Source organism: Rattus norvegicus, chromosome 15, assembly GCF_021556685.1.
Source record: "Rattus norvegicus strain SHRSP/BbbUtx chromosome 15, alternate assembly SHRSP_T2T, whole genome shotgun sequence".
In the NCBI taxonomy this organism is placed as follows: domain Eukaryota; kingdom Metazoa; phylum Chordata; class Mammalia; order Rodentia; family Muridae; genus Rattus; species Rattus norvegicus.
In genome coordinates, this window is record NC_141548.1 from 31,453,289 (window position 1) to 31,522,398 (window position 69,110).

The following is a 69,110-nucleotide window of genomic DNA, read 5'->3' on the forward strand; positions in this document are numbered from 1 at the left end:
CCTCATTGTAGACCTGGCTGGCCTCAAGGTGACAATGATCCACTTCCTTTTGCCTCCTGAATGCTGGGATCAAAGGTGTGGGCCTCCATGCCTGCCTCTGACTAGTTTTGTTTGTTTGTTTTTTATTATTTCTTTATTTATATGAATACACTGTAGCTGTCTTCAGACACACTAGAAGAGGGGATCAGATCCCATTACAGATGATTGTGAGCCACCATGTGGTTGCTGGTAATAGAACTCAGGACCTCTGAGAAAGCAGTCAGTGCTCTTAACCACTGAACCATCTCTCCAGCCCCTTTTTTTTCGGAGCTGGGGGCCGAACCCAGGGCCTTGCGCTTGCTAGGCCAGCGCTCTACCACTGAGCTAAATCCCCAACCCTATTTGTTTTGTTTTTAAAGCTAACCTTGTCTACTCACCTTTAAGACAAACCAGATGAAAAGGCACACACTTTAAGAGATGTCACAGTTGGTGCTAAAATAGACAGCTCGGGTGTTCAGAGAGCTTACTGACCGATGCTGCGGAGGACCAGGGTTCATTTCCCAGCCCCCACATGCTGGCTCCCGACCACCTGTAACTCCAGTTCCAAAGGACCGGATACCTTCTTCTCATATCCAAGGGCTCATGCATAATGATGGCACACGTGCATGCGCTCGGGCACATGTGCACACACACAGTAGATTTTTAAAGAAATAACAAAAACAGATGTTCCAGGACGCACACGCCTTTAATCCCAGCACCTGGGAGGCAGAGGTCCCAGTGGGTAGGCAAGAAAGAAGGTATCCTCAGGGTCATTACTGACTTATTTTGAAGCTGGGCCATTTAGTGGAATTGATCTACTACCGATTTAGCAGAAGTTTGATAGCTCTGAAAAGGAAGAAAAAATATATAAGAATATATATTAATAAGTAGCCATGATGGCACTAGCTTGTAAGCACTCTAAAGGCTGAGGTAAGAGGACATCTGTAAATTCAAGGTCAGCCTACCCTTAATAACTACCTCAAAAGTAGGGGATCTTGGGCTGGAGAGATGGCTCAGCAGTTAAGAGCACTGGCTGCTCTTCCAGAGGTCCTGAGTTCAAATCCCAGCAACCACGTGGTGGCTCACAACCATCTGTAATGGGATCTGATGCCCTCTTCTGGTGTGTCTGAGGACAGCTACAGTGTACTTTAAATAAATAATTTTTTTTTAAAAAAAAAGTGGGAGATCTGGAGAGAGACTGGCCCTTAACCTCACCCCTCTCCACCACCATGATTTTCAACATTACCATTGATGGTGAGCTTTTGTGCTCTGAGCAGTGGGGGTCGGAGGGGGGGTTGGTTACAAAGCCTTCTCTCACAGAACTCACAGTCACAGCTTCGAGTTCCTGTGCTACAATGCCAGCATCTGGCACATCAACTGTGCTGACCTGAACACAAATGTCTCCCATGCTCTCATCTGTACTTCCTGAGTGCCTGGGTGGCATTTGGTAAGATGGCAATCTTCAGGACGGTGGAAGCGAGCATTGCTGAAGCCATGGAATGCTTTCAGACCAGGAACAGCAAGGCCAGCATGAAGCTCACCCACACCCCCGTCAGCAGTTCTGATGCTCTGGCTTGTGTGTATCTGAAGCAGCAGACTGTTCCTCAGGATATCACCCTCCAGCCCATCTTCACCGCACAGATCTCTGTGATCTCTGAGCTCTTGATGTAACCAGTTCTTTGGTTGCCATATTCTCCTCCAAGTCTAACTGAATGGCCAAGTTAAACTTCTGATTATGACTTAAAAAAAATTCAGTAGCAAAAAGGCATCTGATTTCCAAGAACAGCAAGGCATCTGATTTCCAAGAACAATGCTCTTTTTTTTTTTAAAGACTTATTTTATTTATATGAATACACTGTAGCTGTCTTCAGACACACGGGAAGAAGGATGGTTGTGAGCCACCATGTGGTTGCTGGGAATTGAACTCAGGACCTATGGAAGAGCAGTCAGTGCTCTTAACCTCTGAGCCACCTCTCCAGCCCAAGAACAATGCTCTTAAGCAGAGGTAATGGTGTCTAGACCTATGGAACAGAGATGTATTGGAGTACCATTGGGAGGGACATGAGTGTGTAACAAAATGCTAAAGCTATCTGATTTATAGATGGCATCCAATGGCTGTGAAAGGCAAAGATGTCTAAGACACGAGACACAGGAATCCCAAACTCAATTTCCTATGGTTCTTGGTTACCTTGTTCTCAGAAGTGCAGAACATATTCGGTATGACAAGACAGAGCCACCTTCCTGTGGTTGACAAGGCTGGATAAGTCATTCAAGAGGGCTGTGCAGATGCCAGACTCGACTGTTCCATAAAGTTTAAAGGCTGGTGGACTCGAGAGACAGCTCAGCAGTTAAGGATGTTTACTGCTCTTGCAGAAGACCAGGGTTCAATTCCTAGCACTCACATAGCAGCTCAAAACCACTGTAACTCCAGTTCCAGAGGACCTGATGACCTCTTCCGACCTCCACGGGTTCCTGCCCACACATGGTGAACACGCGTACACCCAGATACACATATATTGATAAAAAAACAAACATTTTATTTTTTTTTTTTGGGGTTCTTTTTTTCGGAGCTGGGGACCGAACCCAGGGCCTTGCGCTTCCTAGGTAAGCGCTCTACCACTGAGCTAAATCCCCAGCCCCAAAACAAACATTTTATAAAAGAATGGTGGCAATGCCAGCAGTCTATTTGTTTGTTTACTTATTTATTTTTTCTCAAATTGGGTTTCTCTAAGTAACCCTAGCTGTCCCGGAACTCTGTAGACCTCAGTTGAGGTTGGCCTCAAACTCAGACATCTACCTACCTCTGCCTCTCCAGTGGAGGGATTAAAAGCGTGAGCCACCACCACCCAGCTGCAGTCTCTTCATAACCCATAATTTGCACCTCTGTTACATAAAATTAACCACATCAAGAGTGGGACTTGCCTTTCTCTTCCCAGATTTTATAGTTTTCATCAAACTTCCTGTCCTGTCCCCCTCCCCCAAATCCTCCAGCTCTTGTTCTGTTGAATGACTTTTAGTGTTTTATTTGACCGGATATCACTCTGTGCAGCCTGGGCTGGCCTGGAACTCACTACATAGACCAAGCTGGCCTCAAATTCATAGAGGTCTGCCTGCCTCTGCCTCCCAAGTGCTGAGATTAAAAGCTACCACTTCTGGCACAGTGCCCATTTTTGCATGTTATATTTTCCATGTTTTAGTCCCCAAAATCATTTTTGATTTTGCCAATGGATGGTATTCCGTGTGAGCTAGATATGGGAGAGCTACTGACCCGATTCCCTATGCACCAAAGGCAGGTAGTATAAGGCTATCATCCTGCTTGCTGCTGCAGAATGTTGAATCTTAGCCTGTTCTTCAAGCTTTAAGGGCATACCTGCTCTCTCAGCTGAAGGCTATAGAATTTTAGTGCTATCTTGGGGCCAGAGGCTTAGCAACTCACATTTGGAAACAGTGTCACTTTCTCTATTTTGACACTTCCTGCTTAAAAAAGGTAGCTCCCTGGTCATTTTGTACATGTATGTATGTGTACTGCTAGAGATGAAACCGGGGTCTCACACATGGCTAATGCACATTCTACCACTGGGGCTTCTACCCTAACGGCCACATTTGCTTCAATCTTAAAGTCTTAAAAACTTCAAGAAAAAGCTATACAGTGATTGCTCCAAAGCTATCTAGTCTCCTTTGTAGGTTCCGTAAGAAAAGCATATGAAATTATTTGTGTAGAAGTGGCTTTAAGGAATTGTGTTTAACTGTGTGTGTGTGTGTGTGTGTGTGTGTGTGTGTGTGTGTGTGTGTGTGTACATTTGAGTGCAGATGCCCTCAGAGGCTAGATGGGTCAGAGTCTCTGGAGCAAGAGTTACAGGTGATTCTGAGGTGCCTTCTCTGGGTTCTGAGACTTGAACTCTGTCCTTTGCAAGAGCAGTAATAATAGAGAAGGGGAAACGACTTGTGGTTAAAAGCACCCCTGTAGAAGTTGGTGATTCCCAGCACCTACACAATAGCTCTCAATGATCTGTAACTCCAGTTCCAGGGAATCTCCTATCTTCTTCTAGCTTCCATGGGCACTAGGTATATACATGGTACATGGACATACATATAGGCAAAACACCAATACGCATAAAACCAATCTTTAGAAAAGAAAAAGAAGTGTATGGTGCTAAGGGGTAGAGAGCCTCCCTAGCACCCCACCACCACCACCACAAAAGAAAAAGGGAAAGAAACCCAACAGGCCTCTACTCCTAGTTATTTGGGAGATGAGGCAGGCCACCTTGAGATACAGAGTTCAAGGCTAGTTTGAGCAACTTAAGTGAGACTCTTGTCTCAAGTTAAAAGATAAATAACGGATGGGGTCAGGCATGCTGGCTCTCACATGGGATCTCAGCACGCAGGAGGGGATTCAGGCTAAGACATCACTGCAAATTTGAAGCCAACCTGGACCACACAGTGAGCTCTAAGCTAGCCTAGGCTATTGAGACCCCATCTTTTTTTTCTTTCTCTCTTTTTTTTCGGAGCTGGGGACCGAACCCAGGGCCTTGCGCTTGCTAGGCAAGCGCTCTACCACTGAGCTAAATCCCCAACCCCGAGACCCCATCTTAAAAAGGGAAGGATTCATGTCATAGTATTACTGTATGTCCACCCTTATAAACTCTGTGGTAGTGTTTTGTTTTAATTTTTCAGACAGGGTTTCAGGCACCACAGGCTGGTCTGGAACTCATCCTCCCACTCCCACCTCCCAAGTGCATGCGGTCCCCACGCCCTGCTCTCCCTTGCTTTATTTTGGGTGGGAGTGCAGGGGTGCAATCTGGGCATCTAGTTAAATTCCTTTTGTTCTTCAATCCCATCCTGCATCATTTTGTTAGAAGTTCTTTTGTTTGTTTGTTTTTAAGATGTTATTATTATGTATAGGGCATTCTGCCCAAGTGTATGCCTGCAGGCCAGAAGAGGGCACCAGATCTCATTACAGATGGTTGTGAGCCACCATGTGGTTGCTGGGCATTAAACTCAGGACCTCTGGAAGAGCAGTCAGTGCTCTTAACCGCTGAGCCGTCTCTCCAGCCCCACCAGATTTTATTTCTTAAAGAAGGATCGGGGTTGGGGATTTGGCTCAGTGGTAGAGCGCTTGCCTAGTAAGCGCAAGGCCCTGGGTTCGGTCCCCAGCTCCGAAAAAAAAAAAAAAAAAAAAAAAAAAAAGAAGGATCTACCCTTCCCTCCTTCCAAAGCACAACTCCAAAACTTCCCAGTCTTGCAGAAGCAAATGACAGGCTTGATACACCCAAAGACAGGCCATTACACTACTCCCGTGCTCTTGCCCTTGTCAGCCTGGGTTTGTATCTGGCCCAGCAACCCAGTAATGTGGTTTTGTCATAAAGGAGTTTGGCTTACATTACCACCCTTGAAATATTTTCAGGAGAACTATAATTTTTTTTTAATATTTATACCAATGAAGACATGGGAGGCAGGAACCAAGGTAAAACCGTTCTAGCCAGGGAGGTAACTTTATTTTCTTAACTATTTACAAAATATCTATGTATGAGGCTGATCCTACAACTAAACTGCTAGCTCCTTAGAAATCTCTATCTTTGTCACACTACCGAGCTATGCTACCTTTCCCTTGAGTTCCTCCAAACCCAAGAGAGCTCCTGAGCTCTGTTCACTAGAATACTTTTCACCTGTGATCTGACAGATGCTTCTCTGTGGTTCCTGCAAGCCCAGAGAAAATCCCTCTCTTATTTGGAACTCCTTCCCTAACTATGGCTCTTCCAAGCCAAAAGAGAGCGAGCTATTAAAGATCCAGTTGCAGTAAGTCTCTGGCTCCTCCCCTATACTCTTAGCAGGCTGACCTAGGTCATCTTCACATCTGCACTGTGAGGGGCCTCTGAGCCAAGTCTGTAGGGGCCCAGCTCAAAGCCATCCAACTGACTTTACCTCGAGTCGTAGAGGGAAGGCCACAAGACCATTCCCAAGCAATGTGCCCTAAAACAGGCAGAACGTCCTATTCTTTAGCATTTTACCTATGGAGGTGTTTAGAGGCTCACCCTAACTGCATCTCTTCAGGACACGCCTAACTTTATCTGACAAACCGATATCTAAGCTTGTATATTTTGCTGACAACTAGGTTTTCTATGTATAATAATCAAATATCCTGTAACAGAGAACTAAGAATTCAAGAGTTTCTAGACCAAGAGCAAGACTCTGTCTCATAATGGGAAAGGGAAGGTTAGGGAGGAGAGATGGAGGAAATAGAAAGGAAAACTGAGTTCCTCAAAGGCAGAAATAAATATCAGAAGAGAATAAAGTCAGGCATGGTGGTACAAACTGGTAATCCCAATATTCTAAGGGCTGATGCAGGAGCACTGAGGGCAGCCAGGGCTACCTAGCAGGTACTGGGTCATCCAGAGCTACCTAGCAAGATCTCCATCCCAAGAGGGGACATGGGGAGAAAGGCAGCTCTGGCTTATAGGTTAAGTATCCTTAATTTGAAATTCATGGTACTGTTAGCATCCCGGGTCTTCATCAGCCTTGTTTCTCCAGCCAGCTAAAGAATCAAAAGGCAGGAAAACCTCAAATGTGACAGGTAGCAGTGGAGAATCTCAAACAGAGCAGACAGAATCAGCAGTTGAAGAAAGGCTTTCTTGAGTGAAGAAACACATACAGGCATCAGACACACGGAGAGAAAAGTGACTTTGCAAAGCCAAGCAGGGGGACTCAGAAAACTGAAAAGCCACTCTCTTCTTCAAGGCTGGGGTTTCCAAGTCTCTTAAATTTTCCCTCCATGGACTTAGGGTTGGTCAGTTTAATGACAAGTAGAATGGATGATTGGCCCGCAACTGTCGTCGTCCTCATCGTTGTCTTCCTTTTTTCCCGGAGCTGGGGACCAAACCCAGGGCCTTGCTCAACGCTCTACCACTGAGCTAAATCCCCAAATCCCCAACCCCGTCGTCGTCGTCGTCTTCTTCTTCTTCTTCTTCTTCTTCTTCTTCTTCTTCTTCTTCTTCTTCTTCTTCTTCTTCTTCTTCTTCTTCTTCTTCTTCTTCCTCTTCCTCTTCTTCCTCTTCTTCTTCCTTCTTCTCCTCCCCTTCTTCTTCCTCCCCTTCCTCTTCCTCTTCTAATGGAATTTGAGTGCCCTGTTGCATATACACTCACAGGCCAGAAGAGGGCATCAGATCCCCTTATAGGTAGTTATGAGCCACAATGTGGTTGCTGGGAATTGGAACTCTTAACTGCTGAGCCATCTCTCGAGTTCACTGTTTTGTAACCTCTACTGATCCAACCTTGAATTTCTGGAGCCAGTCCATCAGCAGGAGGTCTATTGGGAGGGAGAAAAAGCCCACAAGCCCCTTGTTTTATGCTGCCAGGCTTCTGTCTCAGGCTAGGAGGGGAGGAAGAAGCCAGACATCTTGGAAATTCATCATTATCTAGTCATGACCTTATCTGTCTGCCTACCAGGGAATCTGTCCAAGTCCTGGGCCCTTAATACAGAAATGCCTAATTTGGGAACACTTGAATATATATTGTGTGTTGGGGATGGACCTGAATTCTAAGCATAAAATTCCTTCATGCTGGATGTTATTTTTGTGTATGCTGGAGATGAATCCACAGTCTGAGAATGCTAGGCAAAGCACTACACCACAGCACCATTACCAGCCCTTAGCACACCTATTTTTTTGTTTGTTTTTTTACTAAAATTCCCCCGTGACTTCAGGTGTGTAATTTCCCATTGTAGTATCATGTTTGGATTCAACAAATTTGATTTTGAAGCACTTCAGAGTTCAGTTTTCAGGTTTGGACCACTCAAAGTATACTTAACTCATGAGAATGTGCGGTAGATGCTCTTTAAATCATCAGAATTATAACCCTGTATTCGGGAGCAGAGGCAGATGTATCTCTGTGAGTTCGAGGCCAGCCTGGTCTATATACTGAGTACCATAGTTGCATGGCGAGACCCTGTCTAAAAAAAAAAAATTGGCACCAGTACAACTTCCTCAAAAAAGTTTACCAGTGTCCTCAATTTCGTATTTCCATACATATTCTTGCAAATAACATATACTTCCCTTCCTAGCATTAGTCATGTCTATGATCATCTGTCTTCCCTAGACTCAATGTCTTATCTGGACTGCTTTTACCTATCCTTACAATCTCCAAACCCATTCATTACTTCTTCGATTCTGTTGGGTGAGAACCAAATTTTTCTGACTCGTTCTACACTTGATCGTACCATGATCAGAAAACAAACGTTAAAATGATGCAGAAGGCTGCACAATGAGGTTCGTTGGATGCGACACTTCTGAGTTACCCTAAATTTCCAAAGGCTGGAGGACGTCCAGGAAAGGTCTTGGAAACAGCTGAAAAGGATTCGGTCGCATTTATCTCGACCACCTCGGAGGTTGTAAGATGCACGCGCGGGACAGTTCCTCCTGTTCAGAACATACAGCCGGCAGCGAACTCTCACTTCCGTACGATGACCCAAGATGGTGGGACCCGCGATTGAAAACCACATTCAAGATGTCGGCTTCCGGTTTTCCCCGGCAGCGTCCTGCGTGGCTACCGGAGCCACGCCCACTTCCGGTTTCTTTGCTCCAGCATGGCTGCCTTAGGGACCTGGCTATCCAGTGAGTGATTGTGAGGTTGGGAACCCGGGGGCCGCGGGGCAACAGACCTCTAACTCGCTACTCTTCCAGTAGGTGTCCGGAGGTTGCACAGTAGTGCAGTGGCGCGGGCCGGCAGCCAGTGGCGACTCCAGTGAGTGCCGGGCGGGGACGCGGCGGGACCTGGCATCCCGCCGATTACTCACCCCCACTGTTTTTACCTCACCCAGGCAAGGGCTGGCTGCCAATCCTTCCGGCTATGGGCCCCTCACGGAGCTTCCTGACTGGTCTTTCGCGGGTGAGCCTTGATGTCAAGGTTTTTTTTCTTTTTCCTCTGAGACCACCCGGTTGTAGGGATTGGGGGGCGTGTCTGGGAAAATACTGAACCTTTTACTTAGGCAAGAGTTCGAAGCTCTAATTTTGTCTGACTACATAGCTGAGTGTTAGTTCACCCCTGAAGTTTTAGCTTTGGAGAGTTGAGGCAGAGGGATTGCTGTGAGGCAAATGCTATGTAGGGAACCCCTGATTATCCTGAACTACAGAATGAGACCCTGTGTATCAATAAATAATAAAAAGGCTAAGGAAAGTAATCTGTAGGGGATCGTGCCCAGGAGATACAAGGTAATTCTAACTTGGGCTGTCCTGGGGGCTGGAAGTGTGTGTGACTTTTATCCCCTCAGAAGTGGTATTTTGAGAATTTGGTTGCAAATACACAAGGAATTCTTTGAAAAGCTGCTGAAGAGAACACTGAAGATCCCTACAACTCTGAATATGGCAGACTCAATACAGGGAAGTCTCTTTTAAAAAAAAAAAAAAGCGAATGAGCTGTCGACACGCCTCGAGATACGCCTCTAATGCAGTGACTGTTCTTCCGGAGGATTTGGGATCGATTCTCAACACCCACATGGTGACTCAAAATTGCTTGTAACTCCAGTTCCAAGATCTCTGATGTCATCTTTAAGCTTCCACCTGTACCATGCACCCACACGGTGTTCAGACATACATGCAAGGAAAACACCCAATCACATTAAGATAAAACTTTTAAAAGGGTAATGACACATACCTGCAATCAGCACTCAGGAGGCAGAAGCACTCAGAGCTACATTGTCAAACCTCGCCTCAAAAAAATCAAAAGTGGGGAAGAAGAAAAAAAAAAAAGCCCTGCATTTCATTATACAGTGAGATGAAGTTTAGCAAAGACTTACACTGAGTGAAGGGTTTCTGAAGGAAAAATTAATTCAGCATGGCAGACCACCCTAGGTCCGTGCTATTGACAGGGTTAAATGATAGGACCATGCCTAGGAACTCCGTTTTCATGATTCTGTTGTACCTCACCACGGATGCTAGATGAGTTTCAGCTGTGGTTGTGAACTGGGTTCCTCTTCAGTATTATTTTTGGTGAGCAGAACTGGGACCTGAACCTAGGGCCTCACACATGCTATCCCCGACCCCAACCATAGTCTGTGTGAACTGAAGAGGAAAGCTAGAGATTTACTCTCTTCTTAATTCCTATCACACCAGTGTTTGGACAAGATGCCCAGACCACATTGAACACTTTGCCTTTCTTTCAATTTTATCTGTAGATGGCCGCCCTGCTCCCCCAATGAAAGGCCAACTTCGAAGAGAAGCTCAAAGGGAGAAGCTTGCAGTGAGTGGCTGGAACTCTAGCAAAGGCTATGTTTATAAATGGAGGAGGAAATTTTAAGTCATCATTTATCTTTGTTTCCTTTAAGATTGGATTTTATTTTACATGTATGTGTTTGGCCTGTGTGGATGTATGTTCGTGGTACCTGTAGAGGGTAGAGGAGGGTGTCAGGTCCCCATGGAACTACCAATTACAGATGGTTGTAAGCTCCAGGGTGGCTATTGGGAATCGAACCTGGGTCCCATGCAAGAGCAGAAAGTATTCTTTAACCACTGAGTCATCTCTCCAGCCCCATAAGTTAGAATTTGTTTTAAGCTGTGTTGCATTTGAGCTGCTGTTTGGCAGTGCTTGAGATAAAATCCAGGGCTTTCTGCCTGCTAGACAAGCCCACCAGCAGCAGCCATTTCTCCAGTCCTTACACCCAACTAACTGACTTCTTTCTTTCTTTTCTTTCTTTCAATGAGGCATACAGACACAGGCCAGCCTCAAACTCACAAGAGATGGGCCTGCCTTTACCTCTCTAGTACTAGGATCAAAGGATGTTTATCACCCTACCTGGCCCAAACCAGATGTTGTAATAGTACTGTGAGGAGGGAAGACTGGAACGGGGCAGGCACTTAGTTGCAGACACCAACAGCAGACGTTCCTCGGCGTCATGTTGCTGTCAGCGTACACATTGTCAGCGTGAAGGAAGCATCAGAATCTAGCTGAACACTCTTGGCTTTGGGGGAGAAGGGATATCTGCTCAGGACCACATATGCTGGAGCCCCAGATGTTACTTGTTCTTTTCCTGTCCCTTTCAGAGACGAGTTGTGCTGCTGACACAGGAAATGGATGCAGGATTACAGGCATGGAAGCTCAGGCAGCAGAAACTGCAGGAAGAAAGGAAGCAGAAACATGACCTTAAACCTAAAGGGACGTCACTGAGGAACCCACTTCCAAATCAATAAAAAGCTCCTGTCCCACTTTCCCAGCCTCTCTGGCTTCCTTTTCTACATCTGAATATTTGTTTGTTTGTTTGTTTTCTTTTTTCTTTTTTTCGGAGCTGGGGACCGAACCCAGGCCCTTGCGCTTCCTAGGCAAGCGCTCTACCACTGAGCTAAATCCCCAACCCCACATCTGAATGTTTTATCCCTGGTAGACCGAAGTCATTTTTCTCCCGCCATTTGTATTGATAGCAAAAGACCTCAGGCACCGGGAGGAACTTAAAACCACTGCCTGCCAGGCTTGGCCCAATGCTTTAGTCCTCGCTCCGTTCCAGTTCAGCCAGATCTTGCTCTGGAATTATTTCGCCCCTGGTGCTGAAGAACGCGCCCAGAGCCTTACAAAAGCTAAGCTCGCCACCACCCTCCCACTTAGCATGCTTGGGATTTTAATCCTCTTCCTTGCTGGTCCGAGGGCTAACCCAGCTAAGAGCAGCAACTGCTCTGTGAGAGAAGATAAGGGGCAGCAGCAGCTTTCCTGGTTTTACCCCTCATGCCTCTGTCACTCACAGCCCATACACAGCTCAGATGCTTACAGTTGGCACTCAATAAATGTTCTGTTGAAAAGGCTTCCATCTGAGGCTCCTTTTTCTTTTTGCGACACGGTCTCATGATAGCTTTGGCTGTCCTGAAACTGGCCAGGTAGACCAAGCTGCTTTGCAATCACAAAGATCCTCCTGCCTCTGTCTGGATTTTTTTTTTTTTTTCTCAGAGCTGGGGACCGAACCCGGGGCCTTGTGCTTCCTAGGCAAGCGCTTTACCACTGAGCTAAATCCCGAACCCCCTCTGTCTGGATTTTAAAGCCATGTGCCACCACCACACCTGGCAGAGAGAAGTCCCTTTCTTAACAAGCAGCTAGTATCCAGGTACATGGTCCAAGAGACACCCACACTGGAAGGCTAACAGGAAGGATTAAACTCAGGGTCTTCTGCAGAAGGAGTTGTGATCAGACTAAATACTAGAGGCCGAAGAGGGCCCTGTACCTCACCCCCACCCCCACACAATGTCCCTGCCCATGACCTAGCAACCATTCATTTTATTGATCATGAGCCCTCCCCTAGATTCTGGAGGCAAGGACCTTTGTTCCCGTTCCAGTGCTCAATGTTTGGCTTCCAACTTTCCACCACTAAGCTAGTACTCGTGGATTCCTGGAGCTTCCTACCTGGCCTTATCCCTCCCCTCCGCCCTTACCCCTTCCCTTGCTTTCCTTCCCTCTCCCACTGCCTTCCTCTCGCTGACCAAAGGCAATTCTTGGATCTTACAATTCGCTGATGGTCGAGTTTTCTGTCTCCCACACTTTTCCTGCCTCTGTCCCACTGCTTGGTGCTTTTCCAGATTTTCTCAACCTCTTATCTGTCTCCGTCTCTGAGTGCCCTGTGCAGCCTGTTCTCCCTCTTCCCTGCCTGCCTCTCCTTTTGTTCTCACAGCCAGCCATCACGGAAGCTGCACTCCAAGGAACTGTCTCCGCTTGTAAAGACTGAACAAAATTCCAAAACCCTACCTCCCAATCCTCCCTCTTCCAACAACTTTCATCAAACTTTTATCAGGCTTCCCCCAATCCTGTGACCTTGAACCCTTTTCCTACCCGGGCAGTCACATTTAATGGAACAGCCAGATTGTAAAAGTCATTAATAAAGGGGTGGGCCCCCAAATTCAAAGTAATTGTGTTGACTGTTGGGCAGTGGCTTTTGTTACAGCCTTAAGTTTGGGGCAAGAGGAGGAGGAGGCTGTCCACAGGTCTCCGTATAGAATCCCCTTGTTAGTAAATGTCCCTTCTCCCAACCTTCTTCACAGGCATGGAAGACTTCATGTCTCCAACATCTCTAGGTATCAGGCCTCCCAATACTTAAACACTAAACACTCTCAAGTGAGACATGCTGAATACTACGGGAATCAGGCCACCCAAAAAATGCTTAGGAAGAGAAAGTCTTCCGCCTCCCGTCCCCTGGGACACCCAGGCTCCTAGCTAGTTGTCGGCTGTGGCCTCAACCCCTGCAGATGGCAGACTGCACCACAGAAAAGGCAACTTTTTTTTTCCTTCTCTCCTCTTGGCTGTAATTGGATTCAGGCTGAAACAACCACGTCCCCACCAGAAAAGGAGGGCATTGGGGCGGGGGCGGAGGAGAGGCTGTGGGAGAAGGGAGGGACCAAAGGAGAGAGCAGAGAGGGCTTCCAACTCAGTTCGCCGACTAAGCAGAAGAAAGATCAAAAAACGGAAAAGAGAAGAGCAAACAGGCATTTCCAGGAGCAATTCCCTCACCTCCAAGGCGACTGCGCTCTAGGAATCACATTCCGTTCCTTTAGAAGACAAAGGCGCCCAAGAGAGCAGCGGCGCGACCCCAGGGCGTGGGCCCCGCCGCGGAGCCCTCACTGCCCGACGCCCCGACGCCGCGGACCATGTCTCCCGCCCCTCGACCCTCCCGCAGCCTCCTGCTCCCCCTGCTCACGCTCGGCACCACGCTCGCCTCCCTCGGCTGGGCCCAAAGCAGCAACTTCAGCCCCGAAGTAAGTGAGCTCCTCCGGCCCTTCCCGGAGTTTCGCCTGCCGGGTAGGCGAGCCCGGGGGTCTCCAAGGGGACAGCCCCTGCTGAGAGCTGGGCTCTGGGGGGGGGCTCTGCTGCTCCAGCCTTTGTTTTTCTCCCCTCATCTGCAAACTTGCAAGTCGATCCAACTTTTGCCCGCTTCCAACAACCCCCTCTGCCGCCACCGACTCTGTCCCATTCCTCCCTTCCCTGAAAGAACTCTGCAGTGGGGCCCCGGCCTCGCTTTCCCAAGCTCTGCGCGCGATGTGGCACCAGGCGGGAGCCTCAGAAACTCTGGACCCCGCTCCAATCCCGCGCCGTCCGGGCCGGTGTCACACGCGAGTTGTTCCTTCAGTTTGGCAGCGCTCAGGTGCCCGCGGCCCTGCACGGGCGCATCTGTACCAAGTGGGGGCGTCCGGGGCGCCCGAGCGGTACCCGCCTCCCCCTGGACCGCCCTCGGTGCGGGCCGCCAGCCCTGGCGTCGAAGGTCCCGGCGGGCCGAACTTCCGCGCACACAAAGCTCTTCTTGTGAGCCGTGGGGCTGTCTGGCCACCGCCTCCCGCGTCCTCCACACCCCTGCCGGTGCCTTCGGGGGCCCTTTTTTGTTGTTAATTGTTTTTCTGCATTGATCGCCCAGAGACTAGGGGGAATCGCTGGACGAGTAAATTGAGGGCGGGCCTGGGTCTCCCTCCAAGTGTCCCAACTGACTTTGGCGTTCCCACCCCCATCCTCAACTCTTCCGTGATCGTAGCCCACCGCGGTCCTGAAGGAAGCGGCGTGGGAGTAGTCCGAGGAAGTTTTCCCTCCCTCTCTTATTTTGGGGTGAAGGTGGGAGACAGATTTAATCAGCTTCTTATTTTGGGCCATCCCAACCCACTCAGCTTGGTGAGGACCTGGGTGTGGTAGGGAAGGGCCCAAAATGCAGGATATGGTCTGGATTTGACTCCGTCTGTTCTGGGCCCAGGCCGGGTCGCACCCTCGGAATGAACCTCTCCAGAGCACATGCTGCCTGTGCCCCTGAAGAGACCTAGGGCTGAAAGGACAAGTGTAACCCTAAGAGTGGGGCCACAGTTGTGTATGGAAACTAGAAAGAGTAAAATCCCCCCTGAGACTGAAAAACCAAACCCTATTTTCAGAAAGGAGGTGCCTTTTCCAGGCCTAAAGCTACCAGTAGTCTTAGCCCCAGAGAGCGCCTAACAAAAGGAGCCTCTGGAAAACTGCCCACCGCCAACTTTTTTTTTCCCTCCCCAGCCTCCAGTAGGTGCCCTAGGGGAGGGGCGGCAGCTCTGGCTTCGCTCTAAGTGGGTCATGGTCTTCCCAGAGCCAGAACCACCATTTGCTTCTGGAACCCAGTAGGGTGGGAAGCTGAGGGAGGGCGGGACAGACCCAGAGGCCGGGATCCAAGACTTGGTGTAGAGCTGGAGAGACCCCACCCTCTCAGCCTCCTAAAGTGGGAGGTGTTCCTTGACTTTCTCATAGGGAATGCCCTGCAGTTATTGATCAAGACAACGCCAGCCAGCTGGGTCCTGCCACCCAACAGAGTTGCCCGTCCTCAGGCCAAGCTGAAGGGAGAGGGACTCTGAGGTAGCTAGGTCCCTTTCACCAGGCCTCCACAGCGCCACACCAGCTCCGGGACAGCCCTCTCTCTTCCCGTTGGTGTGTCTGGTGCTTTTCCCTTCCCCCACTCAGCCGCAGACACCAGAGTCCTCTCCTGTGGTTTCAGTCTCATAGTCTGTGGTTCTTGCCTGGCTCTGAGATGGAGAAAGAAACTTGCCCAGTCCGGGAGAGGAAGAAAATGATGGGGACAGTTTCTTTCCTGGCTTTGTGATGCTCTTCCGGGGAGTCCTTTCCCTGACAAAGCATCCATTTTGCTCCACAGGGTGCTGGGCCGGGTTTTTGAGTGTGCTTACTTAGACTTTGCCTGCATCTCGAAAGGCTCATAGGAAAGGGATTTCTCCAGAACGCCTGTTTCTCCTGCCAGCCTCCCTTCTCCGTCCTACTCTAGGAGTATTTCCACAATTTAGATAAGGGTTGAGGACCTGGCTTCCCTCCTCCGGTCTTTCAGCTTGTGGGTGGAAGGGCTGGGGGGAGCTGGCCCCTCCCACTTTCACCTATCCCCAATCCTGAAGCCGCTTTGTTACCCCAGCAGGGGTCAGAGCTTACAGGTGAGGCTGGGAGCAAAGGGAGTTTCCTACATACTTGGCACAGGCCATAGCACATGTCAGGGCAAGCCTTCAGATCCGAGGGAACAGCTCTGGAGTTCCACACCCTGCTGGGCCTCTCTGACACACAAGAGGTTAAAATCCTGTACCCTGAGATACAGGTGATGCTAGGGTTGTTTGGCCAGTCCTATTGGCTGAGGAAAGGCTGGGTTGTTTACAACTCAAGCCTTGAGGGGATCACTTCCTGGAACTGTGTTGCAATTCCTGCCCTATTGGGCTCAGGTCCTAAGTCAGCTGCTCCTGAATCACCCCCAGACCCCACACAAGAGCATTGCTCCACCATGGGTGCCCAAGCCAGAAGAGGAAGAGCATTGTGTGTACCCACAGATCATCCTAATGACCATGGATAGGTAGGAGAAGAAGGCTCCGAGGCAGCTTTTCCCACTTCCCTTCCAAATGCCTGTTCTAGGCAACTAGAAACCCTCTCTGGTCTCCTTAAAAAAAAAAGGTAAAACCGAAATAGGACCAGAGCTATCAGGGTCATGTCTCCCAAAAAGAATTCAAACATCCTCATAGTCTATACATAACATGGCTTGCTTGGCTCTCCCAGCCTAGATTCCTGGGTCACAGAGTATTTATTTAGGGTTATGGCTTATTAGTTACCACCCTAAAGAGTACAGCTTTGCCATCATCATCAAACCTTACCCCTGACTCCTTTTCTAGCCTCCTTAAAAATATTTCTGCTGGGAGGGTCCTAGAAATGTGGCACTTCTGTTCCAGAGACTCCCTCACCCTGTTCGGGCTCCCTCACCACCACTATACAGTTCTTCCTACCATGGGCATCACCTATTTTCAAACGGGACATGCCATATTTTCAAAGTGCTGGAGAGAATGACAGCTCTAAGAAGACATTTTAAGGCATGGTGAAATGCTTGCTTTGCAAGAACAAGGGCCTGGATTTGAACTCTAGTGCGGGGAGATGGGGAGGGGGCGTTGGTGACACACTTGTAATGTCAGTTCTGGAGAGGCAGAGGGAGGAAAAGCCCTGAGGCTCGCTGGCCATCCAGCCTGACCTTATAGGTAAGCCACAGCTCCCAAGGAACACACCAGAGATTGACCTCTGGCCTCCACATACATGTACAGACAAACTAAAACTATGCTAAAAACTCTTTCAACTTTCTAATGCTCTTATTTCCAAGAGCACTGTAGCTCAGGAGCAATGGCTCCCCACAACCTTGTATCTGTCTGCACCCTGTCACCCCTGAGGACAAGCCATACTCGGGTCGAGGGTAGAGTTCAGGCCAACAGTTAGTTCCTGCTAGAACCAGTTTGAGAGCCCGTCCTATTTTTTCACCTTAAATCAAGGACATCTACCAGACATTGTGGAGGGGCAGGTGGGCCCCCTGGACCAAGTGGAAATTCTCTAAGCCACACCCCTCTCCTGACAGGCTTGGCTGCAGCAGTATGGCTACCTACCTCCAGGGGACCTGCGTACCCACACACAACGCTCACCCCAGTCACTCTCAGCTGCCATTGCCGCCATGCAAAGGTTCTATGGTTTACAAGTGACAGGCAAGGCCGATTCGGACACGATGAAGTAAGTTTCTGGCCTCCACTGACCACGCTGAATACCAGAAATGTTTCCACTTGAACATGCCTCTGGTGCCCTTTCCTACTCACCTCAGTATCTGGCCTTTCCCTACACTGACACACACCAAGCCTCACCCACCACTGACCTGGGACCAGGGACCAAGACCCTGGGTCAACTGCAGCGCTGCACTCTGCCCCCTTGAAGATGGTTCTGTTTTATATACTACACTGACTCTGTTGTTTTCACCCCAGGGCTATGAGGCGCCCTCGCTGTGGTGTTCCAGATAAGTTTGGGACTGAGATCAAGGCCAATGTTCGGAGGAAGCGCTATGCCATTCAGGGCCTCAAGTGGCAGCATAATGAGATCACTTTCTGGTGAGTCCCCCAGCCTAGCGATGTCTCTTACGGACAGTCCCCTCCCCTATTAGCTGTGCTATGTCGAGTCTAAGGTGGCCTGTGCCACTGGCCATTCCTAGGGAACGGGAAGGAAAATTGCTCTAATCTTGCAGAGAACTACAGCTATTTTGGAGGACATGGACTCTAGTGGCAACACCCCAAGCCTGTACACACACACACACACACACACACACACACACACACACACACACGTAGTATGTATATGCAGTAGTGCAGTAGCAGGGTCTGGCAAGGTGGGTGGGCAGTTCTGTCAGAACTAGGAGAGTAGAGGAACTTTGCCTCTTTTATCCTAATGTTTCCCTTCTCTACCCTCATGTCTGGTTGTAGCATCCAGAATTATACCCCCAAGGTGGGCGAGTATGCCACATTCGAGGCCATTCGGAAAGCCTTCCGAGTATGGGAGAGTGCCACGCCACTGCGCTTCCGAGAAGTGCCCTATGCCTACATCCGGGAGGGTCATGAGAAGCAGGCTGACATCATGATCTTGTTTGCTGAGGGTTTCCATGGCGACAGCACACCCTTTGATGGTGAAGGAGGCTTCCTGGCTCATGCCTATTTCCCAGGCCCCAATATCGGAGGGGATACCCACTTTGATTCTGCTGAGCCCTGGACTGTCCAAAATGAGGATCTAAATGGTGAGTAAGGGAACCCTGGGTTCTACCCTGTGCAGAGTCTGCAGTCACTTGTATATAGAAGGTTCTCCTTCCAAGGTCTAAGCTAGCAGGGTGTAGTGGCCAGCCTGCTCTACATAGTAAGTTCTAGGCCAGCCTGGGCTACATAGTGAGACCCATAAATCAATAAAATTAAAAAATAAATCGTGAGTTTGAGGCCTGCCTAGACTGGATAACAAGACTCTGTCTCAAAACAAGAAAAACAACAACAGCTAAGTTACTAGCCATAGAACCTAGTGTGAGCATGCAGGACTCTTGCTTTAAGTTGTTTATTTCTGTTGCTCGACATTACTACCTGATTGTCAATCACAGATTTAAAAGTTCTCCCTTCTCACCCACTTTTCCAGGCAAACATGATCCTAGCTTCTGGGAGAAACTGAGCTTCACAGTGTAGGTTTTCCTGGGACTGGGATTCCGCCCCAGGTACCCCACTTCCCCCAGAGGAGGGTAGTGACTGCCTTTGGGTTTTCTGAACCAAACAGGAAGCTGACCCTCAAGGCGTAATCACTTGAGGTGGAAAACATGACCAGCAGGCTTATCTGTGAAACTGGAGTCTGGTGGGGACACAGGGAGCTTAACCAAGTTCTTACCATCTCCATCCCTCTAGGGAATGACATCTTCTTGGTGGCTGTGCATGAGTTGGGGCATGCCCTAGGCCTGGAACATTCCAACGACCCCTCCGCCATCATGGCTCCCTTTTACCAGTGGATGGACACCGAGAACTTCGTGTTGCCTGATGACGATCGCCGCGGCATCCAGCAACTTTATGGTGAGTTATCCATCCCCATACCTACTCCTTTGTCTGTGCGCTTGTCCCCTCTTAGCCTCTGGTCTGCATTTTCCCTCCATCATGCTGTGAAGTCCACACACACATACACACATACACACACATGCATGCACACACGCACAAACACATACTCACACATACACATACACATGCACACACATACACACACACACACACCACTCTTCATTGCCTCTTTTAGCTACCATTTTTGAAAAGCTTTTCTTTGCTTTGCATATTTAACTGTATTGCCTCGTGTATGTATATGCACCACGTGCATGCCTGGTGCCTGTGAAGTCCCAAAAGGACACTGGGTCTCCTGAAATTGCCATGTGAGCTCTGGGTCCTCTCTAGGAACTGCAGATGCTCCTAATCAGGGAGCCACATCCCCACCCCTCAGCTCCCGCTTTTTGAGCACACCTGTTGGACACACCCAAGCCAGCTACTTCATCCTTCTCTAAAGCCCATTTACATTCTTTTTTTTTTTTAATATTTGTTGTTATCAAGGTGTGTGTGTGTGTGTGTGTGTGTGTGTGTGTGTGTGTGTGTGTGTGTGTCTCCACAGACACACTAGACTTCCTAGAACTAGGGTAATAGGTTGTTGTCAGCTCTGGGAACCAAACCCCCATCCTCTGCAAGAGCAGTAAATGCTTTAACCTCGGAGCCATCTCTGCAGCACTGCCACCCCCTTCCCACTTTCTAATGGCATTGTCTGCTTATCTGTCTGTCCTTCCATCCTCTCTGCTCCAAAGTCTGAAGTACCCCCTATTGTTCTCTTCCTCAGGAAGCAAGTCAGGGTCACCCACAAAGATGCCCCCTCAACCCAGAACCACCTCTAGGCCCTCTGTCCCAGATAAGCCCAGAAACCCCACCTATGGGCCCAACATCTGTGATGGGAACTTTGACACCGTGGCCATGCTCCGAGGAGAGATGTTTGTCTTCAAGGTGAGAAGAAGAGAAGAAATAGGATTGTATGAGGGGACAGAGGACTCGCAGCAAGGACGATGGATGGATATAATGATAGAAGGACTGAAAACTAAAACCATAGAGCCCAGGGCAGTGGGGCAGCCTTGGGGACTGAAGAAGACTGAGGCGTAAGGCACAATGTGTTCTCCCTCATCTTTACTGGTTTCTAGGAGCGATGGTTCTGGCGGGTGAGGAATAACCAAGTGATGGACGGATACCCAATGCCCATTGGCCAATTCTGGAGGGGCCTGCCTGCATCCATCAACACTGCCTATGAGAGGAAGGATGGCAAATTTGTTTTCTTCAAAGGTAACCAGGCATTCCCTAGTACTGGGAGTCAGGAAGAGTCTCCTTGGATGAGTTGATTCCACTTCACTCCCAGAGACCTCACAGATTGGACCCAGATTCTTCCCTTCTCTCCTATCCCAGGAGATAAGCACTGGGTGTTTGACGAAGCTTCCCTGGAACCCGGATACCCCAAGCACATTAAGGAGCTGGGCCGAGGACTGCCCACGGACAAGATTGATGCAGCTCTCTTCTGGATGCCCAACGGGAAGACCTACTTCTTCCGGGGAAATAAGTAAGACCTCAGATCCTTAACCCTAAGCCTCTCTACTCAGAAATTACTACCACAGCCACCCTCATCCCTAAATTCTGAAGAAAGCCCTGCCTCCCAAGGTTGTTGCCCTGGAAAAGGAACTTGCTAATCCTTTGCTGTTACCTAGCATTAGACAGTTTTTCTTAGTGCTGCCTGAGTGGGCTGTGACCGGGTCACCATTTCAAACCTGGTCATTTGATGCCTCCTGCCCCTAGCACTGTGCCTCCTCCCCAGCCACCAGGGTGCCTGCCTTCACCTGCATAAAGACAACAGTCTACACACTATCATTAAGGGGTTGCTAGTGGCTCCTTACAGCCTGCACCCTCCCTTCCACCTCCTCCTTCCGCCTTTCAGCTGCAGGCCCTCATTACTCAAAACCCCTGTCCCCAACCATGACCCTAGCTACCCTTTGTCCTGAGTCTGCTCACCTCTGAGGGCATGCCCAGTATCCAACCACTCCCCTTTCCGTCCCCTCCCCCAGGTACTACCGCTTCAATGAGGAGTTCAGGGCAGTGGACAGCGAATACCCCAAAAACATCAAAGTCTGGGAAGGAATCCCTGAGTCTCCCAGAGGCTCATTCATGGGTAGCGATGAAGGTGAGTGAGAAGGGCCGGCTTGAGGAGCTGAGGAAATGCAGAAAGGCAGGTCTTTTGGAAAGCAGTGGGGGCTGGTGGCTTGCCAGGAAATAGCCAAGTGCTTTCATATGGAGTACCCTCAGTCTTTCCACGCTCCCAAGTTAGCACTGGGCTGAGCGCTAAGCTTAGCTAGCCATCACACTAACTTTCTTCTCTGTTCTCTCTCTGGGGCCTTCCTGGACCCCGCCCCCTCCCCGGCTTGGTTCTTGTCCTCTTCGGCTGTCTTCCTGGGGCCCTTCAGTCTTCACATACTTCTACAAAGGGAACAAATACTGGAAATTCAACAACCAGAAGCTGAAGGTAGAGCCAGGGTACCCCAAGTCAGCTCTGCGGGACTGGATGGGCTGCCCTTCGGGGGGCCGGCCCGACGAGGGGACTGAGGAGGAGACGGAGGTGATCATCATCGAGGTGGATGAGGAGGGCAGCGGAGCCGTGAGTGCAGCTGCTGTCGTTCTGCCGGTGCTGCTGCTGCTCCTGGTACTGGCAGTGGGCCTTGCTGTCTTCTTCTTTAGACGCCATGGGACACCCAAGCGACTGCTTTACTGCCAGCGTTCACTGCTGGACAAGGTCTGACCCCCACCACTGGCCCACCCGCTTCTACCACAAGGACTTTGCCTCCTCCGAAGGCAGTGGCAGCCGGTGGTGGCAGGTGGGCTGTTCTCACCCATCCTGGGCTCCCTCCCTCCAGCCTCCCTTCTCAGTCCCTAATTGGCTTCTCCCACCCTCACCCCAGCCTTGCTTCATCCATAGGTGGGTCCCTTGAGGGCTGAGCAGAAGATGGTCTGGCCTCTGGCCCTCAAGGGACCCTCATAGCTTGGTGTGTGTCCAACCCTATTTGAATGTTGTCAAGGCTCTGCACTTGAAGGCAGGACCCTCTGACCTTACAGGCAAAGGCCAAATGGGGTCATCTGCTTCTCTTCCATCCCCCTAACTACATATCTTAAATCTCTGAACTATGACCTCAGGAGGCTTTGGGCATATGAGCCCTATACGTACCAAGTGTACCCAGTTGGCAGCCTCCCGTCACTCTGACTAAAAAGAATCTTCAGAGTGCATATTTGGAGGTGGAAAGATTGTTCAGTTACCCTAAAGACTTTGAAAGAAAGAAAGAAAGAGAGAAAGAAAGAAAGAAAGAAAGAAAGAAAGAAAGAAAGAAAGAAAGAAAGAAAGAAAGAAACTCACAGAGAGTCTTGGTGGCTTGGACAGCCAAGTTCCTCTCCACAAAGATCTTCCTCTCTCCAACCCAGCATGGAGAACCTTCCAAAGGAGCCTGAGCCATTAAGGACTAAATGGGTCTGAGGAAACCCTCGGCAACCCTGCCCCCCCACCCCCGAATGTTAGCCTTGGCTGTCAAGTTCAAGGTTGGAAGAGCTGAAACCAGGGGGAATGGTCCCGGGTGGAGTGAGGTCAAGGGGAGACAGCAGGATCGGGAGCATGAAGGATGAGCCTCATGGCTCTGCAGAAAAAGACCTTGTCCAAATGCAGGTAGCTGGGGCTGGGACCCAAAGACAGCAGGCAGAGGGGGCAGCAAATGAAGTGTGCTGGCGGCAGTGTATTCCTGGGGCGTCTGAGCAGACGTCAGTGCACACACAGGACACTGGTACCCAGGAGTGGGCACATTTCGTTAGATGTCTCAGAGAGGGTCTTAAGGAAGCCACACTGGCCCCTTTTTGTCCCCTTGCACACAGCGTAGAAGGGAAGGATAAGAATTGATACGGGAATAAACAGAGCATGCATACAGGGACTCAATGGAGACCAGAGGAGGCTGTCAGCTGCCTGGGCTTGCTCAGTCTTCCTCACTGCCCTAGTGAGGCAGGCGTCTGGGTGCTCTTGGGTAGGGTGGGCCTCCCCTTTCCTGATGCAGGCACTCCTCAGCCCATTTTACTTATGTCCTGCCCTTCCTCTTCCCCACCCAGTTGACCCATTTGAAGTCTCCTTCAGCCACTGAAGGTGGTCATGGTACTGGGGACTTGGGAGAGTGAGACCCTGTGGAGGGAGAGGAGAGGAGAGTGTCTGGGTGGGGGTTGGGGATAGGGGTGAACGGTGCTGGAAGCCCAGCTAAATTTCTGTCTTGTGTGGGTTTTTTTTTTTGTTTTGTTTTGTTTAATGTATATTTTTATTATAATTATTATATATGAATGCCATTCAAATCGTTCCTTTTTGTTAACAAGGGGCATGGGGAGGGGTGGGGGGGTGGAGGGGGGAAGAGGTGGCTGACCCCAGAAACCTGCAGGGCGGGGCTGGGTCAGTGCTCTCGAAGGACATTTTTTGACCTTGTTCAACCTTTCCACGAAGAATAAACTGTGTTTCACATCCTTTGTGTGACTACAGCTTGGTGTAGGGGTGGATGAGGTGTGGGTAAGCAGGGCTAGGAAGAGCAGACGTTGAGGATAGCATTTCCCCGTGATGCAGGGTTGAGTATTTGTCATAAATATTTATTCTTAGACTGATAGAATTTAAGAGTTGCAGTTGGGGAACAAGTCATACCCCACTGGAGGTTAGAGAACTGACTGGAAGAACCCAGCTTTCTTCCCCCCCCCAGAAGCCTTAAAAGGCTACCCTTTGAGAACCAAGGCTGTCGGAGTAGAAGGAAGTGGTCAAGCTGAGGCCATTTGGAAAATCTTCCTAAATTGCATTATTCTGTCGTGTGATCTTGCCACATAACGTGTTTCCTCATAAATCTGTCCCTGAAGCAAGGGCATTCCCATGATCACATAGTCTGAAGTTTAGCGACAGGCCTCAGGACCTAAGAAGGTTCTGCTAAATCCAGGCATGGTATACGCATCTTTATTCTCAGCACTCTGGGGCAGGGACAGGCACATTTCTGGGAGTTTAAGGCCAGCCTGGTCTACATGAGTAAGATCTAAGCCAGATGGGGCTACATAGTAAGACCCTGCCTTTAAAGGGAGCGGGGTGGGGGGAGGGGGCATAAGGGGGAGGTGGTGGTTCTCAGGGGCCTGAGACTGCTGTTGGATCAGGAGACTAGGGAATTAAAAAGAAAGAAGTCCCCATGGTCTGCACTCCTAAAAGTGTCCTCTCCCCAGCAGAACAATGTTTCTCAATTGCCCAGAAGAATCAGGACCCTCAGGTTGGAAGGGTAGAATAACAAGGCTTTGTTTCCATTTTCCGTAGAAACTGCTGCCCTAGACAGGGTTCCCAGGCTGTTGACCCTCCCTTCCTCCAAAACCAGGCTGAAGGGAGGGGTCAGCTCAGCTGCTGAGTCAGCTCAGCTGGAGGAGAGCAGCCCCCTTCTCCCGCCTTCCCTTCCTGCCTCAGCCCAGTCTTCCCTGGGCTCCTGCCCAGGTCCTCCACAGCCTGCCTTTCCGAGCCTGGCTCCAACTATGCCCTCTTCCCTCCAGCTGCTCAGCAGGGTAGTTGGGGTGATGACTTTGGCAGATGGGGTACCCTGCTTCCCTGCCAGCCAGCAACCCTGACCCTGTGCCTGGTCACCTGTGCCTCCACTGCCAGCAGCTGTTTGCCAGGGCCTGTGTGTCTCAGTGAAGTTAGGAACAGCCTCCACCACCACCCTCACCCAAAAAAAAAAAACCCAACTGGAACCCTGAGAAGGTGGCTCTGGGGACACCAGGGGCATCTAGGGGTAATCAAGCCTGTGCATGTGACAAAAAAGAAAAAAAAAGTAAAAGATGAGCTAATGATGGCCCCTTTGTGTTTTCGTGGTCCACATCTGGAGGCAATTACAGATGTTATCCAGAGGGAATTCTGCAAAACACAGCTGGAGCCAGTGGAAGAGCCCAGGAGGGGGTATTGCCAGAGAGAAGAGGAGGGGGAGCCCAGGGATGGAGTGCGGTTTCCCCATCACGAGGAAATTGTTTGGCTGGGATTCTGGAATCACAAGATGCTGTCTGAAGCCAAGGGGAGAAATGGGAATGCAGACCTGGAGACAAAGGGAGATGAGCTGGACAAGAGAGTCTGCGCAGAACGGACCGTGGGGCGGAGGCTGAGTGTCTGGTGCTAATGATACACTTGAGCCTGCCCACCCCACCCCGGGACCTTGGAAGATGCCTTCGTGGTCATAAGGTCCCACTTGAGTGAGCCACCATGTCAGGATAGGATGACAGGAGGCAGAGGGCCCTCTGGCTCCCAAGGACCTGCAAAGTGTTTTCACTGGCCTGGCCTGGCCCATTTGTCTGCTGGGCCTGACCCACTTTCTGTGGTTCCAAGTTCCTTTATTCGAAAGCAGTGCTTGTGAGTTGGGGCAGCCAGGAGGAACCAGTTGGATTTGTGAGGAGGTTTAGGCTGCCCAGAGGACACTGGGCTAAGAAGATACCAGAGTAAGGGAGCAAGGGCCAAGAAGGAACAGCAGACTGTCCACCAACACCGGTGGGGTGAGGGGACTCTCTTTTCTGCACTCCCCCTTTCCAGGGATCCGGATACCCACAGGTCCAAAGCCTCTTGGGCTTCCAGTCCAGCAGGCCAGGGAAGGGACAACCTAAGAAGAACTGTACCCTCCAAAAGAGAATATAGCAGAGAGACTTCTCCACACACTACAGTCTGCTTATCCCTGCTGGTCCTTCCCTGCCCGTTCCCAATGTCTTTACCCCATCAAAACAGAATTCCCAGCTACCTTCCACCTCTGTATCCTCCTTGCTTTCGCTGTAGGCTGGAGAATTAGCAACTGCTGAGGCCTTCATTATACAGAGCAACAGTGCAAGGTCTCGGTTTGAACAAGTTCCTTAGTTCAAATAAGTCCCATATCGGAAGCTAAGGACGTGGTGGCCTGGTGCTCGAACATTTGCCTAACATGAGCGGGACCGAATTTGGTCCTCAAAGCTGCAAAACAAAACTAAGACCCAAATGAAACTGGGTGGTGGTTCTATGGAAGCAGATTCCAACAAGGTTCCTTGGGCATCTCCTGCAGTGTAGCCCCACGAGGCTGGTATGCTCTGGGGGAACTGTCAGTATATCTGTGCCGGGTTGTTGGACCATGCAGCAGATCAGTGAGGGTAACAAGAGTTGGGAGGACAGGGCATGGGAGAGGTTCCAATCTGTAGCCTACTCCTTTGCTTCTCAGGGGTAGGAGCAAGTGTTTGGAAGGAAGAAAGGCGAGGGCCGCAGTGACCCAGGAACTGGAGGGGCTGAAGGTACTTACATCCAACAGCAGTTGGGGTGTTGGTGAACACCTTGATAAGAATAAGAGTCTTCTGAGGAATGACTACTAGTCCCACAAGTCCCCAGAAAACTCCAGCCTAAGCTCAGACAGTTGTCTAAAGTTTCCTTACCAGGTTTGTACACATCCCGAATCGAAGCCTCTTTCTTCTTTAGGATACAGTTTCCTATATCCACCCCTACCCCTAGGGCTTAGTGCCGTTCCCCCTCAGTCTTGGGGCGACCCCGTGGCAGACTGCACTGCACTGGGGCTAAATAGCCAGGGCCTGGAAGGCAGGCAGGCCCCACTGGACAGAAACCAGCTTCCCAGTGAGCTCATACACATACTTTCCATGCTGGTCCAGTGCCAATGGCTTAGTTCCTTCCAAGCCCGCCTTCCCCAAGCCAGGCTCAGCTCGTTCCGTGCTCCCTCGCCACTCATAATGGTGCTCCAACCATTAGACTCCACAGACCAGGGCTGTCATCACATCCCAGGGTAGCAGCTTACTCTGTATCCCTGCTGAGGCCAGGTCCCCCCTAAACAACTTATCCCCAGTCATCTCTCGGCCTTTGTGACTTTAAAAAGATAAGCTGGGGGCTGGAGAGATGGCTCAGTGGTTAAGAGCCCCAACTGCTCTTCCAGGGGTTCTGAGTTCAATTCCCAGCAACTACATGGTGGCTCACAACCATGAAGAAATCTGATGCCCTCTTCTGGTGTATCTGAAGACAGCTACAGTGTACTTATATATAATAAATGAATAAATCTTTAAAAAAAAAGAGAGAGAGAGAGAGATAAGCTGCTTCACAAAGACCCGGGTCTGTGGCTGGGGGTGGGCCTCAGCTGGTAGAGGACTTGCCTACCATGTGCAAGACCTTAGCTAGATCCCAACACCACACAAACCCAGGCATTATGACACACATCCATAACCCTAGCCCTCAGGAGACTGAAACAGGAAGATCAGAAGTGCCAGCTTAGGTTACATGAGACACTGTCTGAAAAAAGACACCTGGGTAGAAAATGACAGGAGAGGCGGCACTCTAATGGATGTCGGAAGGGCATCCTCTGAGTGCCCAGAGTAGCTCACTGACTCAGGGACCAGATGGGTCTGATGGGAACTGCTTCAGCACTGCTCATATCCTGCTCATTCACTGGATTTCCCATTCCAGCCACTTCCCTAACTCAAGGGAGGGTGCGGGGTCCAGTCCGGGCAAGGCCAGGCTGCCCACAAAAGAGGAATTAAAAAATGGCTTCTTGCCTAGTTGTCATGGCACACACACTCTGGAGGCAGAGGCAGGCAGATCTCTAATTTCAAAGCAAGCCTGGTTTGCAGAACAGATTCCTAGACAGATGGGGTTACACAGAGAGAAGCCTTGTCTTGAAAAATCAAAACAAACCAAAAAACAGGCAAAAAACAAAAGACAAACAAAACCCAGCTCCTTACAAGTTAGTGGGAAAGAATAAATGACAATGTATTATATGACTATTAAAAAATAGAACCAGTATCTTTAAAGGACCCCTGTGTGCCCCCCCGAATTCTCTCCATTAGAGGGACCAAGTCCTTGAATGTTGAACTATTTCTTTGCCTTTCTTTCTCTTTAAGGTTTAGTTTTACTTTATGTATGTGGTGAGTATTTTGCTTGCATGTCAGTGCACCAGATGCAGGTCCAGTTCCCACAATGGCCAGAAAAGGGCATGGGAGTTCCAGACAATTGTGAGTCTCCTTGTTCAGCTGGGAACTGAACTTGGGTCCTCTGGGAGAGCAGTCATGACCTCCTGAGCTGTCTCTGCAGCTCTGAGACTTTCCTGTTTCTCATGGTGGCACTGATGTCATTTTCTTTGTTCGTTCCTGTTGTCGAGCTTCCCTCCTGACGGGACGTGTAGCTACATTCCGTGTCTTTGCTGCAGCTCACCTCCTTGTACAAATAGTTTGGTTTTTTAACTGGTATGTGCAGTCACCAGGCTTGATCCTCTTCACGAGGTGGAGCAGCAGCTTGCTGGCATTTTAGTTTATATTTCTGTAAATCCTAATGAAGTTGAGCACTCCCCCGCCCTTCATGCTTTCATTATATGTTGTTCTGTTCGTCTTGCCTCAGCCTTTTAAATTAGGGAACTTACAGGCCTATATGCTACACATATTTGTGTATGCGCACGCACGCACGCACGCACGCTCGTGATGGGGATAGGCATGCACAGCACACAAGTGGAGATGGCTCTCTCCTTGCTGGGCCATCTCATCTGCCCTCTTCCTCAGTGTTTTTTATTTTTTTTAAGAGTACTTATTTATCTATTTATATAACAACACTATCACTCTCTTCAGACACACAAGAAGAAGGCATCAGATCCCATTACGAGCCACCATGTGGTTGCTGGGAATTGAACTCAGGACCTCTGGAAGAGCAGTCAGTGCTGTTAACCACTGAGCCATCTCTCCAGCCCCTCTCAGTGTTTTTTAAAAAGCCGCTTTGAAGATACATCTTGGGAGTTGGAGAGATGATGGCTCAGTGGTTAAGAGCACTATCTACTCTTCCAGAGGTTCTGAGTTCAACTCCCAGCACCCACATGATGGCTCACAAGCATCAGTAATGGGATCTGAAGACTTTCTCTGACATGCAGGCATACATGCAAATAGAGCACACGTATGGAGATATATCCTGGACACAATGATGTCTCTGTAAGTATATTCAGCCACAACAGAGGATTCTTATCTATACCTACCTACTTGTCTAGACAGGATCTCAAGTAACCCAGGCTGGCCTCCAACTCCCTATGTAGCCAAAAATAACCAAGGATAACTTCTTCCTCTTCTCCTCCTCCTTCTTTTCCTCCTCGTCCTCTGAGACTTTTTCTGTGAACTCACTCTGTAGACCAGGCTAGCCTCAAACTCAGGGATTGGCCTGCCTCTGCCCTGCCCCCATCCACCAGTGCAAGTACTGATGGTGTGCACCACCAGCACCGCCATCTCAGCCATGATTTTTGTTGTTGTTGTTGTTGTTGTTAAGATTTATTTTGTATATGTGACTACACTGTAGCTGTCTTCAGACACACTAGAAAAAGAGAGCATTGAATCCTGTCACGGATGGTTGCTGGGAACTGAACTCAGGAAGTCAGTGCTTTTTTTTTTTTTTTTTTTTTTTCCAGAGCTGGGGACCGAACCCAGGGCCTTGCGCTTGCTATGCAAGCTCTCTACCACTGAGCTAAATCCCAGAGTCAGTGCTCTTTTTTTTTTTTTGGTTCTTTTTTTTCGGAGCTGGGGATCGAACCCAGGGCCTTGCGCTTCCTAGGCAAGCGCTCTACCACTGAGCTAAATCCCCAACCCCCAGAGTCAGTGCTCTTAACCGCGGAGCCATCATCTCTCCAGCCCCAGCTGTGGACTTCTGATCCTTACATCTACCCGTTTTCTGTTTCTTTGGAACAGAATCTGACCTGGAGCTTATTACATGAGATCCTGCATCTGAATCAATCAATCAATCAATCAATCAGCCAAGATCAATAGTAGAGCCCTTGTCCACCATGAGCAAGGGCCTCCTTGGGTTGGATTCCTAGTATGGGAAAAGAAAAAGAATGTAGAGAAATGCATCCAGGTAGAAGTTCATGCATATCTTTTTTATCTGCCAAGCCATCTGCTGTGTCACTCCAGGATTCATCCCCTATACCCTCTACAAGACCCGTCCTTAAACTGGGAGAGGTATTAGGCTGTGTTGGCCCAGCTCTTGAGATTTCACGACTTCGGGTGCTGACCAGTCCAGCCTTCACCCAGTCCTGAAGAGCCCACAGGGTACCCCTTTCTGCATCCTTCTAACCTCTAAGGCAGACATCTCCAACTGTCTCAGTGGTCTTTACTGTCCTGTGACTCAAAGACCAACCCTCCCCCATACCCACCTTGTGCGAGCCCACAGGTACGTTCTAAGAGAAGGGGAGCTGGACAGAAAGCTAGAGGAGTACACGTCCCACTCAGTGGGGACCCACCCACTTCTACAGCAGAAACCAGCCGGGCAGGGTTTGCAGGGTGGTGTCGCCCCCTTGTGTTCGGCGTTAGGATTGGTCGTCGGCCCCGGGAACACAGAACCTAGGCAAGAATAAAACCGGTCGGAGCCAAAGAAACCACCAGCCTCCCTCCCACTTTCCATGTTTCCTCTCTAGACACCTGTACTTAAAGGGGTGGAACTACGGGCCAGACGGGGCCCACAGCTGTTCTTAGCCTCGCAACCACCGAAACAAAAGTCAGAGTTTCCGTCGCTGTCCACTCTGGCCTAGGTGAGGGGATTAGTGGGCAGCCAGCTCACAGAGCGTCCTGGACGGTCCGCAGAAGGAGGCTCTTCTGCATCCTCAGAGCTGCGAGCCGCCACACTGCCCCCCTGTGGGCTCCGTAGACGCTGATTATTCCGCCATGCCTGTGCTGGGGACCTCAAGGTCAGGAGCTTAATTAAGACCATGGGAGTCCGTCCCTAGGTCTTACATTTCTAAAGGTCCTTACATTTCTAGTTTTTTTTCTTCCTTCCTTCCTTCCTTCCTTCCTTCCTTTCTTTCTTTCTTTCTTTCTTCTCCTCCTCCTCCTCCCCCCTCCTCCTCCTTCTCCCCCCTCTATCTGTATATATACATTGGGGGAATATTCCCCCAAGACAAGGTTTTCCTCTACTCCCTGGCTGTCAGTTAAAGTTGTGGGACATCACACCCAACGAATGTCTAGTCTAGTTTTGTAGTTCAAAAACGCCCATATCTTTAGAATAGCACTATATTGTAACAAATTTTTCATTTGGTAAATTTTAAGGGAGGGGGAGGCTATTTGCTTGCTTGCTTGCTTGCTTGCTTGCTTGCTCGTTGCTTAGACAATGTCTCGCTATGTAGCATTGGCTGGCCTGCTGGTCTTGAAATGACAAAGACCCACCAGCCTCTGCCTCCTCAATCCTGGAGTTACAGGTAGGAATTACCATACCTACTGAAATCTAAATATTTTAAATATCAGGCCTTTTAAGATATATCTTAATATCTGGGCATAGTGGCAATTACCTCTCATCCTATCTCTGTGAGGGACTCTGAGGGAGAGGCAGACATATACATACTGATATAAGTTCAGAGTCATCCTGGTCTATGTAGCCAGCTCTAGGCCAGACAGAACTACAGAGCAAAGCACTGTCTTAAAAAAGGGAGGGGGGGCTGGAGAGATAGCTCAGTGGTTAAGAGCATTGTCTGCTCTTCCAGAGGTCCTGAGTTCAAATCCCAGCAACCACATGGTGGCTCACAGCCATCTGTAATGGGATCTGATGCCCTGTTCTGGTGTGGTGGTGGTGAAAAGAGCAACATACATAAAATAAATTAATAAATGAATGAGTAAATCTTTTTAAAAAAAGGTAAAAAAAAAAAGATACAGCTTAGTGTTTTTCAATTTTGAAATCTACAAGACTCAAACATAATTAAAGTCACTAAACCTGGGAGGCACGCCCTACGCCACATAAAAAAGAGATAAAGCTGATTCTTTTTTCTCCCTGAAGCACAGACTAGCACCATAGCCATGTGGTAGGGGTAGGGTCTGGCCTCTCCCTTCACACAGGTTTTCCAGCTTGAAGTCTGTCTCTGTGTGTGTGTGTGTGTGTGTGTGTGTGTGTGTGTGTGTGTGTGTGTGTGTGTACAGGTAGACAGGATCTGGATATGGCTCAGAATGGCTCCTAACTGAAGATCCTCCCTGAGGATTACAGAATTCTACCATCCAAGGCAGCAAGGCGGCTGCTTCTTCTCCTTCTCCTTCTCCTTCTCCTTCTCCTTCTCCTTCTCCTTCTCCTTCTCCTTCTCCTTCTCCTTCTCCTTCTTTCTCCCCCTCCTCTTCCTCCTCCTTCTTCTTCTTCAATAAAGGTCTCACTAAGCAGGGCAGTGATGGCACACATTTAATCACAGCATTAATGACAGCACTTGGGAGGCAGAGGCAGGTGGATCTCTATAAATTCAAGGCCAGTATGTTCTCCAGTCTCCAGATCCAGTTCCAAAACAGCCAAGGCTACACAGAGAAGGCTGTCTCTAAAAATAAAATAAAATAAAATAAAATAAATAAGATTGGGTCTCACTATGTAGCTTTGGCTGGCCTAGAACTCTCTCCCTGTGTAGCCCAAACTCACAGAGATCCACCTGCCTCTACCTCCCAAATGCTGGGATTGAAGACGTGCACTATGGCTGGGGATTTAGCTCAGGGATAGAACATTTGCCTAGCAAGCATCTGGCTCTGGATTTAGTTCTCAGCTAAGGAACAGAGAGGCTCCTCAGCCCAAGGCTTCGTTTTAGTCAACCTTCTGTTTGTGAATCTCAAACCGAGGCATTTACAGAACTCGCCTCCTAAAACACCTTCTTGAACCTTCCCTTCACACCCTGTGTGCGCTTCCTGTCCCTTGATGTCATTGGCCTCGTTTTGGCGTCCAGCACAACTTGCTCCATGAAGTCCCCATTGCCCTTGTGGTCTGTGAAGCTAGACCATCCTTTCACCCATGAGTCATGGAGTTGCGAAGGAGCATCAAAAGCCCTGACAGGTGTCACATCCTCAGCTTCTCTCTGTCATCTTTGATAAGCAACTAATAGTTGAAAGGGTGGCCAAAGAGATTAAAAGACGTCATCTAAGAGATGTCTGTGACCAGACGCCATTGATTCATTGATCAATTCATTCATTCACTATTCACTCAGCCGGTGTTTCCTGAGTACCAATACATGCATCCCTTTTAGTACCAAAGTCATAACAGAAGGCAAGTGATCTCTGACATCTATTCCTGTGAATGGAGTGAACAGCAAATGTGATTAATTAGGAAAATATTTAGTATGTTGCATAGCAACAAGTATTGAGGGCAAATTTTAAATGAAGAAGGGAGATAGTGCTTCCATGTAATTTTGCATGAAATGGCTAGAGAAGGCCCCACTGGGATCTTGGGCTATTAGTAAGCAAGCCATGTAGTCCTCAGGAAGAACCTTCCAAGCAAAGGGAAGAGCAAATGCCAAAAGCCTGAAGTGATAGCATGCCTCTCGTGAAATCCATAGGGAACAAGGCAATGTGGCTACACAGAAAGAGCAAGGAAGAAAACAGGAAAGATGGAGGTGAGGTGGGCACTGACCGGGGCAAGGGACCGTGGTGCCTTATAAGGCATTGTAAAGAGTCTAGCTTTAGTGTGTTTGGTTTGGTTGTTTGGTTGGTGGTGGCGTCTTGTCTTGTTTTTTTTTTTTTTTTAAAGATTTATTTATTTATTATATATAAGTACACACTGTAGCTGTCTTCAGATACACCAGAAGAGGGCATCGGATCTCTTTGCAGATGGTTGTGAGCCACCATGTGGTTGCTGGGAATTGAACTCATAACCTCTGGAAGAGCAGTCGGGTGCTCTTAACCGCTGAGCCATCTCTCCAGCCCCAGCGTCTTGTCTTGTTGATGCAGGGTCTCAGGTAACCAAGGCTGGCCTTGAACTTACTTAGTAACTGAGGATGACCTTGAACTCCTATTCTTCCTGCCTCAGACTCTTGAGAGCTAGAATCACAGGCATGTACCATGATGTCTGGCAAAAACTTAGGCTCCCATTCTGACTAAAAGGAGCCTATGACGTGTGGGAAAGAAAGGATATTTTAGCACATTGCAAATAGTATTATTTCAGTAATTCAATGCGGTCTGGTCAGGAGAACAATTGCCACTGTTACATAATGCTTACTGGAAGCCAAGACACTTAATTCTTTGATGTTCCTGTCTTCAGAAGCTAGAAAGTCTGAGATCAGGGTTAATGGGAACCAAAGGAATGGGAGTAGCTTTAGTAGAAACATGATAGTCTTTAAGGATGCCTCTAAGGGCGGTAGAACTCAATAGTCAAGAGTGCTTGTTGCTCTTGCAGAGAACCTGGCTTTGGTTTCCAGTATTCTTACCTAGTGGCTCATAACTGCCAGTGGCTCCCAACTCCAACTCCAAGGATCCAGCGCCCTCTTCTGGCCTCCAAAGACACTTGCATGCACACAGTGCACATACATACACTCAGGTACACACAGGCAATCAAATAAATAAACCTTTTATTATTTTAAAGGCACAAGTGAGAACCTAAAGGAGATGGAGAATATTTTGAACTGGGGGAAAGGCTATTCTTGTTATGCAGGAGTTTAATAAGTGTAGTCAGCCTGAAGTCATGTAGAAGGTAGGAAACCTAGCTAATGAAAGTAAGGAGAATTTCAGTAGCATGTCGAAGGTGTCTGTGGTCCTGGTCTAGGTACTCACATTTGGTTGTGGTCCAGGACATCAGGGCCTAGCTGTGTCCACAGTCATCTGGAGGCTTGCCTCAGAGAGCTCATTCCTCCTGTGCCTGACATGTTTGTCCTGGCAATGATGGGAGCTTCTGTTCCTGACCTGAAGATATGTTGGACTTCTTGAATGGCCCACAGCATGGCAGCTAGCTTTCCTCAAAAGAGAGATCCTAAAGACAGCAAAGTAGAAAACCAACGCCACTTGTTTTCTATTACTCTTGGAGCTGCGTGTCATCCTTTCTGCCAGGTTCTGTCAGGAACGAGTGAGAAAGTCCAGTGCATACCCAAGGGGAAAAAAGTTAAACATTAAGGCTTGGAACTATGGCTCAGTGGTTAAGAGTACTTTCCCGGGTTGGGGATTTAGCTCAGTGGTAGAGCGCTTGCCTAGCAAGTGCAAGGCCCTGGGTTTGGTCCCCAGCTCTGAAAAAAAGGAAAAAAAAAAAAGAGTACTTTGCTCCCCTCCACAAGACCCACGATTTGTTGCCAGCCCCCATTTTGGATGGCTTGTAACCACCTATAACTCCAGCTCTAGATGGATTGGAGCCTCATGTTTCTATGAGCACATACACTACTTAAATTAATCTTTTTTTTTTTTTTAAAGAAGCTGCCACAGGGCTGCAAGTGTAGCTCAGAAGTGGTATGTAGGCATTGCCTGTGTGATGCCCTGAGTTTAGTCCCAAGAACCACCCTTATTTCCTCAAAACAATCCAAACACCCTGTTTTTTTGTTTTTGTTTTTTTTTTAAGATTTATTTATTTTATGTACAGCATTCTGCCTGCATATGTGACTGCAGGTCAGTAGAGGGCACCAGATCTCATTACAGATGGTTGTGAGCCACCATGTGGTTGCTGGGAATTGAACTCATGACCTCCGGAAGAGCAGTCAGTGCTCTTAACCACTGAGCCATCTCTCCAGCCCACACCCTGTTCTTTAGCCGTCTCAGAGAAGAGAAATTATGTCACAGACATTCGTGAGTACAACTTCCATCTACCAGAGCCCCAGTACGATTCATGGGGGGGGGGGGCAACAAAAGTTTTCTTTTAAATATTGTTAAGTGGTTTTGTTTTTTTTGTTGTTGTTTTGTTTTGTTTGTTTGTTTTTTGCATGTGGAGGAAGGCAGTGTACACATGTCGTGGTTTGTGGGTAGAGGTCAGAGGGTAATTTGTGGGAGGGGTCAGTTCTCCATCCATCAGAGATTGAGTCCAGGCCATCAGGGTCTACAACAAATGCCAGCACCAGCCATCTCACCAATCAGAGATCCACAAAAGGATCGTATCAGCAGACTCGAGAATTGATGCTGGCAAAAACGATACAAAATGAAATTCTAAAACAAAACAAGGAGGTTGGAAAAAAAAAAAAAAAACCCTTCCAGAAGATAAAAAATAAAGAGCCTACTACTGGAGCTAAGCACTCTGAAAAATGATGTTCAGGTCTTGAGTTCTAACACCAATGACCAAGCTGTACCTTTCTGGACAAGATATCTTAGGTATATTTGTGTACTTTGCTCCCTTTGTGACTAGGAATATCTATGGAAGTCTTCCTGCACTTGTCCTGTCTCCTATCCTGCCATTAGGTGTTGGGAGTGGCTGGGAACTGGGAGTATAAGGCTTTGTTGTCATCACAGGTCTTTAGATCACCAGTCAGTAACTAAGGAGCTGCAAATGTCAAGAAAACCCCACTTTAATGCCAGTGCTGGGAGTGCTGGGATTAAAGTCGTGCACACCACACCCGGTCACCCGGTCTTCTTAGCCAGTTTTCTATTGATGTGATAAAACACTAAGCAAAAGCTATTTGGGGAGGGAAGGGTTTATTTGGTTTACATACCCCCAGGTCATAGTCCACTGAAGGAAGCCAAGGCAGGAACTCAAACAGGGCAGGTGCCTGGAGGCAGAAACCACGGAGGAGCAGTGCTCCTCGGGGCTTGCTCAACCTGTTTTACTGTAATCCAGAACCACCTTGCCTAGGAGTAGCACCTCCTACAATGGGCTGGGCCCTCCCACATCAATCATGAGTCAAGCAAATGCCCCCAGAGACTTTCCTACAGGCCAATCTGCTGATGGAGATTCCTCAAAAAGATTCCCTCCTTCTGGATTATGAATAGAATTATGTTGAATTGACAAACCAACCAGCACACCAGGCAAATACTTATATCACTGAGCTGCACGCCCAGCCTTGGAATGTGATTGCTGAGATTAGCGTTGTAGAAATGGACTCCCACTTTGCTCCCTTGTGGATTCTCCTTTTGAGGAGCCAGCTGCCGTGGCAGAAGGACACTCAGATCATCCGCGAAGATGCTCACATGGAAAGGGACTGAGTCTTCCTGCCAAGAGCATGCCTACTTGTCAAGTGTGGAAATTAACTATCTTAGAAATGTTATCTTCCAGCCCCCAGGCAAGACTTTAGATGTCTGTCTGCTGTGAGACCAAAGATAGCCTGGCTCAGGGTCCAGTACCATTGCCTCTGTGTGTGTATGTGTGTGTGTGTGTGTGTGTGTGTGTGTGTGTGTGTGTGTGTTACTTTTCTACAGCAGTGATAAAACACTAAACACTATACTTAAATTTTAAAGTGTTTCATTTGGTTTTTAGTTGAGTTAGAGTCCATGATGGTGGACCAAAGGAATAGCTGAGAGCTTACATATTGATCCACAGTCACAAGGGGGGGCGGGGTTGGGGGAGAGACTGAAAATCAAAGGAATATTTTGGAACCTCAAAGTCCACAGACTCCCCAAAAAAAAAAAAAACCACACCTGCTAATCCTTTCCAAACAGTTCCACTAACTGGGTACCAAATATTGAAACATGAGCCTATGGGCACCATTATCATTCAAACCAATCAGTGTGTGTGGGCCTGTGTACTGGAGGCTTTCCACGGAGATCTCTGGCCTGGCCAAGTGCCAGGGCTCAGGGAGGAAGGGAAAGAACTTGAGCAGGGAGGGGGAATTGCCTCCACCTCCCACTCCGCCAGCCACTGCCGTTTCAGTTGCTCCAAAATGTTGGCTGGGTTGAGCCAGCAGGAGGCAGGCTAGCCAGCAAGAGGTGCACGGGAGTTTCTGGTGGTGGTAGTTTCAGGTGAGCAGATCTCTTCCCCAAGTATGACAGAAGCTCTCAGAAGATGGTTCTTACATACCTTTAATCCTTCGGGATAGGATTCTTATATACAGTTTTGGGGTGGGTGGTCTGACAGCAGGTACTTCCTATTGGCTTGGCCTGAGAACTTGGGAATACCTCATCTACAAGTGGGAGGGTGTGGTCCTGCTTCTACGTGACTGATGGCCACAAGCCTCTCTACAGGGGAGGGTGGGGGCACTGTAGCTACCTGAGAGGGGCCTGGCCTCCTGGGAGTTTAGGAAAATGTCTACTGTCCCTTTCAGGGTCACCAGGGTTTCAACCTTATCTCAACCAAGAACCCGGATACCTTTCACAGCCCGCTGCCTCACAAGTGTGTTTCTTTCTATGCCTGTGTACGCGGTACATGTGGCCAGATCAGAATTTTTATGTGTCCTCCTCTACTGCCGCTCTCCATCTTCTTTCTTTGAGACAAGGTCTCAGATTGCCTAGGCCAGCTGGCCAGTGAGCTCTGAGGATCTACCTTGCTCTATTCCCAGTCTTGGACGCTTACAACATCATGTCTGGGTGCTGAGATGAGGAACCTAGGACTTCATGCAAGTACTCTGCTTCCCCAAGCCCTGCTTTTGTTTTTGTTCTGAAACAGGTTCTCACCATGTTGTCTAGGTTTCTCCTATTCAGCCAGCTAAATGAATCTCTAACCTTAAATAATTTGTTTAACTTTTATCCATTTGTGTGTGCGTGTATCCCTCACAACATGCAGAATATGGTGTCAGATCTCTTAGAGATTTATTTACAGGTGGTTGTAAAGCACCTGACATGGGTACTGGAAACTAAGTTCAGTGAGCTCTGAGGATCTACCTGTTTATGTTCCCAGTCTTGGACTTACAGGCCTGAGCTGCCATGCCCAACTTTTTTATATGGGTGCTGGGGATTTGAACCCAGGTCCTCAAGCCTGCAGAGCAAGTGTTCTTACCACTGAGCCAGACTCTCATGTGTCTCTGACAAAGGAGTTGGTACTCTTTTTTTTAAAAAAAGATTTATTCATTTATTATATATAAGTACACTGTAGCTGTCTTCAGATACTCCAGAAGAGGGAATCGGATCTCTTTACAAATGGTTGTGAGCCACCATGTGGTTGCTGGGAATTGAACTCAGGACCTCTGGAAGAGTAGTTGGGTGCTCTTAACCACTGAGCCATCTCTCCAGCCCCAGGAGTTGGTACTCTTTTTTTTTTTTTTTTTTTTTTTTTTTTTTTTTTTTTTGGTTCTTTTTTTCGGAGCTGGGGACTGAACCCAGGGCCTTGCGCTTCCTAGGCAAGCGCTCTACCACTGAGCTAAATCCCCAACCCCAGGAGTTGGTACTCTTGAAAGATCCCACGCAGAGAGACCCTTACTCAAGTCTTGGGAAATCGCGGACCCCAGACACAGAGAGACCATTTTGGATGTAATAAGCAAAGGCGAGGTTTATTACGGAGACCTATTACAGAGATCTCCGGGCCGACACGTATCCCGCGCAGGAGACAGAGGTGTCGGCCCGAGAGGCTGGGAAAAAGAGTATTTAAAGGCAGAGGCTGTGAGCACCAGGGGATGGGGGATGTCAAAGGGGAATGTACCACAAGTTACAAGATTGTTTTATGGCTCCAGGAGATAAGGGGACGCCAGAAGGTTTTATGGCCCCCTGGTTCCTGGAACAGAGCTACTAAATCAGGAGAAGGGTAGGGTCTTCAGGTCTTCATTATTTTTAAACGTTTGTCAAAACTGATGGAGCATTTGTATTTGAAACACCTCTGGTTAGGCTTGGGCTGCCCGGTTTCTTGGAGTGCTCTCTGCAGGACACAATGGCTGAAAAGCACAAGTAGGGGCTTATCAGGGTCTGGAGGACATCTGGTTAAAGTATGACTCTGAGTAAGTTGGGGGGACGTCTTTGGATGGTTTATGGGTCAGTCCTCGATAGCCTGAGCTGGATCCTGCATTCCTTTTCTTTATCTTTATGGCCTGCTATTCCTGGCGGCAGGGCTTAGCCCTGAGTTTGTGGCTTTTGGGGCTAACTCTTTTAATTTTATATTTCTAAACCTAGAATTTGTATAATTTTCTTTTCACTCTTAACCACTGAGCCATCTCTCCAGCCCCTTAGCTGACTTTTTTTTTAAAGATTTATTCATTTATTATATATAAGTATACTGTAGCTGTCTTCAGACACACCAGAAGAGGGCATCAGATCTCTTTACAGATGGTTGTGAGCCACCATGTGTTTGCTGGGAATTGAACTCAGGACTTCTGGAAGAGTAGTCGGGTGCTCTTAACCACTGAGCCATCTCTCCAGCCCCTTAGCTGACTTTTTAGTAATAATTTTAATCAAAATCCAGGATTTTGCCATTTTATCTCGTAAACACTTTGGATCTATCATTTGAGGTTGTCAGAATCTTCACAGACCTGTGGTTGGAGAGATGGCCCAGTGTAGGTACGGGTTGCATCTTCTGTTGCTGTGATAAAGTATACTGACAAGAGCAAATTGGGGGAAAAGGTTTATTCTGGTTCATAGTTCAAGCGTACAGGCCATCACAGTGGGGAAATCCTGGTGGCAGTAGCTTGAGGTAGCTGGCCACATAAAGCCACAACCAGGAAGCAGAATACTATGTTGGTATCTGGTAGCTTCCTTCTTTTTATGCTGTGCAGGATTCAAGTGCCGGAAGTGCTGGTCTTGTTTAGCTGGGTCTTCCCATCTCAATTAATCTATTAAAATAATCCCTTCAAAGCCCCCCCCCCCCCCCCCCCCCCGTGGAGGCTAACGATATGAAGAATCCTTCACAGGTGTCTCTGGAGGCTTATCTCTTAGGTGAGTCCGGATTCTGTGAAGTTGATAGACAGCATTAACTGTAGGATGATGTCATTACGCAGCAAGGCGGGTCCAGGATAAGGCGTGGCCTATCATTGGATGAGAAGGAAGGGTAGGCGGGGAAAAGTCTAGGAAGGAGGGAGGAGGAAGGGAAGCAAGGAAAATCAAGATGGAGACAACAGAACAGGGTGATCCAGATCCAGGTGGACTGGGTCGTTTTCGTCTAGGTGGGTGGTCTAAATCTTTATTAATTGGCAGGGAATTTGTAATGTGGATGTATTGTGGATTGGGAACTCTAATTGCTAAATTACAAGTTTCTGGAACTTTGATTTTCCGGGCTAAAGAGAACAGTGTGTGAAAGAAATGGCTGAGAGGCAGTTGGAGTGTGTGGATCTGGTTCTGTTGCCCACACGGAGTAAGAACTCGAAAGGGCCCACAGAACGAGGTGTGTGTGTGTGTGTGTGTGTGTGTGTGTGTGTGTGTGTGTGTGTGTGGTGTGTGTGTGTGTGTGTGTGTGTGTGTGTGTGTGTGGTGTGGTAACTACTGCCTAGGGGACCAGTGGAGAGGAGGCTTAAAGGGAAACAGCTAGGAGAGGGCAGTTTTCTAACCGTGTGGTAGGGTAGCGAGTGAGTGGTTCCAGCTCGAGGGAACTGATAGAAAACGTTCCTTTTTAATTTTTATTGCAGCAATTAACCATCACGCGGGTTAAAGCGCTTGCTACTGAAGCATGAAGATCTGAATTTGGATCTCAAAAGCTCATGCGAAGCAGAATGTTGAGGAAGTGTGGCCAGGGTGTGGAGGCCAGGCGTATGTCCAGGATATCCCTGTATGGAGGTCTATGAAGCTGTGAAGGTGAAGCCTGGATTGGGTTGAAAACTCCAAAATGTTGGAGATGTCAGGGTTGTGGGATACCTGCCAAGGAGAGCTGCAGACCAAGTGTGGAACCAACACAGAGAAGTGTGATGCAGTCAACAAAGCTGAGAGGAGTTGGAGATCAGAAGACGGCTTTGACGGCAGACATAGATGCCGAATTTGGAGATGGCCCAGCTGTTCTTCAGTCTTCCTTTGGTCCAGCGTTTCCTCACTGTTCTCCCTTCCCTCCCTTTTGGAATAGTAATGTCTGTTCTTTGCCATTGTATATTAGAAGTGTATATTCTGCTTTTTTATTTTGATTTTACAGGGGGTTACAGCTCGGAGATTGCCCTGCGTCGTGGAAGATTTTGAACTTTGGACTTTTACATGGTGTTGAGACTGATGAACTGCTGGGACTTTTGAAGTTGGACTAAATGCAATTTTTTTGCATTTTGATATGACTCTACGTCTGTGGGGGCCAGGGGGTGGAATGTGGGGGATTAAATAAGAACAAACCCCAAAAGATCATGTATTTGAATGCATAGTCACTTGGGAGTGGAAGTGTTTGATAGGATTACAAGGTTTATGAGGTATGGGAGAAGGTATAGAACATGCTTGTTGGAAGAAGCCCATGCCAAATCCAGTGCCCTCCCCCCTCCTTGTGGCTCAAGATGTTGCTATCAACCACTTTTCTAGCACCATGCCTGCCTTCGTACCACCATGCCCCAAACATACTCCTGCTGCTCCCCTCCACCCCCACATCTCGCTGATGATAATGGACTAAACCTCTGAAACTGTATACAAGCCCCCAATGAATGATTTCTCTTCTAAGAGTTGCCATGGTCATGGTGTCTCTTCACAGCAATTGAACAGTAAATAAGACAGGGGTAGCCAAGTGCTCTCCTGTTAGATTTAGGCACGTTCCATAGGAGGGAACCCGTGTCTGTACCGTGAATCAGGCCAAGAACTCATAGTTGGGAGCTTATGGGATCCAAGGGTGAACTTATTTCTATAATTTTGGTAAATGGACACAGAATCAAACTGCCTCTAAGTCTGCATCTCTGTAGCTAGGGCAACTCTCAGATCTCCTCCGAGAAATTTCTTTACACTATACACAGTGGTTAACCCAGAAAGTCACAACTGATCAAAGGTCAGAGAGTAAGTGTCTATGAAGTGCTCACCCACAAATGGATCAGCTATTTCATATCTCTCATCTATGGAAGAGGGGACAGAACGATCGTAAGAGCCAGATGTTGGAGAGGACTTGAGCAAAACAGTGACTGCCTCCTGCCCTCGGACTCCCAGCAGCTACAGCTGCTTGCACAAGACCTGCACAAGATCAAGCCGGTCAACATTCCAGCGTGGCAGGCAGGCAGGCATAGGGCTCACAACTCCCCACCCCTAGCTAAGGAGCTATTGACAGTTGATGGCTTCTAGGGTAGGGAAAATCAGTTCTTAAGGATGTGGTCCCTAGTAGACCAATCACACCCTACAAATGCCTCTATATACTCAAGTATATGGGCAGCACAAGTTAGACATGATGGGGTTTTTCTTAAGTAATGAGGGAGAGCTGAGTGTGTATCTCAGAGTGTGAGAGAGTTTGCTGTTCCTACAGAGGACCCAGGCTCCATTCCCAACATCCGCATGGGAGCTGACGACCACCCTTAACTCCAGTTCCAAGGAGACCCAATGCTCTTCCGTTTTCTCAGCCAGCAGGCACACATGATGTGTATACATATACATGTAGGCATCGGCACATACAGAATACAAAGTTCTAGGAGGAGGAGCAGCAGTGCTCAGGAAGCAGAGGCAGGCAGATTTCTGAGTTTGAGGCCAGTCTGGTCTACAGAGCAAGTTCCATGACAGCCAGGGCTACACAGAGAAATCCTGTCTGAAAAAAATCAAAAGGAAGGAGGAGGAAGAGGAAGAAAAGGAGGCAGCATGAAGTTGGAGATCTGGAAGGAGTGAGAGGTTGGGTGGGAAGTGAATATGATCAAAATTATATGAGTTATGAAATTCTGGAAGAATTAATAAAAATGTGTTTGGAGGGAGCTGGAGAGATGACTCAGTAGTTAAGAGCATTAGCTGCTCTTGTAGAAGACTCAGGTTCAGGTCCAAGCCTGGCAGCTTTGTATTTTGTATTAACAAATACATAACATTCTTGTTGCTTTTAAACAAGAGCTCTCTATGTAGAACAGGCTGGATTTGAACTCACAGATATCCTCCACCTACCTGCATCTGCCTCCTAAGTGCTGGGATTAAAGGCCTAGCATTGTATTTTTCCAAAGAGGGACAACTTTGACAGATGAGATGGCTCAGTGGGTAAGGATGCCTGCCACCAATCCTGACAACTTAAATCCAATCGATGCAACTTCCTGGGTGGAAGGAGAGAACTGAGTGACTCATGAAAGTCGTTCTCTGACCTTCATAGGAATGTGTGCTCATGCACTCCAGGGTACACACGCAGTAAATGAACAAGTAAACAGATAGATGGAGAAGATGATGGTATAACAGGAAGAGGCATCACCAATGACCTGAATTCAACCTTAGAACTCATATACTGGTGGAGAGGCCCAACTCCCAAAAGTCCCTGACCTAGACACACATGACCATGTATCCTCAAACACAACACACACACATACATGGATGCATACATACATACACACAGAGAAATAAAATGTTTCATTAAAAAAAATCCAATATGGGGGCTGGGGATTTAGCTCAGTGGTAGAGCGCTTACCTAGGAAGCGCAAGGCCCTGGGTTCGGTCCCCAGCTCCGGAAAAAAAAGAACAAAAAAAAAAAATCCAATAGTAATGGCATATATGTAATGTTAGCACTGGGAGGTAGAGGCAGAAAGGAGGAGTTCGAGGCCAGCCTTAGCTACACAAGACTGCCTCAAACACTAAGAAAAAGGGAGCTGAAGAGTTGGCTCAGCAGTTAAGAGTGCTTGCTACTCTTTCAGAGGGCAGTACCTAGCACCCACATCTGGCAACTTACAACTGGCACGTTAACTGTTAACTCAGGCCACAGGGGATCTGACGTCCTCTTCTGGCTTACACATGATGTGGATTTGCAGGCACTTACACACCACACACACACACACACACACACACACACACACACAGAGAGAGAGAGAGAGAGAGACAGACAGAAATAAATAAATCTTGGAGGGGAAAAAGAAGTTGGGAGTGTATGGAAGAAATATGTACAGGTAAGACAAAATCAACAAAACACTGAAAGGAGATGCTGAGAGTCGGAGAAGCTAAGGAAGGAAGGAAGGAAGGAAGGAAGGAAGGAAGGAAGGGAGGGAGGGAAGTAGTAGAACCAAAGTGACTGGAGGCTAAGCTACCCAACCAGAGCTGAAACCATGGCAGACTGATAGCTCCTGCTCCACCCAAAGTTAAAGCAGCAGGGGTGTAGGGCACATTCTGGATCCTCCTTCCTCCTCCCCGCCCCAATCTTCCCCCTGATAGCTGAAACTACAGCAAGATTATTCTGAAAGGGAGCCTGGGAAATGTAGTTTGCAATAAGTTGCACAATGACTCTCAAAACAGGTGAGCAGTTGGCGGACAACCTCTTATTTACAAACAGTCTAGTGTTTTTGTTTTTGAGGTAGGCCCTCACTATGCAGTATTGGCTTGTCTGGAACTTACTAGGTAGACCAGACAGGTCTCAAACCCCCAGAGATCCACCTGCCTTGGCCTCCTGAGGGCCGGAACTAAAAGTATACACCAACATGAACAGCTGTTTTTAAATAAAAATCTAATCTAGAAAGTAATCAGACGCTAAAAATCCTTGTTCTACTCTGACATGGTGACAAGTTTATGATCCCATCACTTGGAAGTAGAGGCAAGAGAATCAGGAATTCAAAGCCAGCCTAGAATACAAGAGACCCTCCCTAAAACAAAGTCTTTGATCTGAGGATTCTAGAATCTACCATGTCAAGTTAAGCAGCAGGGAGTCTGGTCCAGATGACTTGACTGAGTCTTGTTGTTTGAGTCTAGCTCTTTTATATGCTAAGAGTTTGATTTAGAAACAAGTTATCTCAACCATCTGTGACTCAGTTTCCAACACTGACTTCTCAGAGGTGTGGTCACCTTTCAAAGGCCATGAATAATGCCTAGCCGATGATAAGTGATCCCTAGAAGCACTGAAAATAGTTGTTGACATTTATTTTAATCACACACACACACACACACACACACACACACACACACACACACACCAGCACACGGTTACATGGAATTTTTTTTTCTTTTTTTTTTTTTTTCTGGAGCTGGGGACCGAACCCAGGGCCTTGCGCTTGCTAAGCAAGCACTCTACCACTGAGCTAAATCCCCAACCCCAGGTACATGGAATTTATTCGTGTTTCATATACACATCACAAGTAACCTGAAGATAAATTTCATCAATATTTTAGCAATTCTGCAGATGAAACAAAGTTTCGCTGTACAGAATTTTCCACCACTGTGGCAGGTGGCTGTGGCACTATGTTGGTGCTCAAATAGTTTAAAATTGTGGGAGCCATTCAGATTTGAATTTTCTGATTAGGGGAACATACTGAACTTCTCCATACCAGCACTTCCTTAACTGCAAAATGAAAGTAACCACAGAATCTATCTTACAGGACTGTGGACAAGACAGACAAACATCTGGCTGTTAAATATTTACTATATGTGTCCTAAATGTACTTAGGTATAAGTCTGAAATGTGAAGTTTGTAAATATTACCCACGTGTGCCACAGGAAATCGGAAACCCACAAAATTTAATAATACCACCCTGTGACTGAGAATAATGGTTGCTATTGGACTGGAGCACTTCACTTCCTATGTCTGCCAACGTGCTTAGGCCTTGATCTACATTATTACCCTAAATGTTCACAAGTACCATAGGAGGGAGTCGCACTATCAAGACCCTCAATTTTACAAGGACTGCTGAACGGAAGAGTTCACGGAACCAGCAAGTGAAGCCATATTGTGTATTTACTACTCGTTGCGATCTTACTGGATCTCAGCACGGGAGCAAGCAACACTGTTGGGACAAAGGTACCCAGTCTAGGCCCCAGCCTACAGGAAGTGTCAGTTTCCAAAGCAGAGGCGGGGGCGGGAGTGATGAATAAACATTGTAACAGATAATTACAATACGCCTGCTAATTGGTTCAGTAAAGGCTCACTACCAGAAGCGCTCCCGGATCTCAGGCGCTGGGTCAAGAAAAAGTACTGAGAATTTAAGGGTCCAAAGGCACTTAACAGTTACAGAGGGTAAAGCAGACATCCTTTGACAAGACACGTCCGGCGGCAGGCAAGGAAAGGGCTATCCAAAGCTGACAGCAATATCAACCCGGAAAGGGGCTGAAAGTGGGCGTGGCCCGCGGTGACTGGCAGGGGTGGGGCCAGGCTGGCCGCGCCCCTCGTCGCCGGCTGCTGGGCTTCGGCCGGGGTCCGCCGGGCACCGCGAGCTGCTCAAAGCCGCCGTCCCGCTCCCCTGAGGGTCGCGGGGACCGGGCCGCGCGCCGGCTCCGGGACGGACAGTCCACAAAGTTTGGTCCGCGGAGGACGCAGCGTCCAGCCCGGCAGGTGCGGCCGGGCCTGGCCGGGGCGCTCGCGGCCTTGCGAGCGAGCACCGCCGGGCACCGGTAAGGAGCGATCAACTCTGAAGTTGGCAAGAGGCGTCACCCCTGTTCCTCTCCGCCGCGCGTCCAGCCCTGGCACCCCGAGCCTGGGTCGTTCCGGGGCTATGCAGCCCCGACCCGGCGCGGAGCTTCCTGCCAGGTAGTCGAGCGGCGCCCCGGGACCCTGCCGGCACCCCTGTTCGACCCAGGATGCTATCGGCCCTCCCCTTTCTTCTCCTCCTCCTCGGTAAGAGTCCCCGCCCCGGCGTCACTGCCCGCCGTCCCGAGTCCTCCTTGGCGACCCACGACCCCTTCGACCGCGGTCCCATCGAGCCTTGGCCTCCTGTGGGGCTGTCCTACACTGCCCGTCCCACTCACAACCAGGGAAGGCGACCTTTCGGCGAGGTCACGCACCTCCTTCCGGCTCCTCTACCCCTTCCTATAAACTGTCCGGAAGTCTCAGATGGGCCTCCCTCTGGAGTTGCCCAGGTAAAGAAAACTTGTCTCACTCTACTGCCCTTTCTCGATCCTCCCTCTAGGAGGTGCTCTGGCCCGCCCAGACCGGATCCCTTTCCTAAATTCTGGTGAGTAGAGGGAGTTCCTAGGGTTCTGGGGCATGGGAATGAAGATGCACCCAAGAGAAAGGTTGTCTCCTGGATCCTGGAATCTGCTGTAATTTTAGAAAGGGTATCATGCATTACTTTGCAGGAGGGGAAACTGAGGCCCAACATGAACTCACACTGGGTAGTTGTAATGAACCATATTTTTTTTATATGTAATATCCGTGTTTTGTCTCCCTAGCTAAGGTAAGGTCTTCCTGAGAATAGAAACAATATTTCCTCTGCCAACAGCACAAAGCCTACATTAACATCACTTACAGTGTTAATATTTAAGATGGCGTATAAAGAATATGGAAAAGGGATGGGGTAGTCAACTCCTTTAATCCCAGCACTTGGGAGGCAGAGGCAGGAGGATCAGTTCAAGGCCAGCCTCAGCTACATAGTGACTTTGAGGATAGCCTAGGCTACAAAAGATTTTTGTCTTTAAAAAAATAATGGAGGCGGCTGGAGATGGCTCAGTGGTTAAGAGCACTGACTGCTCTCTCTTCCAGAGGTCCTGAGTTCAATTCCCAACAATCACATGGTGGCTCACGACCATCTGTAATGGGATTCAGTGGCCTCTTTTGGTGTGTCTGAAGACAGTGTACTCACATATATAAAATAATAAATAAATAAATCTTTAAAAAAAATAATGGAGAGGAAGAGAGGGACCAGTTGGCTGTAACTGGTGGGTGGGTGGGGGTTTGCCTCCTTGAGGGATCCAGAGTTATCGAGGAGAGAAAGAATGTTAAAGAACTCCACCAGTGTCCCCACCTTCTCCCTCCAGCTTGTGAGGCACCCCCAGCAGTACTCTTGGAAGTACAAGGCACTTTACAGAGGCCTCTGGGCCGGGACAGCCGAAGCTCCCCTGCCAACTGCACCTGGGTTATTCTGGGCAGCAAGGAACAGACGGTAACTGTCAGGTGAGGAATAAGGCAAGTGCCCATTTCTCTCCACTGTCCCTTCCCTCTCCCTCTGAAAAAGCCTTTGATCGCTTCTCTGTGCTATTTCCATCCTGGTCAGCAGAAGAGAATTTGGTCTGGCTGGGTCTGCTGTAAAGGCTTGGTTTCTAGGCCAGAGATGGTAAATGGAAGCTGAGTTGTGGTGGATATTTAGCTTGAGGACCAGCCATCTCCTAAGGACTCTAGAAATTATTCTGGGTTCAGCTAGACTTGTGGTGAGTCCTTTAATCCATAGCATGGCCTACTTGTCAGTCAGCTTAGACCCTTCCTCAGGGTTGGGACTGTATTACTAGCTCATTGGTGGAATGCTTGTGTGGAGTATGCAGAAGTCCTGGGTTAAGTCCCTAGCAAAATAAACCACCTCTGGATCTGCTCCATCCTTCCTCTCCCCTCACCCCCTCTGCTCTCTCCCCTCTGCCCTCTCCTCTCTTCCCTCCTCTCCCCTTATCTCTCCTCTCCTTTTTTTTTTTTTTTTCCTTTTCTGTTTTGAGACAGAATTTCACAGTGCAGATCAGGCTGGCCTTAAGTTTGTTCTCTATCTGGGGCTGGGGATTTAGCTCAGTGGTAGAGCGCTTACCTAGGAAGCGCAAGGCCCTGGGTTCGGTCCCCAGCTCCGAAAAAAAGAACCAAAAAAAAAAAAAAAAAAAGTTTGTTCTCTATCTCATCCTCCCAAATTTGGGTTTGTCTGTGGAGTCACGATGCCCAGTATTTTTCTTTTTTCTTTCTTACTCTCTCTTTCTTTCTCTCTTTCTTTCTTTCTTTCTTTCTGTTTGCTTTTCATTTGGTTGGTTTGTTGGTTGGGGTTTTTGGTGTGGTTTTGTTTTTTTGTTTTGTTTATTTTGTTTTCAGTGCTGGGAAACAACTCAGGGTTTCACACATTCTCGATGAGAGTACTCTACTTGTAAGCAACAACTCCAGCCCTGTACCCCTAATCTCTTCATCAGGGCCCATGTCATCTGGCAGTTTGCCTCACACATTTCACTTGATAAGAATTTGCCCAGAGAGCAGGATGTAATGGAGCAAGCCTTTAATCCCAGCACTGGGCAGGCAGAGGCCAACAGATCTCTATGAATTCGAGGCTAGCCTGGTCTAAGTCCTGAGTTCCAGGATAGCCAAGGCTACACAAAGAAACCCTGTCTCGAAAACAAAATAAACAAATAAAAAGCACCAAAAAATTTATCTAGAAAGTTTTAAAGGAGAGAACAATCTAAAAAGAGGCTGTGTTGACCCATGGGGCAGCCATGGGGAGCTCAGATTTTCCCTCGTCGCTTGTGGAACTGAGCTGTTGTGGTAAGTTGAACTATGATGTATTTCGTCAGCTAACTGCTGGGCACTGTGCTTGGGTGATGGGTATCACAGCAACTGGAAAGTAATAACCCTGGTCTCACCTTGGTCCCTGAGCATATCAGTTCTCTCAGAGGGGCTCTAGGAAGGGTCTTGTGGTCTGACGGTGCCTCTGTTAGAATGTTGTTCCCCATTAATCATATTTTTCCCCATCGACTATATTTACTGCAAAGGATTGGCTGAGTTTCCTTTTGGCTATTGGAATCCTGGGTAAGGAAGCATTTGTGTTTGCTGGGTTACCAGGGACCTGTCATCAAGAGGGAAGGTGGTGAGCCAATCCCCAGACCATCGCATGTCTTGCTCTTGTGTACCCGGTAGGTTCCAGAAGCTGCACCTGGCCTGTGGTTCAGAGCATTTAATCCTGCACTCCCCTCTACAGCCACCAGTCTCCCTGTGTGAGGCCCCTGCCGGCCCTTTGCAGCTACCAGGGGGCAATGTCACCATTACATACAGCTATGCTGGGGCCAGAGCGCCCATGGGCCAGGGCTTCCTGCTGACTTACAGTCAAGGTAAGCTGAACAGGGAGAGCCATGGGACCGTTGGAGAGAAGTAGGAGTCCCCAGGGAAGAGGCAGGAGGAGTCCTGGGAGTTCTGATGCTTCACTGTCTCTTGGTGCCGCTACAGACTGGCTGCTGTGCCTGCAAGAAGAGTTCCAGTGCCTAAACCACCGCTGCATACCAGCCGCTCAGCGCTGTGACGGGATCGACGCCTGTGGTGATGGCTCTGATGAGGCAGGCTGCCGCTCAGATCCATTCCCTAACCCGGTCCCTGCGCCAACCCCGCCCTGCAATCTCACCTTGGAGGACTTTTATGGGGTCTTTTCTTCCCCTGGATATTCACATCTGGCCTCAGTCTCCCACCCCCAGTCCTGCCTGTGGCTGCTGGACCCCCACGATGGCCGGAGGCTGGCAGTGCGCTTCACAGCCCTGGACTTGAGTTATGGAGATGCCGTGCATGTGTATGACGGCGCCGGGCCCCCTGAGACCCCTCGACTGCTGCGTAGTCTCACCCACTTCAGCAATGGCAAGGCTGTCACTGTGGAGACCCTGTCCGGTCAGGCTGTTGTGTCTTACCACACAGTTGCTTGGAGCAATGGCCGGGGCTTTAATGCTACCTACCATGTCCGGGGCTACTGTTTACCTTGGGACAGACCCTGCGGCTTGGGCTCGGGCCTGGGGGCTAGTGAAAACCTCGGTGAGCGTTGCTATAGTGAGGCACAGCGCTGCGATGGCTCATGGGACTGTGCTGATGGCACAGACGAGGAGGGTTGCCCTGGCTGCCCACCAGGGCACTATCCCTGCGGAGCTGCCGGCACCCCTGGCGCCACGGCCTGCTACCTGCCTGCCGACCGCTGCAACTACCAGACGTTCTGCGCTGACGGAGCCGACGAGAGGCGCTGTCGGCATTGCCAGCCTGGCAACTTCCGGTGCCGGGATGAGAAGTGTGTGTATGAGACGTGGGTGTGTGACGGGCAGCCGGACTGCACTGACGGCAGTGACGAGTGGGACTGCTCCTACGCCCTGCCCCGAAAAGTGATCACAGCAGCGGTCATCGGCAGCCTGGTGTGTGGCCTGCTGCTGGTCATCGCTCTCGGCTGCACCTGCAAGCTCTATGCCATTCGCACCCAGGAGTACAGGTCAGTTGGCGTGGGCTGGCTGTGGAGGAGTCGGGACTGGGGTGAAATGAGACCCATGCAGTTCCTGAATGCTAAGCACCCCCACCCTGAGGAGTGGCTCCTGCGATCAGCTCCTGAGTAGTGTCTAGGAAGGAAGGGGCGTGGCTTGGCCTGGGAATGGAGGGAAGAGAGAGGCCTTCTTGGCCAAGGTACATTGCCCTCACTGGGAGTGACATGACTGAGTGACCCTCCTTTCTTCTAGCATCTTTGCCCCCCTCTCCCGGATGGAGGCTGAGATTGTACAGCAACAGGCACCCCCTTCCTATGGACAGCTTATTGCCCAGGGTGCTATCCCACCTGTAGAAGACTTCCCCACGGAGAACCCCAATGACGTAAGTCATTCTTGGACCTCGTGGTGCTAGCCTCGTTTCCTACCTAGCCGTCTGGCCCCCTGATTCTGATGTCTGCCCCTTCTCCTTGCAGAACTCTGTGCTGGGGAACCTACGTTCTCTGCTTCAGATCTTGCGCCAGGATATGACTCCAGGAGGTACTTCCGGGGGCCGGCGTCGCCAGCGTGGCCGCTCAGTTCGTCGGCTGGTTCGCAGGCTCCGTCGTTGGGGCCTGCTTCCTCGAACAAATACTCCGGCTCGGGCTCCTGAGACCAGATCCCAGGCCACACCTTCTGTTCCCTCTGAGGCCCTGGACGACAGCACAGGTCAAGCCTGTGAGGGTGGGGCAGTAGGAGGGCAGGATGGGGAGCAGGCTCCTCCACTACCCATCAAGTCCCCCATACCAACCCCAAGCACACTTCCAGCCCTTGCTACTGCCTCTGAACCTCCAGGGCCACTACCCTCAGTGCCTGTAGAATCATCACTGTTGTCTGGAGTTGTCCAGGTCCTACGAGGCCGCCTCCTACCCAGCCTGTGGCCCCCAGGCCCCACTTGGACCCCAACTGGAACTCACACAGCAGTCCTGCCTCTAGAGGATGAGGATGATGTATTGTTGATGCCATTGGCTGAGCCAGAAGTCTGGGTGGTTGAGGCAGAGGATGAACCACTGCTTGCCTGAGAGACTCTAGACACAATGTATGATCTGTGGAAGTGGTTCAGAAAGTTAGTGTCCCTCGAGCAGGGAGAGCGCTCACTGTGTGCACCTTCTGTATCTGGTAAGAGACTTCGCCACCACCCTCTGCCCAGCCTGCTGTCCAGGTGGCTGTGTTAAGAAAGGTCCCAAAAGGATCACAGGCTTGGACACTCCATTCTTTCCAACTCCCCACCTAAAAGTGGCCTTAACTACTTACTAGACTGATTGGCTGGAGACCTAGCCCCCAAGGGGAGGATTTGGCCAGGGTGATGCCTGGCCCACTTAGAGGACACAAGTGCTTTTGCCCCTTAGCTGCATTGTCCAGGAAATCAAGACGACAAAAATAAAGGAATCATAAACTTCAACCCTTGGTAAATCAGCCGTGAGCCGGCATCCTGCTTCTGCCGTCTCTGCCTCTCCCTTTGCTCCTCCTCCAGAGACTGTGGCTTGGCCCTCTGCTCCTGCTCTCTCTTCCTGTGTGTTTTCAACTGCTGGCCTTTCCTTTTGTGCTACTGAGAAAGCAGGGCCATGCCAGGAACCCTGAGAAAAGACCTCTGTGTCTTCATTCACCAGGACCCAGCCCTACACTAGCTGTCATCAGGCTCAGCGTCACGCCTGAACTCGGTGCAGGCCCAGTTCAGAGCCAGCTGAGCCCTGGAGTTAAGAAAGGCTCCGTGGATGGAGTGCTCTCAGCGCAGATCACAGCAGCAGTCTGTTCCTGGGTCTAGGAGCCACAGCCTCTGCACCCCTGCCAGGCAAGAGAGGCGAGCTCTCCACCTGGGCCCGTCAGACAGACAGAGAAGTAGAAGGAAGGAGTTCGAGGCTGTGAAATTACTGGCATGACTGATCCAATCCAAGGGGTCTTTTCTGGGGGACGCCCAGACTGTGTTCTCAACCATGCTGTCAGAAAGAAGCCGAACTCTAGGCAGGAGAAGCAGATTAAAACACAGGCTAGAATCAGTGAATCCCAAGCAGTCAGAGCTGAAGCACAAGGGACTGCGGGTGAGGGGATGAGATGGGAGAAGCGTTGGAGCCCTACTGATGGCAGAAGCTGCCCCAGAGCTTCTGAGAAAGGTCAGCATTCCCTCCAAGTCCCCAACAAACTGGCTTCCCAGGCTCTCCCCTCTTAGGACCCTCAGCAACTTGGATCAGGGAAACCCTAAGTTTTAACCTCATCCTCACCAGAGATCATTGCCAGGTTAGGGATCTTACATTTTCTCTTTGGCCCTCCCTCCCTTGGATCCTTCAAGCTTTCAGAATGAGTTCCAGGACAGCAAAGGCTACCCAGGCAAACCCTGGGGGGAGGGAGAGGGGAGGGGGAAAGAACAAAGTGAAGCTGTTATTGTGCTTCACCCCCACCCCTGCTTCTCCCTATGCCTGGTCTCTCACTGTAGCCACTGCTGACTGATAGCTTAATACCTCCACCTCCCCATGCCTTTCCCTTCCTGGGGTATTTGCACCTTGGATAGTGAGAGCGCTCCTGGTTGGGATGCATCAGGATGTTGGCAGGAACACTTGAAAACAAGAGTTCACTTGCGGGGGCTGGGCTTATAGGTCATTGTACTGTGCGTGTACATAGCCGTTTATCCTGTTCTGGTGCAAGCAGGAACCTTGCTTTTTTTTTTTTTTTTTTTTTTTTTTTCTTTTTTCTTTTTTTCGGAGCTGGGGACCGAACCCAGGGCCTTCTACTTGCTAGGCAAGCGCTCTACCACTGAGCTAAATCCCCAACCCCAGGAACCTTGCTTTTGCCAGCCACAGTGAAACCCCAGAGTGGGTGGAAAGGGAAATTGACCTTGCACAGACAATATAGGGAAGCAGATGCACTCACTAAGGTTTCCTTTTTTTCCCTGAGACTGCTCTAGGCCCACCAAGGGCGGGATTACAGGCCTGTGACACCATGTCAGGTTTGTACAGTGTTGTGGATTGAAGCCAGGGCTTCATGCCCGCTAGGTCTGATTGATGACTAATCTGGGCTATCAACTTGACTAGTTCCTCCAGAGAACCCCAACTAATATAATAGGTACACACTCTACCAACAGTGCAGATTTAATCTAACCACGGCCTGGGGAACGGGGTGGTCGTGGGGAGTAGTGTTACTGCTACTGTAGCAAACAGAGACAACCAACTTACAAAAGGAAGGCAGAGCTATGCACACATACAAGCTTAAGACAGGCAAAGGAGGCTGGGGCAGGAGTTCAATACCAGCCTAAGCTACAAAGCATCACTCTGTCTCACAAAGTCACTTTGGCTCATAGTTCTGGAAGTTTTGCCCCATGATGCTGGTTGGTGCAGGGAGCACCACAGTCACAGATTGCGGCCGGCCGAAACTCAAGGCACAGTTAAGTCATTCTCTAATATGTACTGAAGAGGCCAGGCAGGGTGCCACCTTCCCTTTGGAGGCTGACCTAGTAATGAGACACCATGATGAACAAAAGCAAACCGGAGAGGAGAGGGTTTATTCAGCTTACGCATCCACATTGCTGTCCATGAGAAGTCAAGACAGGAACTCAAGCAGGGCAAAAACATGGTAATAGGAGCTGATACAGAGGCCATGGAGGGGTGCTGCTCACTGGCTTGTCCATTGCAGCTTGGTCAGCCTGCTTTCTTGAGTCCAGGACCTCCAGCCCAGGCATGACCCCACCTACAATGGCTGGGCCCTTCCCCATCAATCACTAGTTGAGAAAATGCCTCACAGTTAGACTTCTCACTCCCAGAGCTGAGGCCTGAATCCAGAGCCTTAGGCTTGTGAGGCAAGAGCTCTAACCACTGAACTAAACCCCCCAACCCCATCTACACCTGGAACTCATGGAGGCATCCTCTCAACTGAGGTTCCCTCCCTTCAGCTGACTCCAACTTGTATCAAGTTGACATAAAGACTAGTCTAGACAGAGACCACACCCAGTAACTTAAAAGATCCCACTAAGCTTCACTGTTTCAAAGTGCAAAGGACTGAATCTCTGAGGCTTACTCTGGATTCTAAATACAGCATGAGTCCCTTTAAATAGTGTGGAGAGATAGCACTAAGAGGCCCAGCCTCAGGTGTGGGGGACCCCCATGGAGGTCCTTAGACGTGAGGAGATATGGCGGAGTTGGGCGATTGTGGAGCAGCAGACATCTCTAGCCTCTTCTCCGTGTGACAGTGGAGAAGGCTGTCCCCCTGTGGTCCAAGACTGGCGTGAAGCGGCAGTATTCCCAGTGGGAAGCTTGCCTGGGTCTGCAGCTTTTGAATCGGTCTGACATAGCGTCAGAGAAACGAACCCAAGTACCAAATCAGCTTTGCAGATAAGTAAAGCTTGCATTGGTAGGGTGTTTTCTGAGGTTAGTTTTGAGACAGGATCTTACTGGGTAGGCCAGGCTTGGTCTCACAACTCCATAATTCCCCTCAGCTTCTTGAACAGCAGTTCTCCACCGGTTGGTTGAGTCCATGTTTACCACTGAGCTGTATTCCCAGTTCTGCCTTCCAAATATTTCTAAACAGATTTCAGCCAACCTCTTTAGGGTGAGTCTTCTGAGTGTAGTTTTGAGACAGGATCTTACTGGACCTATCCAGTTCAAACCCTTTGGGGTTCGAATGACCCTTCACAGGGGTCACCTAAGACCGTAGGAAAATACATGTATTTTACATTACAATTCATAATGGTAGCAAAATTGCAAGTAAAATTGTAAAGTGGCAATGAAAATAATGTTATGGTTGGGGGTCACCACAACATGAGGAACTGTGTGAAAGAGTTGCAGCGTTAGGAAGGTTGAGAAGCACTGGCCTAGAGAGATTACAGAAGTGCTACCATCCATGCCTAACTACAGCTTAGAGTTCAGAAACAGAGCTGGAGAAGGATCTCAGTGGTATCAGACTTTTTTTCCAAAGATTGATTGATTGATTGATTGATTGATTTTATGTATGTGAGCACACTGTCATTATCATCAGATAAACCAGAAGAGGGCATCGGATCCCACTACAGGTGATTGTGAGCCACCATGTGGTTGCTGGGAATTGAACTCAGGACCTCTGGGTCAGCAGTCAGTGCTCTTTTTTTTTTCCCCTCCCCCTCCCCTTCTATATGGGCTTCCCCTCCCTATCCTCCCCCCATTACCACTCTCCCCAAAACAATCCCATTCACTGGGGGTTCAGTCTTGGCAGGACTAAGGGCTTCCCCTTCCACTGGTGCTCTTACTAGGATATTCATTGCTACCTATGAGGTTGGAGCCCAGAGTCAGTCCATGTATAGTCTTTGGGTAGTGGCTTAGTCCCTGGAAGCTCTGGTTGGTTGGCATTGTTGTTCATATAGGGTCTTGAGCCCCTTCAAGCTCTTCCAGTTCTTTCTCTGATTCCTTCAACGGGGGTCCTGTTCTCAGTTCAGTGGTTTGCTGCTGGCATTCGCCTATGTATTTGCTGTATTCTGGCTGTGTCTCTCAGGACAGTCAGTGCTCTTAAGCACTGAACCATCTCTTCAGCCCAGGTATCAGACTTATTTTTACATGCATAATGTCCTGGATTTGATGACCGGAACTTCAAAAAAATAATAAAATTATGAAAGATAAAATAGGGCCGGTGAGATGGCTCACTGGGTGAAGGCACTTGCTACCAGGCCTGAGTTCAATACCCACACCCCAGGCAATGAAAGGAGGAGCTCCCGAGTTGTCCTCTGACCTCTCTCCACAGGAGTGCAGCTGCATATGTGTGTCCACATACATACGCAGAAAATAAAGGCAAAAAAAAACCCCCCCAAAAAAATCCAAAAGCCCAGATATGTGTCAAACCCCAGCACACAGGAGGCTGAGGCAAAAGGATTACCACGAGTTCAAGGACAGCCTGAGGAACAGAGTTCCGGAATTGCTAAGGTAAGATTCAGTCTCAAACACGCACATGGACACGCACTTGAGCACTCGCACATACACACACACACTCACATGCACTCAACACACTCACATACTAGCACATTGGGAGGATGCTAGAGAGGTACCTCAGAGGTTAAGAGTGGTTGCTGCTCTTCCAGAGGACCTCAGTGTGTACTCAGGTCACAACTGCCAATAGCTCAAGGTTCATGGGATTTGGCCTCTGTAGGCACCTACATATATGTGGCTTACACACATGACATACACACAAATCTGAACTGTAAGATTTTCCAAAAGATGCTTGGGTGGCAGTGTCAATGGTGGTGCAAGCAATGGCAGGCAGATCTCTAAGTTCGAGGCCAGCCTGGTCTACAGAGTTCCCCGACAGCCATGGAGCACTCACAGAAACCTATGGCTACCAAGGTCACTGTTCTAAGTACACGTCTATTACAGAATATACTCTGTATAGCAAACTTATAAATAAAATAAGTGTCACATTCGTTTCAATGGTCAAAGTGACACCTGGAAAGGGGAAGCCTAAACTGAGGGACCACCTCTGCCAGATTAGTCTTTGGCCGTGTGCTCGGAGCATTTTCTTGATTGCTATTTGGTTTGGGGTCCTGGCCCACTGTCCATAGTGCTACTCTGGGCAAGGGCCCTGAACTCTATAAGAAAGTTCGCCGAGTAGTCCAGAGCTTGGCCTGATTTCCAGCCAAGCTCCCTTCTTGTGTTCCTCTTTCGGCTTCCCCTGATGATGCAGTGTAACCTGACAGCCAAATAAACCCTTTCTGTCCAAGCGTGTTCCTGGGTTTTATCACAGCAGCAGAGAAGCAACCCAGAACGATCGACTGTGAGTGGAAACTGAAGGCCTGGGGAGTTCAGAGCATGAGTTCTATCAGCCCCTTCAGACCCTGCTCGGGGGCTGATCCCTAGATCAGGGGCACTACACAGACTCCCAGGGTTACCTGTGGTTTCTTCCATGGGAAAGTTCTCCGAGAATGACAAAATACATCACCAATAAAAGAAGGTCGCGGATATTTTAGAGAAAGTGAGCAACTTTGTTTAGAAATGGTGGGTTGTCTCGGCATGGGGAGTATAAAGGTGGGAATCGTACAAAATGATACTTTGCAAGAGTGCTTTGGGGACAGGCCACCCACCAACCATTCTAAACCTTAGTCATGAAAAGGAAGAGAGCTAACATAGGCAAGTACTTGGCAAAATAGGGTGAAGCAGAGAGGTACCGGGGTACGGGGTACGTAGAAGGAGGGTAACACGAATGGGAACCTGAGAGAAAAGGAAACTGAGCAGACAAGGAACAGTCAAGGAGTTGCCGGTTCTGGTTTCCCATAGATTAACTCTGGCCGTGCCCACCTAGCGGAGAGAGGTGAAGGCAAATGCAACTGTACAAGGGGACTTCCCTCCTCAGAGCTCTCTCATCTGCCTGCAGACTCTTGCAGCTCTTACTCCAGAGGAGACAGAGTGAAGGACCTCGACAGTAGAGTAGCCATTCCCCAGCTTCGTCATCTCTTGATTCATTTGTCTTTCCAGTTAGCCTTTAGTTAGCCTATCACACTCTTTAGCCACTGAGCACCCACCCTGAGCTGGACGGTGGGGTGGGGACTGGAAACAATAGACAAGGCTTATAGTCTTGAACCCTGGAGCGAAAGTCCTCAGGCTCTCCGGGTGTCTGCCTCCTGCCACTCTCAACTCCTTTATCCGCAGCCTCCTGCCTCCACACTGCCTTCTGAAACCTACACTTCTGTTCCTCTGGCTGCTCGGTTCTCCCTGTGTGCCAAGCTGTGCCTATGCAGGGAGTATGCTCCCAGAGGGAAGTGACACAAAGAAAAAGCAGGGAGACAGAAGGAGGGAATCCCGCTTACATCACTGCTCATTAGCATATGTGACCTCATCAGGAGGCGGGGCAATTTCCCCAGGTGTCTGGAGCGGAGGGGGGGGGAATGGGGTGGGGGGGTAGTATTTAAAGGGAAAAGCTGACAGTGCTGCTGAGTGAGGATCCGGTGCTGTGAGCCGCCGGGCTGCACTCGCACATGCACGTCAATGCACACGGACCTTGACACCGACATGGACGCGGACACCGAAACCGTAGCACTTTGTTCTTCTAGCAGCCGCCAGGCCTCCCCATCAGGGACACCCACACCAGGTGAGGGCTAAGGGGAATAGGATGTGACTGAAGCTATGGGCGGGGAAGCTGAAGCTTTGGTGGGAAGGTCTGGGCAGGGTCCGACGGGAAGGGAAGAGCAAATGCGGCAAAGGAGACCCCTGCACTTTTGAGATTCCCCGGACAGCCAAAGGGGGAAAGCTGCCAAAGTGCCCCTCCCCCAACGCGCTCAGGGCTTTGCCAGAGAAACTGGCACTTGGCCCCTAGGTTAACCTCATCCCTGTTAGGCAGAGACTGCCCTGGGGGAAGGGGAAAGAAAAGAAGCAGCCCACAAACCTAGGAATCCCCAGCTAAGGGGGCTTCCCTAGGGACCTGTTGTAAGGGCTTCGTCTAGCTCCATCTTTGGCTGCCTGCCAAATATTGATCCTGTGCTATTTATAGCCTCGCTCCATCCCCCTTTGTTGTGTCGGTTGTTGTTCCTCTAGTTACCCCAACCCTTGAATTGTCATCCTCCTCACACACACTCTCCACCACCACTACCTCCCCACGAATACAACATTCTCTCCCACTCGCCGCCAGGACAGGCAAGAATCCAGGAGGATTCTCTCTCACACACAAACACACCCGCATGAGATGCTCGCTTACCTACGGGGACACTGGAAACAGTGCACTCCCCTTCTCCAGCCCTCCTCCCCCAGACCTAGGAATAAGGCCCCTGTGAAGTTTCCGATTCTGCCTACACCTGCCAGTCCGGGGACTCAGGTGCAGGAAGAAAGACGAGGCAGGGCCCATTAGTGGAAAGATATAGCGTCCCAACCCACTGGGCCTAGTGTAGGGGTGTGCCTGTGTCAGTGTGAGGTGTGAGTGGTGTGCAACCCTGTGCACAGGACCTAAGTGACACAAGTTTTGAACATGTGGCTAGGCTCAACGAGGGAAGCTATCATGCCAGCTCCTTGAAAGTTCATCGCTTTGAGTTTCGGGGGAATTTTAGTACACAAGGCTAGACTAATGACTCTCAGTTCTTTTGGGGTCCTGGTCTTTAGCTGGGTGTAGCTGGGCTTCTGAAGCAGCAGCTTGAATTAACCCCTCATCAGATGTCTAAATATACCTCACCCATAGCTTTTCTCTCCTTCTCTAGAAGCCGATACGACACTTCTGAAGCAGAAGCCAGAGAAACTGTTGGCAGAGTTGGACAGAGGTGGGCCACCTCCTGCTCCTGGGGTCCCCAGACGAAGAGGAAGTATGCCTGTGCCCTACAAACACCAGCTGCGGCGGGCTCAAGCTGTGGATGAGCTTGACTGGCCACCTCAGGCCTCTTCCTCTGGCTCCTCTGACTCGTTGGGCTCAGGGGAGGCAGCCCTGGCCCAAAAAGATGGTGTCTTTAAGGTCATGCTCCTGGGAGAGAGTGGCGTGGGCAAGAGCACTCTAGCAGGCACTTTCGGAGGTCTCCAGGGAGACAATGCTCACGAGATGGAGAACTCAGGTATTCGGGGGCACCCTGTAGGACTCTAGTCAGGTACGAAAGTGTTTGTGCCGTGTCTCTGGAGGACAGCATCTAAGAGAAATGTCTCCAATGCTTTCTATGAGGTATCCCTGAGGAGATTCCCTAATGCTGGGAGGTGTTCCTGGATACCAGATCTCACGAATGTTGGGGAACCTCCTCATGTTTTGTCCCTTCTTTCCCAACAGAGGACACCTATGAGAGACGGATCATGGTGGACAAAGAAGAAGTGACTTTAATTGTTTATGACATCTGGGAACAGGTGAGGACTAAGATGTAGCTGTGACTCTCTCTGCAGGGACTGGGGAAGAGCAGTCTGGCTGAAGTTGCTGGCATTACCCATCCTGGCTCGAATCATGGCTAGCAATGACTCTGCATTAGCACATCTCAAGGAGAAAAGGCCCACCTTGGCAATGCCTATTATGGCTCCTGGTTGTCATACCCATCATTTTCCAGGGACCGTTTGGCTCAGACAAACGTTAGAAGCTGAATTTGACAAACCCTTCAGCTTCAAGTCAGGTTAAATACACAGAAACTGAACCATTCATAAAATACTTCTGCCTGAAAGTCTGATGTGACAGGACAAGAAGTCTCTATGGAATCAGTATGAAGGGGCTTCTGAACAGGAACATAATAGTACTATATAGGAAGGAGAGGCTACATTCTGTTACTTTTTTTTTTTTTTTCCGGAGCTGGGGACCGAACCCAGGGCCTTGCGCTTGCTAGGCAAACGCTCTACCACTGAGCTAAATCCCCAACCCCTTACATTCTGTTACTTTTTAAATTATTTTTTTAAATTCTTTATTTTGGGAAACAGGGTCTCACACTGTAGCCCACACTGGTCTGGAACTCACAACACTCCTCTTGCCTTAGCCTGCTGTGTGGGGGATTACAAGCTTACAACATGCTGGGAACTGAACTCAGTGCAGTTCTACTAATTGTGCTACATCCCCAGCCCTTCCATATTCCTAACAGTCTTCTAAGTCTAAGAAAGTAGATAGATGGGGTTGGGGATTTGGCTCAGTGGTAGAGCACTTGCCTAGCAAGCTCAAGGCCCTGGGTTCGGTCCCCAGCTCCGAAAAAAAGAAAAGAAAAAAAAAAAAAAAAAAAGAAAGTAGATAGTTAACCTACTATGAGATCCTATTTCTCCAGTTCTCTGACGTGGCCTCTGAGCATTGAAATTCTGCCATTAACTAGCTCCCAGTGCCGAGCAAGTGGCTCTCGCACAGTTGGTTCTTGGTCTCCGGTCGTTGTGATACAGGTTCTAGACCTTCTCAATGCCTCTAACCCAAGCATTTCATGATTCTCTGCTCATCTGCAGGGAGACGCAGGAGGATGGCTGCAGGACCACTGCCTTCAGACGGGGGACGCCTTTCTCATCGTCTTTTCAGTCACAGATCGACGAAGCTTCTCCAAAGTTCCTGAAACCCTTCTTCGACTCCGGGCTGGGAGGCCCCACCACGACCTACCTGTCATCCTTGTTGGAAATAAGAGTGACCTGGCCCGTTCCCGGGAGGTGTCACTGGAGGGTGTGTATCCTGAACCCATTCTGTATTTAAAATCTCCAGGAGGAGGCCTTTTACCCCAACTGGTGCGTGGGTCACTGGTGGGTCAGGAAAGAACCCCACTACCCAGCTTCTGAAGTCCTTCACTAGCCTTCACTGCTCCTCCTGGGCACCTTGTCCACCCTTTTGCACCTCTACCCTAGAATTCCAGTCCAGTTCTGAGCTGGGATTCTGTGGTTCCTCCCCCATTTCCTGCCCCACCTGTGCTAGCCCACCCTAGTCATAGGCAAAGCTACCCAGCAGGTGCCTGAACTGCTGTTCCCTTTCTGCAGAGGGTCGCCATCTGGCCGGGACGCTGAGCTGCAAGCACATAGAGACATCAGCCGCTCTCCACCACAACACTCGTGAGCTCTTCGAGGGCGCTGTGCGTCAGATCAGGCTGCGGCGGGGCCGGGGTCATGCCGGGGGCCAGCGGCCGGAACCTAGCAGCCCGGACGGCCCCGCGCCGCCTACGCGCCGCGAGAGCCTCACCAAGAAAGCTAAGCGCTTCCTCGCCAACCTGGTGCCGCGCAACGCCAAGTTCTTCAAGCAACGCTCCAGGTCGTGTCACGACCTCTCTGTGCTCTGAGCCACGGTCGCCATGGTCACTGCAGTCGCCATGGTCACCGTGCCCTCCGCTCGCCCCCTCACCCCACTCCAGTCCGTCTAGGAAACCAAAAATACCCAGGATGCCCTGGTGTGATGGGGAGGCGGGGCCGGGTAGCTGGTAGGTCCACCACCACCACCTCGCCTGGTCTGAACAGCCAACCCCACACTGCGCCTCAAGACCTGCAAGACAGGGAAGAAATCCGTGCTGCAAGGTATTTTTTTATTGTTATTATTAACTTGCAAGAAACCACCTCTCCCGGAAGAGACTCCAACAGCTAGAACTGGAAAAGTGCTTTGTAAGCCTCCTGGATGGAGTTGACCTCCTCAGTACTCTGAACATGCCTTACCTTTAAGCAAGTTTTAAAGGTAGAAACCCAGAGATGACTCTTCCAGAGATGACTGAAAATATTTCTCTTGTCCTCTGTCCTGGTCCACTTTGCCCTTAAGACGTTCTTAAAAGAAAGGGCTGGAAGTTATTCTTGAAATTGGACTCTGACTTAGCAATCTACGATAGCATGTTTCGTTTAAGGTTACTGAAGTGAAGATGTGGGCAGACTCTCGACATTTAGATACCCTAAGGTAGAGCTGAGCGCTAGAAACCCCTGTGGCCAGGGACTAGGAGGCACCAGCAAGGGCCACCCTTTCCCCTTTCCAATAAATTTTTTTTCTATTGCACTGTGTTTATCTTGGCTTTCTGTTCTGGTGGTTCCCAGAAAAGGAGATGAGAAGGGAAGCTTCTCTTACGGGTAGGAGAACTTGGGAGACCCTGGAAGCAAGGACTGGACATCTTTAGGATCTTTAGGAAAGGTCTGGAGTTGGCTTGGTCTTGGGACAGGCCCTCAACAATAGTAAGACAATGGATCTGGAGAGAAACAGACCCAGAGGTGATCTGGCAGAGTCCCAGGCTCCAGGTCTGGGTCCTGACTCTTTATCCTCCTCATCCTGCAGGGACCAGGTGGAGAGTTTCAGAGTCACCCCGCTTTGACTTGGGTTAGTTCAAGGTGGAGACTGTGTCCCCCTGGGTGCCCATTACCTGGAGCATGCTAAGGTGGGCTTTTGCCTTCCCTGGCAGGGCCTCACAGCTCCAGCTGTCACCTGCAAAGCCCGTGTGAGAACTGAAGCTGTCATTGCCTCCCCTGGGGACACCCACGCCGCTGCTGCCTGAGCCATAAGTTTGAACAAAGAAAGCAGAGGCAGCAGCTCTCCTCACCTCTAGACATTTTAGTTCAGCTACCTGAGTGCTAGAGAACTGGGCCTCCAACCCACCCCATGCAGCGTCCTACAATCAGGTAAAGAGAGGTGGGGTTCTTCCTAAGTCCTTGTAGTTAGGGAGCGGGGCTGCCCAGCAGAAGATGAGGTAGGATTGCCAATAATGGAGTTATCCTTAGGAATAGATTTAACTTCGTCAATTCCTTAAAGACCTTATAAGGTGTTGCTGTCTGCTTTACAGTAGAAGAAACCTTTTCAGTAACTTGCCTGCAGTTATCTAGTAAACAGCCAGACAGAGATTCTACGCGTCACGTGCTCTGGTTCTAGCTTTAAACCTGCGATTTAACACAGAGGAGCTAGAACCATAGCAGAGAAGATGTGGGGATAACAGTGGGCATGTGCGATGGCTGTGGTGAAAGGCAGGGGGATATGGCTTGGCTAGAGTGCCGTGAGGAGCCCTGTGACTCCTGTGCGTAGAGCAGTTCAGATTTGAAAATGCAGGAAAACACACAGGGCCAATAAGGGACCAGATGGCTGTGCATTTGGATGGAAACCTTAGGGACACGAAGAGGAGGGTAAGAGAGGAGCACGGGAAAGATTTGGAGCCCGACCACAAAGGGCCTTAAATGTCAGCAAAGGAGTTTGTGCCTGACTGCAGGAAGTGAGTCACTGTGGGCCTCTGAATGTGTAACACGTTAGCAATGGTCCTTTGAGACTAGGAGGCTGGTAGAGTTGTCCCTGGACCGGGACAGCAGTGAGTGGTAAGAACCATGGAACTGCATTCAGGAACTAGAAACAGTGACGCACATGGGGGTGACGCTGGGCCACCCTAAAAGGTTTCAATTGGAGAACACAAGAGGCATGGGCTGGAAGGTCAGAACTCATGGCTTGGCCCAGCACTCAGGAGACTGAACAGGAGAATGGTGAGTTTAAACCCAGACTGTGCTACATGGAGCCGAGGGTCGTCTCGTATCCCAGTCCCCTGCCCCCGCCTCTCAAGTGTTTCAGTTACAGGTGTTGACTACTGTGCTGGCCTTTATGGGTGCTGTGGACTGAACTGAAGGCTTGATGCATCCCCAGACTTGCTTCACCCCCACCCTCCCGTTGTTGTTTAATTATTTTTTTAAATTGGAACTAGAGAAAGATACAGTAGTTAAGAACATTAGCTGCTCTTCCAAAGGGCTTAGGTTTGATTCCCGGGACCCACATGGCAGCTCAAAACTGTAACTGGAGTTCCGGGGTATTTGACACTTTGTCTGTTCTCTGTGGGCCCCAGGCATGTGAGTAGTACACAGATGTGCATGCAGGAAAAACACCCACCCCCCCCAACACACAACTAATAAAAACGTATTTCATGGACCTGTGTGTTGGGTACAAGCAAGCCGTGGTGTGCATATAGAGGTAAGAGGACAGCTTGCAGGAGCTGGTATTCTCCTTCCGCCATGAGGGTTTGAAGATGGGACACTGCTTGTCAGGTTGTAGCATGTGCCCTTACCCACTGAGCTGTCTCACCCTAGTTTTGCTTTTGGAGACCGGGTCTCACACTGCACCCCAGGCTGCCCTGTACTTCCGTCAATCCTCTTAGCCTCCTGGGACTACAAGTATAAGCCACCACAGCTGGTTTTGAACTGTCTTTTCATTTTATTCTTATTCTTTTGTGTTTGGGTGTTTTGCCCATATTTGTCAGTACATCGTGTGAATGCAATGCCTTTGGAATCCACAAGAGGGCATTAGATGCCCTGGACCTGGAGTTAGAGACTGTTGGAAGCCACCATGTGGGTGCTGATGACTAGGTTCTCCGCCAGTGCTTTTAACCATTAAGCCATCTCACCAGCCTCCTAGGTTTGGATTTCAACCATGGAATTTATTGCTTGTTCAGAGACCAAATAAGAATTAAAACCGTTCATGGAATTGCTTGCTTGCAATCCCTGAACTTGAAAGGTATCCCTGTCTCAACAACAACAATAATAATAATTTAATATAAGCTGTAAGGTTGGGTATTATAGTGCATATATTTAGTGCCAACCCTCAGGAAGCAGAGGCAGGTGAATCTCTGTAAGTCCAAGGCTAGCCTGGTCTATATATAGTAAGTTCCAGATCAGCTAGGACTATATAATAAGATCCTGTCTCAGGACTGGAGAGATGGCTCAGAGGTTAAAAGGTCAAAACTGTCTATAACTCCAATTCCAGGGGATCCAAAACCCTCATACAGATATATATGCAGACAATACACCAATACATATAAATAAATAGGTCATTTTTTTCTTTTTTTTTCTTTTTTTTTTTTCTTTTTTCTTTTTTTCGGAGCTGGGGACCGAACCCAGGGCCTTGTGCTTGCTATGCAAGCGCTCTACCACTGAGCTAAATCTCCAACTCCTATAAATAGGTCATTTTAAGAAATCCCAGGACTCAGGAGGCAGGGGCAGGTAGATCTCTGAGCTCAAGACTAGCCTGATCGACAGAGTGAGTTCCAGGACAGCCAGGGCTCCACGGAGACAGAGAAAACACTGTCTAAAAAAATGTTTTTTAAATCATTAAATCATATAAAAATTAAATCAGTGTTACAGAGAAAGGAGAAGCCTGGACACAGATAAGTGAGGGAGGCAGAGAAGTTGTTGCCACAGAGCTAGGACCAACAATAGCTAGAGGTTAAGAAGGATAAGGGGCGGGGTTGGGGATTTAGCTCAGTGGTAGAGCGCTTGCCTAGCAAGCACAAGGCCCTGGGTTCGGTCCCCAGCTCCGAAAAAAAAGAAAAAAAAAAAAAAGAAGGATAAGGGGCAGCAAGGGTACCTTCCATGCCTGGATGCTCCAAGCATGAATGTTGCATATTGAAGGCAATGGCAGGACCTCCCCCAAGGGGAGAGCCACGTCCCACAAACCTCCCTCCCTCCAACTCAGCCAGACCCATCAGCCAGACCCATCTGTGTTCCCTTCAGCCGCCTACGGGAAAGAGCTCAGAACAGACAGAAGCAAAAGCCAGGCTCCCACCAGACTTGCAAGAGGTAAGGTCTTCTCTGAGAGCCTGACCATCTTCCCTCTGCCCAAGGCAAAGTACAGTTGTTGGCCTGGGCTGAGGTGAGCTGTCAGCAACTAGTCTTGGCGCCGAAGTTACTTGTGGCTGAGTCAGATGCCCACAGAGCTCTTAACCGTTATGTCTTGGACTCCATGCTCCCTCAATATCTCCTACCATTCCTGAAATGATCCACAAGGCTTCCCCAGTACCCAGAGCTTGTATGCTTTCCCCTGAGGGGCCAAAGAATGAGGACAGTTCTTTGTCGAAGGTATCTTTCCATTTCAGACCTTTGCTACAGTTCTAACTTTAGGCTCTGCTACATCTTACCCTCTCTAGAGACTAGAGTAGGGTCTCTCCTCTCCAAAAGGGTGGGTAGAAGTCCTCTAGGAACCCCAGAAAGCCCACACATGTCTTTGTTAATCTAGCAGTTTCAATCCACACTGATTTTAAGTATATTTTTTCTGGAAATTTAATATTTGAACCACAAATGTCTGAAGACATTTTGTTCCCCTCTACTACTAAGCATATGCAGCATGCCAGGCACGGTGCTGGGAAGACAGATCCATGCGTGACACAGTCTGAGAACCTCAAGGAACTTCCAATTAAAGCTGGAAAGATGGGCGGGATGGTGACAGTGCTGATACAGGTCAAAACCAGCAGCCACCGGACCATAGGCTGTGGACTGTGCTCTAGTCTGTATGATTCTAGACTTAGGAACTGGACCTAAAAGGATATGCAGGATTTGGGTCTACATACTGAGTTCCAGGACAACTAGAGCTAGCTACATAGTAAGAGCCTATCTTGAACATGCGTGTACACACACATACACACGTGCGTACACATGCAGACACATACATACATACATATATACAAACATACACTAGATAGATAGATGATTGATAGGTAGATGATAGATAGATAGATAGATAGATAGATAGATAGATAGATAGATAGGCAGAAGAAGGAAAAGCATTGGTTGTAAAACATAAGAAAATACATGAAGGAGCTCACTTCATCCCTGTGCAGAAGGCAATAAAATATGGGTAGATGTCGGTGCCAGGTTGTCTGGAACCCTGAAAGCAGACAGAGATATCCTCTTTCTCAATCCTTTCTCCTGGCTCACTGATGGATATGCCCTTTAGATAGAAGGTCCTTTCTATCTATTTGATTTTTTTTCTTTTGAACATAAGGTTTGAAACACACCAGGCAAGTATTTTGCCACTAATCTGGGCCTCCTTTTGTGATTAAAAAAAAAAGATCTAAATAATAAAATTTATTTCTATAATAATAATGGGTTTTTTTTTAAAGATTTATTTTATGTATGTGAGTACACTGTAGCTCTCTTCAGACACACCAGAAGAGGGCATCAGATCCCATTACAGATG

The 69,110-nt window shown here is 49.1% G+C and overlaps 4 protein-coding genes and 3 long non-coding RNA genes across 11 annotated transcripts; 5 read left to right on the forward strand and 2 right to left on the reverse strand.

The window, feature by feature from the left end:
- Nucleotides 1-705: 705 nt before the first annotated feature.
- LOC148000945 (uncharacterized) lies at nt 706-8,508 on the reverse strand. Its single transcript, XR_015638785.1, has 3 exons — nt 8,231-8,508; nt 2,207-2,490; nt 706-864 (listed from the first exon to the last, which is right to left on the reverse strand). It is a non-coding gene; the product is annotated as an uncharacterized LOC148000945 (long non-coding RNA).
- A 65-nt stretch (nt 8,509-8,573) lies between these two features.
- On the forward strand, nt 8,574-11,799 carry Mrpl52 (mitochondrial ribosomal protein L52). Of its 4 annotated transcripts, none has more exon segments than NM_001108375.2 (5): nt 8,574-8,624; nt 8,694-8,754; nt 8,831-8,898; nt 10,184-10,248; nt 11,049-11,799. In NM_001108375.2, coding segments are annotated over 5 exon segments (369 nt in total). In that variant the 5' UTR covers nt 8,574-8,596; the 3' UTR covers nt 11,196-11,799.
- A 1,663-nt stretch (nt 11,800-13,462) lies between these two features.
- On the forward strand, nt 13,463-22,682 carry Mmp14 (matrix metallopeptidase 14). Its single transcript, NM_031056.1, is given in 10 exon segments — nt 13,463-13,733; nt 17,360-17,508; nt 17,754-17,876; nt 18,246-18,553; nt 19,197-19,358; nt 20,158-20,318; nt 20,510-20,648; nt 20,769-20,919; nt 21,419-21,534; nt 21,815-22,682. Coding segments are annotated over 10 exon segments (1,749 nt in total). The 5' UTR covers nt 13,463-13,625; the 3' UTR covers nt 22,147-22,682.
- A 7,586-nt stretch (nt 22,683-30,268) lies between these two features.
- LOC148000946 (uncharacterized) lies at nt 30,269-31,002 on the reverse strand. The gene is made up of 2 exons (XR_015638787.1): nt 30,825-31,002; nt 30,269-30,746 (listed from the first exon to the last, which is right to left on the reverse strand). It is a non-coding gene; the product is annotated as an uncharacterized LOC148000946 (long non-coding RNA).
- A 9,965-nt stretch (nt 31,003-40,967) lies between these two features.
- Nucleotides 40,968-42,204, forward strand: LOC102550180 (uncharacterized). Its single transcript, XR_015638786.1, has 2 exons — nt 40,968-41,056; nt 41,516-42,204. It is a non-coding gene; the product is annotated as an uncharacterized LOC102550180 (long non-coding RNA).
- Nucleotides 42,205-47,088: 4,884 nt separating this feature from the next.
- Lrp10 (LDL receptor related protein 10) lies at nt 47,089-53,262 on the forward strand. 2 transcript variants are annotated; one of them, XM_087585616.1, is made up of 7 exons: nt 47,089-47,541; nt 47,834-47,878; nt 48,681-48,816; nt 50,518-50,708; nt 50,824-51,835; nt 52,077-52,206; nt 52,298-53,262. In XM_087585616.1, the coding sequence occupies exons 1-7, from the start codon at nt 47,505-47,507 to the stop codon at nt 52,880-52,882; spliced, it is 2,136 nt and encodes a 711-aa protein (XP_087441742.1). In that variant the 5' UTR covers nt 47,089-47,504; the 3' UTR covers nt 52,883-53,262.
- A 6,442-nt stretch (nt 53,263-59,704) lies between these two features.
- Nucleotides 59,705-64,183, forward strand: Rem2 (RRAD and GEM like GTPase 2). Its single transcript, NM_022685.2, has 5 exons — nt 59,705-59,891; nt 60,988-61,332; nt 61,539-61,612; nt 62,672-62,879; nt 63,188-64,183. The coding sequence occupies exons 1-5, from the start codon at nt 59,789-59,791 to the stop codon at nt 63,481-63,483; spliced, it is 1,026 nt and encodes a 341-aa protein (NP_073176.2). The 5' UTR covers nt 59,705-59,788; the 3' UTR covers nt 63,484-64,183.
- Nucleotides 64,184-69,110: the final 4,927 nt, after the last annotated feature.

Bases quoted from the DNA above. Each gene is read 5' to 3' on its own strand.
- Mrpl52 (XM_087586102.1), top strand. From the start codon at position 8,597: ATGGCTGCCTTAGGGACCTGGCTATCCA. The intron at 8,625-8,696 runs GTGAGTGATTGT...CTCTTCCAGTAG, and splicing joins CTTAGGGACCTGGCTATCCA to GTGTCCGGAGGTTGCACAGT. The intron at 10,249-11,048 runs GTGAGTGGCTGG...TGTCCCTTTCAG, and splicing joins CTCAAAGGGAGAAGCTTGCA to AGACGAGTTGTGCTGCTGAC.
- Lrp10 (XM_087585616.1), top strand. From the start codon at position 47,505: ATGCTATCGGCCCTCCCCTTTCTTCTCCTCCTCCTCG. The intron at 47,879-48,680 runs GTGAGTAGAGGG...TTCTCCCTCCAG, and splicing joins GATCCCTTTCCTAAATTCTG to CTTGTGAGGCACCCCCAGCA. The intron at 52,207-52,297 runs GTAAGTCATTCT...TTCTCCTTGCAG, and splicing joins CCACGGAGAACCCCAATGAC to AACTCTGTGCTGGGGAACCT.
- Rem2 (NM_022685.2), top strand. From the start codon at position 59,789: ATGCACACGGACCTTGACACCGACATGGACGCGGACACCGAAACCGTA. The intron at 61,333-61,538 runs GTATTCGGGGGC...CTTTCCCAACAG, and splicing joins TCACGAGATGGAGAACTCAG to AGGACACCTATGAGAGACGG. The intron at 61,613-62,671 runs GTGAGGACTAAG...GCTCATCTGCAG, and splicing joins TTTATGACATCTGGGAACAG to GGAGACGCAGGAGGATGGCT.